The following is a 72,089-nucleotide window of genomic DNA, read 5'->3' on the forward strand; positions in this document are numbered from 1 at the left end:
CATCTGTTCCAAACATGTGCCAATAACAGTTTCTCTGGCATCAGCTCTAATAAACAAATGTGCCATAGCATAGAGATGGGCCATGTTGTTAAGTCACATCGAAAGCATGTGTCATCTCCGTCAACCACTGTACAGTTCACTGCAATGGCGCTTTAATTTTCGCAACCTGTGGAATATGTGGCCAATAACGTTTATCACACCTAAAAACTTTCGTAATTCTTGATAAGCTGTCTTCCTCTTCTGGTAGTTTCATCCCTGCCAGCGACATGAAATACTCCAACAATACCACTGTTTCCATAAATGACATTTTCTTTATTCGCCACCACACTTGAATCATCCAGCATATTGAAAAACTGGTGCAGGTATTCTTCGCGCTCTCTTGTGGAGGAGATGCAGTGAGGTATTGGGAAACAGAGCAAAATCAATAAAGTTCTGTAAGTGTGTGGTGCGTTTTTGAACTGAGATGGCATGTACAAAAAACTCTAAAAACCCAAAGAGGCTACTTTGAAATGACCTCTATGACCATTGGTATCTCTATGTAAGCCTTTTTAGGTGTATAATGCTGAAGACTGAAGCACCTTATAATAACTGAATCTTCAGTACGGGATATAGGTTAGGAATGGTTTGAGTGTAAAGGGCTCTAAAATCTTCATACATCTGAAATTTGTATCCTTGGGCAAGGCTATGTACTGTTGGAAGGACATATGATGCTCTTTGTTAACAATTCGACTACTGCAGCTTTCGCTATCTGTGACTTATAAGGAGATAGTTACCGTAACTTGTAAGAGACAGGTTCTGGTTCTATGAATTGTATCTCACTTAATGTCATGGAGTGTAAGCGATAGGGAAGCATTAAATGTCCTAGTTTGGGAGGCTTTGTCAATATGTGCACTGTCACTAACTTGTGAGTGTCTTTGATGTACATAGAATATTGTTGAAGAGGGTAGGCAGTGTCATCCACTACGATTCCAGCAGAATGATGCAGTGTTGGATGGTTGGTGCTTTGAGAGCAGCACATGTTCTCATCACCTGTGGGTTCCACTGAGTAAAAATCCGCCAAAGCCTAGGTGAGCAACTCATCAATATTTAAGAACTAATTGAATATAAATCTGTGTTCTAGCTCACAATATCCAGATCGTAAAAAATCGCAAAATCCACTAAATCCAGGGTGAACAAAGATCAATACTGAAAAATTAGTAGAATATAAATGTATATTCTAACTCACTTATCCCGGTTCGTCAAAAACGCAAAATTCCACAAAGTTTCACGACTTTTTCCAATTTTTGGGAAACATTACCCAGAACATGTATTTATATTCTATTATAGCATCACAATGGTAAACAAAAGTAAGTGATTTTCAAGTATTTTCAAAATATTTTAAGGATTTTTCATCATTTCTTCAAGTATTTTCATCAAAAATTTTAACATTCACATCATCTGTGCACAAGATTTTTCAAATATGTAGCAACTATTTCAAAGAAAAATTACAACCATAAAATCTAGATATAAAATTTTCAAATCGTTTCCAAATTTTTAGTTTAAAATTGTATATCATGAAACTCACTATAATTTCCTTGTTCCTTCCTTCCTTTGTATCTCAGTTTAGTATCTTCAACTTCAAAACACTCAAAATTCTATCCACTTATTAGTTACAGACATAATTTAAAGTCATTATTGAGCATCATACAAATTTTTCCACCATATCTTATATTTAGGTAATTATATCCAGTAATGTTACATAAAAATATCTACCTCTAGCTCATTGATTTTTTGAACAACTTATTATTGTTTTTATTGTGGAGACTTTTAAGTAGATACTCCATTTACATAGATAAAATATTTAATAAACAAAATTTAAAATTATTTATCATTGAAAATATCTCCTGAAATTGCTAAATAGCATAGAAATAAAAATATTTTATTCTGTTTAAAATTTATTTCTTGTTAATGGACTAAAAGACTACAATGAAAATGCAGAACGAAAAAAATTATACAACTGAGGGGATAGTAGATCTTACATCTAATAATTCATATATTTTTCAGTTATCTGTAAATGAAGATGAAAACATAATTAACACTTTTTGATGATAAAGTTGAAGATTGCAATAGAAAAACATTAAGAGATGATGATAATTTTGAAAACATGTAAATTTAAGGAAAAAAATTCTCATAGAATATTCCAGATTGTGTGTCACATGATATATGCTTTTTTCAGTACGTAATTATGTGCAAAAGTGTATCAGCTGGAATTATCTCATTAAAAGTGGCACACAATTTCACCATCGTTTCTAATGTTTCTACAATATTTTTCTGTGTGTCATATTCATGACATTAATAGGGTAATCTGTAATAAAATTATATGAATTTATATCAGTATCCCCTTTCAGTTGTGTAGCTCGTTTAAAATCAAAATAACTGAAAAGCTTCCAAATCATAATTGGTGGTTCTAAATTCCACATTTGTTGTGGAAATATTTTATCCCTTCCATTTTTCAAATATGATGTAACAAATTTAACATAAACATGTACTGGTGAATCAGTCAACTGATTATTAGTTTGAAACTCAACATAAATAAAATAACACATTTCAAACTCCACTGAATCATAATAATTTGTCATATCGATGTCAAAATATTTTATTGCCACTTAATCCTGCTATTTCTCCAACCAGAAATTCATAAAAAGAAATCTGTAGCCTAGAATTTTTAATATAGTTTATCATTGTCTAAGCTTATAACTGGGTTCATATTTAACAAATGGAATTATAATTTCCTAATTCTTAACGACAATCATTTCTTCTTTTGATGAAGTCTCTTTTCTTTCGGTTCCACCATGATTAAAATCGGAACAACGAAAAGAATATTATTTGAACCTGAATTAAAAATAAAAATTACAGTTAAGTCTTCTTATGACATTACTTCTTTATAATCGTTCATTTTTCTTCCCTTTTATTTTTCCATTAATGATAATATGACATTTCATGTGAATTTTATCAGTAAGAGACGTTGTAAAGTGTAAAAAAACTGCATATAAAATAGAAGGATGTTAGAGGCTAGTCTAATTATAATTTTTTCTCTATGGTGAAAAAATCAAATAGTTTTGGTACATAGTTATCAATTAATTTTTCTGTTACATTTTCTGCTGCATGTTGGATAATCTGTTCCATTAGCTATAGAAATTTCGAAATAAATGTAAATTTAGTGTCATTTCTATGAAGCCAGTTATCATCAATATTATTCATTTGTATAGAACACATCTTATTCATTCATTTCCAAAACAACTGTTACAGTAGCACCATTAAAGTCAATCAAACTTTTGTTTCCATAAGTGATATTTTTTGCAAAACCCTCAGTTTAGCATGAATTTGTGTAACTAAATGATAGTTTGATTCATAAATTATTGCTGCTGAGAATTAAACATTAAGCTAAAATAAAGCAATAATATTAGTTTTATGAAGAAAATAATAGTTTTTTTGGAAAATTGTATCAGTTGAATTAAATTAACATTAGTGAATTAAAGAGTTATAATTTTCTTAATATTCCTGCCAATAATATTTCATTATCTGCTATAATATAATATTAAATGCCACCACACTTCCAATTCTATGCTTTATGTCCATATATAATTTAATATCACTTCCAAAAAGAACTCTCTTGTAACATGTATATCAGATTTTTTGTATGAATGAATTTTTGAAAATATTGTAAGCTTTTTTGACTAATAGGAATTTCTATTGTCTCACCATAACAATATGCATTTATTATTTTTTATTTAATTTTGGAGTAAAAAATGTTCTATTAAAATCAGCTAGTGCTACATTTTTTCAATCATCTCTTATAGATGCACTTAATCTTTTTTGAGAACTGATGAACTACCTTTTAATTGAAATCATCATTTCATTTATCACTAGTAAAAATGTTACTAATTAAATGACAAATTGAGACCCATAAACAGGAATTAAAATAATAAAAAAATGTGAAAAATATTTACTCTGATCAATTTAATGCTGAGTTGTTGGTGCAAGTTGATTAGGAAAAATAATATTAATAATAGATAATTATGCTTTAGCTCCAAAGTGATTAAACTGGGATAAAATAAATAATTTATATGTTTATTCTTAAAATTTAGATCAACCAAAATTCCAAGAGTATATGGCAATGTGTAAAATGTCAAATTGAATATTACTGCTTTTATTGAAAATACTGATGGAATTAGACCATTGGATGAATTTGAAGGTAATTCAGTTGTTTTATTTGATGATTCCCTTCTTTAAATTCAAGATGTAGTCAGAGAATTTTTTACTAGAGCTAAAATAAAAAAATAGATTGTCTTTATAAGCTCAAACTTATTCAAAAACACCTAAGCAACTAGTCAGTGATGATCTAAATTATTTTAATATTTTTAAGCAAAATGATGCAAATTGAGCTCATATTTGCCACGTGTTTGCTGGTGGAGATTTAAATTCTAATAATTTGGAAGAAGTATGTAGTAAACATTGGTCTGAAGATCAGTTCGGATTTTGGACACTAGATATGAGAAGAAAAATTGATGACTGAAAATATCGAAATAAGATTAAGAGTTTTCATATCTGTGCAAGCTTCACTATATAAACACAAACATTAAACATAAAAATAAATTAAACACCAAACATATACATTTACTGTAAGGATAAACATTAAACATAAACATAAATGTAGATGTAATCTGCAAGTTTTTAAATGTAAACACAAATGTGTAAAGATAAATTATATATGTTTTTTATCCACATAAAATGTCGGCAAAATATAATCTAAAAATTGTTAAACAAGCTCAATGAAATAAGAAAAATTTGCAGGATTAAAAGAAGAATTTAAATAATGGAAGAAGCAACCGAGAATGGCATATGGGAAATTTAAAAAAAGAAGATCTAGCTGTTATTTATTCAGTTGTAAAAGTTAAAAAAGGAATTGAAGGTTCAGTCAATGGCGTGTCAAGAGCTACTGAAGGAAATAAAGAAACTGAGTAACAACTTGTTCCGTGTGAACATCTACCACCGACCGATTAACATTAAGCAAATCAGAAATTTAACATGCATTAAAATAAATTTGAAGAAGAGAATAAAAATAGAAAAGAACAAAATGTAAGAAAGAAATGTAAATGAATCATGGAATATATTGCTTAAGTGAAGATACAGTTAAAACCTGTTAGTGTGCCTAAAAGTATTGGTAGTTTTCCAGCAAAATTTGAATCTTTTAACCAAAAGACATTTCACTACACATGAGAGCTGAATCACTTTCTGCCAAATGTTCTTTTAATCTAGGGAACAGGTGATAGTCACTGGGCGACAAGTCAGGACTGTAGGGTGGATGGGTGATTGTGTTCCACTCTTCTTTCACCTCCTTGTTGGAACTGAATCACTGGGACCACAATTAACGCTGACAGGTACTGTGAGACTCTGAAAAAACTCAAACAGGCAATTTGTAACTGGAGAAGAGGAATGTTGAGCAAGGGCATACACATTCTCCATGACAACGCTCGCCCACACATCGCTCAGCAAACTGTTGCCCTCCTGCAACAGTTTCAGTGGAACATAATTACCCACTAACCCTATAGTCCTGACTTGGCACCAGTGACTATCACTTGTTCCCTTGGTTAAAAGAACATTTGACCAGAAAACGATTCAGCTCCGACAACGAGGTGAAAGAAGAGGTTCATGACTTTCTGAACAGCATAGCAGTGAGCTGGTATGGCATCGTCATACATAACTGCTGCAGCATCTACAAAAATGCATCGACAGAAATGGTGATTATGTCGAAAAATAGCTAAATGTTCAAGCTGTACACTGAAGTAAACCGTTGTAGAAATAAACATGTCTAAGTACTTATAGAAAATAAGAGACCTCACTTTTGGGATTACCCTCTATAATCTATATAAATGAACAATCATTATCATATCTGATGTCATAAGTGCAAAAAATATATTTTGATATGTCACCCTCAAAGAACCATAACTAAAAATTGACATGAGTGGTTGAAGGAATCTTTTCAGTATGTAAAACAAAAAAATATATTTGTTAAAAATTTTGTAAGTATTTGTGAAGAAATTATTGGTGAATTCCATGATCCATCAAGAAAAACTTTCAAGAGAAGAAATGTTGTTTGTATTAATATAGATGATTTATGGCAACCCAAATATAAGGAATTTGAAAAATAAATACATGAAATAAATATTTATCAACTGTAACCATGTTTTTCAAAAATTGGTTGCACTATTAAAGATAAACAGGTAAAAACTAGAAAGAGTTTTTGGAAAACTTTTTTGACACGGACTCCAAGATTTCTTCAAACAGGTAATTTTACAAACAAAGATTTTCAAGAACTTATCAGAAATGTATCATTAACCATTACCAATATTTTACAGTCTTATATATATATATATATATATATATATATATATATCTGTTGCTCAAATATTTAATAGAACATAGTAGAAAAAATGTGGAAAAATTTAGCTCTTCAAGGTAATTAATTTAGTTACAGGTATGTTTACATACATAATAATACAAAACATTCTATACTAAAAAGGAAACCAAATGATGTAGAAAATTTAATTCAAATCTAACTCAAATTTTGTATATTGATATGAAAAAAATTTAAAGTTGGAGGTAAAGTAAGAATAAGTAAACTGAAAGGAATTTTTGACACATGTTTGACTGCTAATGTGTTAACAGAAATTTTTGAAACTGAAGATGTTATATTTTCAGACAAATTATACACTAATTAAAAGATATAAAATAAAATACTTGTTACTAAGAACCAAAACAAACAAAATTTTTGTGTATTATCTAGTTTTGAAAGTCATAGAAAAGCAAGGTGATAAAAGATATTTCTCAGACATTTAGAATTCGATAATAGTTCAGAAAATAAATGTAAAGTTGTTTGCGACAGGTAAAGATGCCTTGACTGTACTACAAAATTACATATAAATAAAGAAATTTGTATTCTCAGTTTTTCTCCCCATTTTATCCTAGTGATGATGAAGCATCTAAACTCATTAATAATTGACTAATTATTATGTCAGTTATTTATTTAATCTAAATAGTGATGAAATATGTATTGTTTATGATCATTCAAAGTGAGAAACTTATATATACACTGAGTTTTATACCCAAATTTTTCTACAGTTAAATTAAAGATTTGCTTCTTTACATTTATTTTGTACAATTATCATACAACAGTATGTTAAGATGTATTTGAAAATATGCTTTAATTATTTTTTATTTCTTTCTCACTTAGATTATATAATACAATTATCTTGTTACTAACTTTATTTGTAACTTCTTCAGATATGTAAACTGTCTCTATTCTTTGAGAAGGTATTTTATCTCTTACTTCATCATGTTTTAATTTGAATTGGTTTAACAATAAATCATTCTCTATGTCTATGAAAATATAAATATAATATCTTTTATCATTAAAATTCAAGTCATATAGCTCCTAATCTTCTTCTCTTGTTTATGAGTTAAAGGCTACTTTTAATAATTCCTCATGAACCTTGTAATTAACCAAATTTATCATATAGTAATATGTATCGTTAATTTATAATATTTCAGATATATTTTTTCCTTCAAAATAAATCGTATTTTTTCATTATCACCACTTACACTTGTTCATGGTTACATGAAAGTTTGTCATGGATAATGTCTACGAACAATTCTATTTGTTAAGAAAACGTTTTATTAGAAAGAATTTTCATTAATATTGCAAATATATAGTTTCATTTAATATTTCACCTACATTTTATTATATTTTAAATGAACAAATTTTTACAGTTGTTGATCGTGAAAATGTTATTGGCAAATGATAAAATTGGAGCAATGAAGTATGTAAATAATTGTAGTAGCTTAAACATACTGGGTAATTTAAATAGTCAATTAAGAGACAATGTATTCAGAGAAGTATTAACATTACTTCAGCTGACATTAAATTTTGAAGTAAATGGCGAGGTAAGTGAAGATACATTAAATTGAATGAATTTGCCTTCACGGACTGTAAAAGATTCCTTTAAAAGTTATAGAACAAGTGTGTATAAATGGAATAAAATTTTATAAAATGACATTACAATGGAACAAATAAAACTTTTTACAGTTAGCAGAAACAGCATTTAATTTGCAAAAACATATTGAGATTATATAAACCAAAAGATAAAGGAAAGAGAAGGCACAATTGGTGTCAGCTGCATTGGGACTTTACGTGAAATTGGTGCAACCAGTGAAAATGTGTTTATACAGGGCTTCAAACTCAGGATCTCCTGCTAACTAGGCAGCAGTGACACGAGCAGCAGCCTTTGGACACAGTGTTTATCACGATTCTGCAGACTATCTCAGCACACCTCTCGGCCAACCCACAACTCCACATAACACTCCTACCCACAGTCCCTGTCCATGTCCTCCGTGTGCTACTTTGTGATTGATGTATTTGAGAAACAAAGCAAAGGCAAAACAGTTAATCAATATTTAGCTAATAAAGCATTTGAAAATAAGCTACAAACTATTAGCATAGAAATAATCTTAATTTATGTGATCCAAATTCTTTTTAAATGTATGTAAATGAAAAATAATTGAAACAGTGAAATAAAACTTAAAATTATGTAATGGGTTGAAAGTAACTTTTAAGCTTTTCTGTGATGACAATATGATATCATGAGATTCTGAAAAAATTACAGAATATAACTTTCAGAAACAAAATTAAACAGTCATACATGATAGATACTTAAAAGTTCTAAAAATGAGAAAAAAAATCACGAACATCTGAATTTCAAGCCCAAGGTCCAGGATGCATTTTCGACCAAATTATTGGATTACAATTAGCAACTAACAAATATGTTTCTTAAACAGGTTCATCACATGGTGAATTACCAGAAAAATTTTAAAAAAATTTTGTTTATATAAAAAACAGATGTTAGATGTTTTCTGTGGTCTATTACATCCTTTAGACAAAAATGCAGATACAGCTACAACAAATATGAATTTTGGACTAGTATCAATCAGAGAATCACAAATGTAAATTTCCTATTATACTTGTAGATATTTAAAAAACTGAGAGTAGAAGTTAATGTAGCTATTGATTATTACTTTGACAATAAATACCTAATACACTCAATGAAAATAACTAAAAGTAAACGAGATATGCATATTAATCTATTATATTTTAAAAATGAATATGTTTGACTATCTCGTTGGCTAAAAAAATCGCTCAAGATAAGTTTCAGCTCAATTAACATGATATACAGAAATGAAACTATTTGTGAAATGTGTTAAAAGGATTTTAATAATAAAGAAAATTAGACAATCGCATTCCAAATTGTTCAGCCAATAAACCAAAAGAAATTAATTCACCACTTAAAAAGTCATATAAAAAGTTTTAGACATTTATGCTGGTTTTGAAAGTTTATTTTTAAAAATAGATAACTGTCAACCTGTGTGGATATAGAACGAAATATCATATCATGAGGGAAACGTTTTTTGTTATTCCATAAATACATGAAAAGATATTATAACAATCCAGTTGTATATAAGGCCATATTGTCATACAAAAATTGTTAAATTAATGAAGAAGGAAGTTGAAGAAATTTGTAATTTAATACCTGAAATTGAAAAAAATGAAAGTATTAACACATAAAAATGAATGAAATAATAATAAATCAAAAGCTTGTACATCATTTAGACATCATAATTCAGAAAAAAATTCGTCATTGTGACAATTTAACTGGAAAATATATAACTCCATTAGGTAATTCACAACCAAAACATCCAAGTTTTGTCAAAACTAATTTTCATAATTTATCATGGTATCATTCTCATTTAGTAGGAAAAGAACTTGGATGAGATGGAAAAGAAATAGATTTAATACAAAATAATGAAGACATATTTGTTAGTATTGGTAAAAAACCAGATAATTTGAAAATGAGATTTAGTGATACGTTTATATTTATGGCTTCAGGTCTTGATGAACTTTCATCAGATTTGAGAGAATATCAAAGGACAAATATCAGAAAATTTTTTCTAGAAAATTTAGTAAATTTACTAATTAAAAAAGAAGTTTATCATAACGATTATATGGATAGTTGGAAACAATCTGAAGAAATAGATCTTTCATCAAAATCAATATTTTATAATAACTTAGAAGAATGTTGTATTAGTAATGATGACTATAAAAACGAAAAGTTAATTTGGGGAAAATTTTACTATAAGAACTCTTGGTGAGCGTCTTCATTTATATCTCAACTGTTTTAGTCTTATCTTTGTGTTTCTGAAGATTTTAGAAAAACTTGTATAAAAGCCTAAGATTTAGATCCATCTTGGTATTTCATAGTTATGTTTGAGTTGAGATTCGATATTAAAAATGATAAAATTTAAATTACAATATTTAATTATTGTAACATGATTCTAATGTTTGAAAAGAATTACAGGCACCTTATCTCAGTGTTGTAAAAGATATGTTGAAGAAAATAATAAAAATTATGATTTAATTAAGAAGCCAAATTATTTAACACTTTTAGATGGAAGTAGTTTATGTCAAAATTTAACACATGAAAATTTTGAATGAAATATTCCAAATGATGTCGATTCTAAAAAAAATTAGTGAAATTGCTGATAATTCATAATTGGAATATACTTGTGAAGTATATTTAGAATATCGAAAACTTTTATATGATGAACATAAAGATTTAGCAATAGCTCCTAAAAATCTAATTGTGCATGGGGCTCAAGAAAAAAAGGTGTAGGAACCACCCAGTAACCACATAGTGGACTTTGGCGTTTATTCTGTGAAGAATGTTATTTACAGTGTGTTTATTCTTTGATTTTGCAATAGCGCTGTGCCATCTCTTTTTATATCTTTTGGCTTTGGTATTGTTCCTGTGTTCAACATCATGCAAAAATAAAGTTATATTCTTGAATGCATTACTCTCTCTCAATAATAATTATTAATTAGTCTCAGTGGCTTTAGTGGTGACCCCAAACACTGAACATAAAGAAAACTACGATGTACAAACAAGAGAATTCAGCGACTTCAGAAAGTGCATGGAGGAATGAAGAGGTGCAGACCGTGAACCTTCAAGAACAGATTCATGAACAACATGAAGGACCGAAGTTAGCATTGGAGACGCCTATTACTCCAACGTCATACACGCGTGCTGCTGTACAAACCAACAGCTCGACGGAAAACATGCAGCACGTAAACATTCGATCTCCACAGTTCCTACCTGACAAACTGCAGCTATGGTTTGCAGTTATTCAGCTCACGTTCGCCCAAAGCAAGATCCATGATGAGCAGACGAAGTTCGGGATAACGGTGATGCGCTGGACGCTAGAGCAGCAACTGCAGCATTAGATGGTAATACTCCGACATCCAGCAGAACGAGCGTATGCAGCGTTAAATAATGTATTACTTACCAGAATGCGTAAACCGTTAAATCAACGCATACGGCAGGTGTTTAAAGAAGAAGCTATAGGTGACAGGACACCGTCAGAATTTTGGAAGCATTTGCGCAGTGTCAACGCAGAAGAATTGTCAGATGCGATGCTCAGACACATCTGGCTGACACATATGGCTAGATCAGTTATCAGGCACGGTAAAATCCGCACTATAGTGCACGTCATTTATGTTGGCGGCCGAGTTTAGGTTCGTTCTGCGCATCTGACGTCACAAAACACAGTCAGCATATGAACAGAGAACGACGTTGCTAGATCTCCACTGCAGTGCAGAGCATGGACGAGTGTCTTCAGTTTTAGAAACGTTCAGTCATAAATAAAGCAATAGAACAAAAGCAATGTCTTGATAGCAGACATTCTTTTATAGAAAGTTTGGAAAAGCATTCTTTATACCAATCGCTTCATATTCTATTAATTAATTAAACCAAACAAGCAATAAGACTCCTAATTCAGGCGAAAGCAAGGAAAGGCGTTTGTATCAATCTCACGAACCGCTTTTTCGCATTAAAGAACAGCGTTAATTGTTTATTTCCTATTGTACTTCGACGAAGCGTGAGTAATTCATAGTCATACCAACAGTGTTTGTCAGTATTTTGTGTGACATGTTAGAGTCCTCATGGCGTTCTGTAGCCAGATGAGCTGCGTTGGCGTAACGGTTAATGTGTTGGGCTTCTACGCGAAAGGTTAAAGGTTCAAAACAAAGCCAAACGTGCCCAGTGTAAATAAAATTTTTGTTACAGTCGCGAAATATTTCTCAATATTACATACGACACCTATGCGGTACTTAAATTAAATGAGATATTGTTATACAGTAAACTTCATATGAAATTTAGGTATCTTGTCCACATTTCATTCGCAACATTGTGGCAACTAAAATCGACCATACGGAAAGTATACTCTGTGGACTTTTACCTCTGCAAACTCTTCAAAATCTCTTGCAATGGTTTACTATATTTAATGTTGCGTGATAACTGCGTTGAACATCGAAACAAAATTAAGTCATTTATGGGGGGAAGGTATCGGTCAAGAAGATGTTTAAAAATCAAATTTTTGGGCCAAATAGTTTTTGTGGAATCGAATGATAAGAGTGTCAAAGCAGTCGGAACACCATGTGTCTGCACAGGCGAGCAGTGCAGTGACAAAATCGCGCACAGCGCGGAATGCAGGGAGCATGTCTTTGTAGCAGCGAAAGGGTTAATGCGGCCGTGGTGGCTTTATTTCACGAACTGCGCGCTCCCCCTAAACGTAAGCTTGCGAACTATGCTACACTATGACGATGCTTCTCTTGGGGCATGCGTCATGTGCAACTGGCAACACAGCAATCTCCCGCGTCTGGGCGGGCATGCGCGAGCCGCCAAGATAAAAGAATTGAACTATAGTACGAGGTGCATTCAAGTTCTAAGGCCTCTGATTTTTTTCTCTCCGGACTGGAAAGAGATAGAAACATGCGCATTGTTTTAAAATGTGACCGCATTCAATGTCAATATGTCCCAGAGATGGCAGCACCGTACGGAAGATGGAATTTTACCGCCAGCGGCGAGAATGAGAACTGTTTTAATTACTTAAAATGGTGACGTTTTCCTTACTTGAACAGCGTGCAATCATTCTTTTTCTGAATTTGCGTGGTGTGAAACCAATTGAAATTCATCGACAGTTGAAGGAGACATGTGGTGATGGAGTTATGGATGTGTCGAAAGTGCATTCGTGGGTGCGACAGTTTAATGAAGGCAGAACATCATGTGACAACAAACCGAAACAGCCTCAGGCTCGCACAAGCCGGTCTGACGACATGATCGAGAAAGTGGAGAGAATTGTTTTGGGGGATCGCCGAATGACTGATGAACAGATCGCCTCCAGAGTTGGCATTTCTGTGGGTTCTGTGCACACAATCCTGCATGACGACCTGAAAATGCGAAAAGTGTCATCCAGGTGGGTGCCACGAATGCTGACGGACGACCACAAGGCTGCCCGTGTGGCATGTTGCCAAGCAATGTTGACGCGCAACGACAGCATGAATGGGACTTTCTTTTCGTCGATTGTGACAATGGATGAGACGTGGATGCCATTTTTCAATCGAGAAACAAAGCGCCAGTCAGCTCAATGGAAGCACACAGATTCACCGCCACCAAAAAAATTTCGGGGAACCGCCAGTGCTGAAAAAATGATGGTGTCCATGTTCTGGGACAGCGAGGGCGTAATCCTTACCCATTGCGTTCCAAAGGGCACTACGGTAACAGGTGCATCCTACAAAAATTTTTTGAAGAACAAATTCCTTCCTGCTCTGCAACAAAAACGTCTGGGAAGGCTGCGCGTGTGCTGTTTCACCAAGAAAATGCACCTGCACATCGAGCTAACGTTACGAAACAGTTTCTTCGTGATAACAACTTTGAAGTGATTCCTCATGCTCCCTACTCACCTGACCTGGCTCCTAGTGACTTTTGGGTTTTTCCAACAATGAAAGACACTCTCCGTGGCCGCACATTCACCAGCCGTGCTGCTATTGCCTCACCGATTTTCCAGTGGTCAAAACAGACTCCTAAAGAAGCCTTCGCCGCTGCCATGGAATCATGGCGTCAGCGTTGTGAAAAATGTGTACGTCTGCAGGGGGATTACGTCGAGACGTAACGCCAGTTTCATCGATTTCGGGTGAGTAGTTAATTAGAAAAAAATCGGAGGCCTTAGAACTTGAATGCACCTCGTAACTCGTGGAGTAAAAAAAGAAAAGAAAAACATGCAAAACATCTTGACGATAGCAGACAAAGTTCGCTACCATAGGTAATCTACAGATGGCTTGCAAGGCAATCTTTAACGGGGAAGAAGCGTTAGAAGTGATAGCAGCAATACAGAAGACTCAGCAAACAGACGTCAACAAACAAATAGAAGAACTGACACGACAGATGACATTATTGCAGCAACAGGTCTCACAATTGTTACGGAACGAAAAACTGGAAGGCCAATGACAAAATTCAACAAGGACAGGTATGTTGATGCCATCAACGCTTCGCGAATAGAGCAACAAACAACAAAGTGTTCGCAGCCATGTGTGTACTCAAACGTGGGCGACGGCCAGCAGTGGGAGAAGCGGGCCCCGGTAGCACAGAAGAGCGCCTGCAACAACGAGGTGAGATCGACGCAAACGACGGACGGGTAAGTAACGTCAATAATTTTCTTACCACCTCCGAACGGCTTTATGTCAGAGATGTCAAGTCGAACCGTTGCTATCTAATAGACTCGGGATCCGATGTGAGTGTGCTCCCCTTTACTGACTATCAAGGAACGGATAGCACTCCATTGATGCAGTTAACCGCAGTAAATAAGTCGCCCATTGTTGCCCGTGGCACACGTAAAACCGAAGTCACTTTAGGTTTCTCGCAAAGCAATCAGTTGGCCTTCATTCTGGCGAGGTGTCAGAGGCGATATTGGGTGCAGACCTTCTTTGTGACATGCACATTACCATAGATCTTGCTAATGCACAGATTAAACTAAATCAAGAGACAGTAGATGGCATCACGGAACGTGACACTTACTGCTCTGGCAAGCATAACTGTGACGCGGTGTCACATGCCCTAAATGATAACACGCTCGCAGAAAAATTCGCAGTAACTCACAAAACTGTACGCTGCATTTACACCACGTCCGGTCAGCCAATACATCAACGACCGCGCAGGTTAGCACCCGACCGGTTGGTAGCAGCAAAAGCAGAATTCGAGGCATTATTAGCATCATGTGTCACCCATACATTTGGTAAAGAAAAAAGATGCGTCGTGGAGACCATGTGGCAATTACAGGAAGTTAAATGCATGTACTATACCAGGTCGTTGCCCAGTGTCTAATATTCGCGATTTCACAAATCAATTAGCATTATTGATTGTGAAAAATCCTACCACCAGATACCGGTCGCAGAAGAAGACATACCGAAAACAGCTGTAACAACACCTTTCGGTTTATTCGAGTATGACCAAATGCCTTTGCGGTTAAGGAACAGAGCTCAAACATGGCAACGATTATTGATGAACTGTTGCGCGGGTTGAAAGGATGCTTCGTGTATCTTGATGACATATTAATCTCGTCAACGACGGCAGAAGCACACGAGAAGCAACTGTCCGCAGTGTTCGCCCGCATAAACCAGTACGGAATAATAGTCAACAAAGCAAAATGCGAACTGCGAAAACGGCAAGTGACGTTGCTAGGATATGAAGTTTCGGCAGAGGGCATACGCCTGCGGGAAGACAAGGTAGCAGTAATCGACAACATGAACTGCGCCGAGACTTACCATCAACTCAGAAAATTTTTAGGTGATGTAAATATCTATAGACATCATTTGCCGCGAGCTGCGCTAGTACAAGCGCCCTTGACAGACGCGCTCACAGGTAAAAATGCAAATGTCAAACGAGCATTGCAATGGAACGTGGACATGGAGAGAGCATTTCAACACAAAAAGGCCGACTTAACGAAAAGCAGTACTCATTACTCACCCAGTACCAAAAGCACCGCCGGCCGAAGTGGCCGTGCGGTTCTAGGCGCTTCAGTCTGGAACCGCGAGACCGCTGCGGTCGCAGGTTCGAATCCTGCCTCGGGCATGGATGTGTGTGATGTTCTTAGGTTAGTTAGGTTTAACTAGTTCTAAGTTCTAGGGGTCTAATGACCTTAGAAGTTGAGTCCAATAGTGCTCAGAGCCATTTGAACCATTTTTTTTAACCAAAAGAACCTCTGCCAATAGTAGTCGAGACGCGTTGGGAGCCGCACTGCACAAGAAAGTAAACGACAAATGGCAGCCTTTGGGTTTTTTGTCACGCAAACTTGCAGACCCACAAAGGAAATGGAGCGCATACAACAGAGAACTATTAGCGATATATGAAGCTATCCGGTACTTTCGCCTGTATGTAAAGGTAAAAGCATTTACTGTATACACCGACCATATACCAACAGACCTTGCATTCAGTAAGTTAGATAACTGTTCTCCACGTCAATTTCGCCAGTTAGAATATGTCAGCCAATTTACTACAAATACCAAGCATACGAAGGGAGTCGAAAACATTGTCGCCGATTGCCTGCCGCGGGTCTCGGTTATTTCACAAACCACAGACTACGATAAATTAGCCGCAGCACAAGCTAATGACGCACAACTCCAAAAGTACTTACAGGACGTAACAACCGGACTTCAGTTGAAATTAATCCAGCCGGCGGGCGCGAATGTGAAGATATGGTGCGACATAGCTACAAACAATTACAGGCCTTTCATCCCAAGGCAACTACAGAAAGAGGTTTTCGACAGCATACACGGACTCAAGTCATCCAGGTAGTAGCGAAACTATCAAACTACTCACGGAACGTTTTTCTGGCTGAGTATAAGGAAGGATTGCTGCAGTTGAGTAACAACATGCACGCTGTGGCAAAGGAACCAGATTGGACGGCATGTACATAAAGCAGTTGGAGATTTTTCCCCAGTAACAAAGAGGTTCTCCCACATTCATTTGGACATTGTGGGCCCTCATCACCTTTGGAAGGCTACAAGTATTTGTTGACATCAGTGGACCGGTATACAAGATGGGTAGAAGCTTCTCCACTATCGAACATTTCAGCAGAGACGGTAGCTCGAGTAATTTTGGCTTCTTGGATCTCCCGTTTTGGATGTCCACTATACGTGACAACCGATCAAGGACAACAATTTGAATCCACTTTATTCCAACAACCAGCCAAACTCTGTGGATTCCGCCATCACCGCGCCACCGCTTGTCACCCAGTGAGGAATGGCATGGTTGAGAGGTGTCACAGAACATTAAAGTCAGCATTAATGTGCCATAACGACAGTTGGACTTCAGCGTTGTCAGTGGTGCTGCTAGGTCTCCGAACTGCCTGCAAATCAGACCTAGATGCAACCATGGCTGAACTGGTTTACGGAGAAAACCTCAGGCTGCTGGCAGAATTTTTCGTTAAAGCGACGGAAGCGACAGCGGGTAACATGCCTTACGTCTTGCAACAAGTCCGCAACCACATGGCACAGCTACGAACGACGCCTTGTTCTCGACATGGCACCAACACGCCATTCGTTCACAAGCAGCTTAGCGATTGCCCTTATGTAAGGCTGAGGACAGACGCTGTACGAACATCTCTTCAGTCGCCGTGTACTGGGCGATATCAAGTACTCACGAGTGGAACATACGCTGCAGATAAATCATGACAGGAAGCGACAAACAGTTTCCATTGAGAGAGTTGCACCAGCGCACATGTGGCCAGCAGCTGACGAAGAAAATTTAGACGCCAATGAAGAACCGCCGCCTACACAATATGACGAAGAGGTGTTGCCCGCAGAGAGGAACACGCCAAACCAGAAGCAGGAAGCCACACCTGAAGACTCATCGTTCTCAGAGAAGCGCTCTAGGGCGGGCAGAATTATAAAACACAAGTATCGTTATGTGCCCGGAGCTCCACTTTACAAAGGGGGGGGGGGGGGGAGGTCTGTGTAGGTACCGCCTGATGACAGAACGAAATCTCGCAGTGGACTTTGGCGAATATTCTGTGAAGAATGTTATTTACAATGTGTTTATTCATTGGTTTTGTTCTAGTGCTAAGCCAACTCTTTTTATATCTCTTGACTTTGGTATTGTTCCTGTGTTCAACGACTTGCAAAAATAAAGTTATATTCTTGAATGCATTACTCTCTCTCAAAAATAATTATTAATTAGCATCAGTGGCTTTAAAGGTATTAATGATGCTCAATCATAAATCAAAAATTATGTAGTCTGCTACAGAAATCTTAAATATTATTGGTCTTTCTGGATGAAGACAACAAAATACATGAATATTAAATTTTAAATAATCTAAGTAGCTGAAAAATAAATGATACAGGAATGAGGGCTAAGATGGAAAATGATTCTGAAAAAGGTTTCTACATAAAATATAAGAAACACTGTAGATATAAAGTTAATTTAAAATACAAGAAAATTTGAAAACTTGTAGCAAAATCAAATTTTAAAGGAAGAAAAATATTCAATGGAAATCTTTCTGCATTTCACATGAACAACACAAAAATTATCTTCAATAAACCAGTTTATGTTGGAATGAGCATACTCAATTTATTCAAAGACTTGATATATAATTCTCACTACAATGCAACCAAAATATGGAGAAAAGCTGAACTTTAATATCAAGATTCTGTCAGTTACATTTATAATACAGAAACAGAAAATTTTTATGAAGATATGAAGGAAATTCTCGTAAAATTTGATACACGTGACTATCTAAAAGATAATATTTATAACACTCATCAAATCAATAAAAAATAATACATAAATTGAAAGATGACTATAATGGAAAAATAATGGAAGAATTTTGTGGTTAAAGACAAAAAACGTATGCTTGTATAACTGGTGATGATGAGGAAAAAATCAAATTTTATAAGAAATAAAATAAGTTTACAAGATTATGAAGATTGTTTGTTTAATAATGATAAACATGACAGAACTATGAATTTAATTCCTATTAATATACATGTAATTTGCTCTGTTGATGTTAATAAAACAGCATTAAATCCACATAATGATGTATTTTGGACAAAGAAATACATGCATTACCTTTGGGAATTACAGATTAATATAATTACACAAAATTTACGTTTAATATATTTTTAATTTCTGATAAAATTCGCATTTAATATATTTGTGTTTTCCATTGAAAAATGAATCTGTTATACGTTCTTTGAGTTCTAAGCTATATTCCCAGCCATCATAATCATCTTTTAAACACATAACATATCTGAAAAACTCCTCTTATCGTAATTCACAATACATAATGTGTACATGATAATTAACATTCTCACAGCTTTATCAAATACCACCTTTGATGTTCCTATTAAAATATGCTCAATACAAAATTTTCAAGCTCTTCCAAAACATTGAAGAGACTCATTTATATTGAAAAAATTTTAATAGTATAAGTCAGGGAGAAAAGTGAAAAATTATTAGTTGTTTTACTGAGTTTTGCACTTTATTATCCACATTTTCAAGAAAATAGAGGCGAAAATGAGATAATGGTAAGAAACTCTTACATCTTGATTTTATGCTTGAAAATTCCCAATTTTCTTCGAAACATTTAGAACATTTTTTAAAAAACTTTGCATAAATTATACGAACTTTCGAAATTATTGGCGAAAGTACTCGGAAAAACGAGAAACACATTTATGATATGTCGAAAATACTTGAAAAACTGGTCATTTACCTTCATTAATATTAGTGATCCTATAGTAGAATATAAATGTGTCTGCTGGGTAATTTTCCCAAAAATTGGAAAGATGAAGTAATTGTGAGGGAATTCCGAGGAATTTCTCGATTTTTCACCATTTTGGATAAGTGACCTAGAAGATACATTTATATTGTACTCAGATTCAACCCCTGATCTATAGGTCCTTCCTACTTCAACATAAATGCATGAGTCTGAAGCGCTGTGTTGGCTGACAGTTAACATTGTTAATGTATGAACTTTTTAATGATGAAAGTTGATGTTTACCTCCTGCGATTCTGTTGCATTGGTCATGCAGGGTCTGTCAAAGAATTTTCCTGTTGCAATCTAAGATATTCCTGTTTTGTATCCATTTACAGTTGATTAGTTGCAGCCAGTTGATTGTTAAGTGATGATCATAGCAGCTTAAGTGTGCACACAGGTGGCTGGATGCTTCTTCATATTGTGGAATAGTCTGCACCAAATGTCTCCCATTCATACCTTGAATGCTATCACTGGATGTTCTGCTGAAAAGCAGCCCTTCTCTCAAATCAGGACACAAGTGAAAATGGCGCAGAAAATCTGCCCCTAACAAGTATTCATTCATGCCCATTTGCATGAAAGTCCATGTTAAAGGTTCGTCATTTTCCAACTTAGTGTTGTGTACAGTAGGGCCATATGTCATAATAATTGAACCATTCGCTACCTTGAGTTGCAGTGAGAGATCTGCAGCATGATGGGGAGGAGGACGGGGAATAGTGTTCAAGATTATGCTGAACTCAGCTCCCAAGTTGACCAGAAAATATTGGTTGGTACTTCCATCAAGTATGTAGATGCAGCCATTGAGGATCAGATGCTGGAAGCAAGTTAGTTTGATTCATGTGGTGAAAGTATTGGAATTCTTTCGTAATATTTTGACCTCTGACACCTAATGAAGATCACAAGTGGCGTTCGGCTCCTCACTTAGAGGAAAGTGCTTATGCATTCCAGTTCTGAAGCAGGTGTGAAGCCAGCACAATTATGTAATCTGTCAGCCACTGGCAGCACCCTGGATGGAGAGCAATGCTGCTCAGTTTGTTGTTGTCAGCTAATTGCAGTATGTGTCAGTCACCGAGTGGAGTTGACCTGTGGTAGGAGCACTGGGAGTCTTCACGTGCATTCAGTCCTGCTCAGCCAATGCCAGCCATAATGAAGAGTTTTATGGTTACTTCAGCACTGTAGTTGGCATTTTGTGAAACGTCTGGTGTTGTCGACTCTTCTCAGTAGCTACCTGTGAGGCATCCATCTTATAATGTAAAAATATGTTCTGCTGTCTATAATTTACCCACTTGCGGGAGTCCTTCATTACAAATTAAGAACACTTGAAACCTGGGAAGCAATTTACTTACCCATATGGCCTACATTCACTGTCTGGTATTTACGTAGGATCCACTAGAGTTCGTAGCTGGCACCAAAAATGAAATAGTGGCCATCTGTTAAACTGCTCCAAGAAAACTACCTGTTGAATTCGTTGCTCAGGTGACTTGCACAGTCTTAAAAGTAATGGCAATATCGTTGTCTCATGTTTGTTGAAAGCTGGTTGTGATAATGTAACATTGCTGATGATAGAAGCATGCTCTTCTATATGACACAGAAATACGGAATATTTCAATGTTTCATTAAAATTTTTTGAGTTGAGAACACTGATTCGATAGCAGACCAAGTTTGTGGTTGTTTGGTAGGAGCTGGAGTTCTGGTAACACATGCTGACCAGTGAAAACATTGCTGGAAAAATGTTCTTATGGCACTGATTTGATCTGGGTATTGTTGGACAGAAGCCCATCTGTCGACATCAGTGCAGTAGAAAACTTGGAAATCTTCTGGTGTGGTTTCGCAGACGACTACACTGACACATAAGAACAGATTTGTCACCTTGAAAACTGGTATGGTAACACATGTCGAATTGGTGGGAAGGGGGGGAGGGCGCAGTAAGAATGTGATGCAACACCCACAAAATAGAGTGTAGTGTAGGTCCATTAACACACGCAGTCCGTTTCTGGGTTCCTCTGTCAGATATAAGTCAATCAGATCCATGGGAAGCAATACAGGATGTCGCTACGTGGAATCCACACATCCATATACATACATGGGAAGATGATTTTAGTCACATTCACTAGCAGCTTCAGACTTAGGTAGATACATATTGATGGTAATAATATGCTGTCCATGATAAACACAATCATAACTGTCAAAACTAGCGAAAGGTCCAAATAAATTGTGAGAATGCGAGAAAGCTGTTGCATCAGCAGGAAGGTAACGATGAGTGCTTGAAAAATTTGTAGAAGACGTACAACTGTTGTGGATCAACAAATCTCAGAACTTAAAACCATTGAGTATGCAGAATAAAAGGAGAGTACTGTTCCCATGAATCTTACCACTTTATTAACACAAATCTATACACACATTAAGATGTAAATACTTCAGTCATAAAGAGTATACAGCACGACAGTAACGAAACCGAAAGACAAAGACAATAACCTGTGCAAAGAGATTCCCTCATTCATTGCTATTAACCTCGAATTTGTGCGTCTGTATCTACTTCGACAGTCGATGCTGTGACAAGATAAAAGGTTTGTTTACGAATGAAGTTCTGCAAAATATGTATTTGTGTGTGGTTCTCAGCATCTCATGTGGTTGTAGATGAAAAAGGATTTGCCCTACCTAAACGAAGGTAATTGGAAATGTAGGAGTGAAATAGGTTCACACAATAAAATTACTTTAAGTGATGCGTTAACTCACACATCAAATTCAGATTAACATCATTTAGCAATGAGAGGTCCCCAGCGGTGCGATCGCCTTTTCGAAACAATCTATAAAATAATGTAGGTTAAAGTGCAATCAATCAAATTGTGGCGACGTACACAGAAGTAGTTAAACATCGACCGTCACCAGCTACAAAGGTTTGATTTCTCTTTGCCATGTTCTTTGGGGTGTCAAGCAGAGACCCATGGCTTGGCGCCCTTTTCTTTGTCTTTGTGCTGTATACATTTTGCCATAAGAACAATAACTCAGTGTTTTTAGTAATGGGCGTATTATTCGGTATTACAGTACCTACTTATACCCCATATTGGTGACCCCGAGTTCGTTATTCCACCGTTTCGCACGAGTTAAGCGATCGGGACTACCGCGTCGCGAAAAACGCTATTTACATCCATCGACTCAACCGCATCATGGAGACCATGACCACGGGCAACACACACCCAGAGTTCAGTGTCGACCAGCACAAGGAAGAAAGCATGTTTAACCCACTGAATTTCCAACACCCTGCAACAGTGAAATCAACTCACGCTACATCGCCGGAACCTTCTTCCACGCCACTTCGAGTACATAACCTAGAGAACAATCTGTGTGACTCTGGTTTTGTGACGCCATGCTTCCCCCACGTTACACCGAAATATGAATCCCACCGGCGGAACAACCCCTTCGCACCTCCTACATCTACAGCAATGCAACGAAACATTAATTACAGTGTGCAAGCAGACAGCATTAATTCCGTAGATGGACCTACTTCTGTCCCGTATAGGCTTCAACAGTATCCTTCCACAAACGTGGCCTCTGTCGACTTGTCAGGCAGTTACTCTAATAATGCGAGTGCTACCAGAACTTCGTCAGTGAACGTACCTCAGGACTTTTTACGTACCAGTCCATGGAACCAATTTTTATATGCTCCATGTGAACATTGTAAACAGCACACCGTGGTCACGCAGTTCTGCGCCGCTCCAGTCGAGCACAGTGAACTATTCCGCTAGGGGACCAAGTAACATCAATTGTGAACACTGGCCTAATGCTCAGCCATGTACCACAACATGTGTTGTGCCAGCCGCGTCGGTTGACTGCTTCGTTGCACCGAGCTACCCTACCGCCCAATCGCCCGTTTTTACAGTGCCACCGAGCACACAAGCCGCGTCGCGTAGGCTCGAATATACAGCAACCCCCCCGTACATGGGACGTGACATCTCCACCCGCACCTAACCTATCGGCCGCTTCCAAACCACCACCACCTGAAAGGCTACCGAAACTACCAGCGTTCACACTAGAGCACCCCAAATTCTAGTTCGCTCTCGCACAACAAACTTTTCAATACTATTCGCTCAATGATGACTCAAGATTCATCTGTCTGCTGACCAACCTCCACGACTGTGTAGACCTGATCTATGATTTAGTAAGTGCACCCCCACAGGTAGACAAATACACAACTGCCAAGGAGATACTATTGGAACGCGTCACCCAGACTTCAACAGAAAAGGTTCAGAACCTCATCTACGAGGAGCATCTCGGTGATAAAATTTTGTCACAGCTGTGGTGACGCTTACGACTCCTTGACAATGAATATGCCCTGCCCAATGACACCCTCATGTCAATATGGATCAGGAAACTGCCTCTCTCCATCCAAACTGCCATCGGCAGCCACGAAGATCAATCAACTGACGAACGCATCCGCGCCACTGACCAAGCGCACTCCACTCTCCAGCGTGAACTCCATGCCCACCAAGCCCCCCCGCACTACAATCTTCCCCCCCCCCCCTCCCAGCGGCAGGCCGCAGATGATGCCACAACTTAGACGCCAGGCATAACTCACCGGGCCTGCCGAACCAGCTACAAGCCGCACAAACAGCAGCGACTATACCACCTCAGCCTCTTCCCCCTAGTCTCAACACTTCCAATGTTCCAGAACCCCTAGAGCACCCACAACACTACCCAATCTGCTACTACCATACCAAGTTCGGATTGGGCGCTAAGAGATGCAGCCCTCCTTGCTACCACCCAAACACACTACGAGGTCGGTCTAGGCGCCGCCACCTGCAACAAAAGAGCCAGGCGCCAGCCATCCCTCCACTCAGTAGAGGAGACACTCACTAAGTACACTCACATGTACATCAAAGACTGTGTAACAGGCATTCGTTTCCTCATTGACACGGGCGCTGACGTGTCTTTGCTACCACTGTCGATGAAACCATCAAACATCCGACCACACCGTACACAGTTATGAGCGGTCAACGCTACGCATCTAAAGTGTGTAGGCTCGACGTCATTTTCTGTACACCTTTTCCCCAAGTGCATGCTTAAGTGGACTTTTCTGGTGGCAGACATTCCAGAACCAATTCTGGGCATTGACTTTCTTAGACACCATGTACTTTCGCCTCACATAGGGTGCGATACTGCTTTTCACGAACCCTAGGGCCAATATTTCCAGTGCACCACTGTGAGTGCATGTGATACAAACTTGAGTTCGTACTCCCACCTAATAAGTTTGTGGGACTCGCTCTCAACTACTTTACAACAAACTAGTGACAAACTGTTCGCCGGGACAGATGAGAGGACACGTTTTCAACAGGAACAGCACGAGATCAAACGTCGCATGGAAAAGGTTATGCTCAAGCTTATGGCCACCAGACACCACATCGAGACGCTACAGCAATGCATCACAGAGCACGATACTAAGGTTTGTACCAGTGCCTCGATTCAGTGCGCGAACATTGATTCTCCACCCACACACAGTTTTAATCTTCCCTTCGACAGACTCCGCACAACTGCAACCCACAGACATTGATATTTGTAAACATTCAGCCATTACCATGACAACCGCATGCACAAACAGTGACGTCTCGCACACGGCAGTTGTCACGTTGCCACTAGCGCCAGTTTCCAACACCGCGGTTGACGCTCGTACTCCCTCTCTGACAGTGACGCCTCCTGTGCCGGACCCGCTAACTAAAGACAAGGCCGCCACTACACGCAAGCGTAAGCGTAACGCACTTTTTTCGCCGACTCCAGAAGCGTTTGTCACCCTTGCGCGGCAGACATCTTCTCTAGAAACGCCTGTCGCGCCACCAACTCAGATTATGGCCATACAGCACACTACATCAGCAAGGGCACAAACAGCTGATCTGAAGACAACCGAACAGCACCCTCAGAATACTTCGCATCTGCTGAACCACACCGGGCGTGTTGACCTCGCGCCACTCCACCAGGCTGCTGCACAACACACGAGTATGTGGCCGCACGCATCGACCCAACAGTCTCAGTCGTTACAAGCAGAACTGTCCACAAACTGCGCCTAACCGACGGATCTACAATCTACTCATGCAGACCGCGAAGGAGCAAATTACTGAGTTTTTACAAGCCAAAGTCCTGGAGCCCTCCTCCAGCACGTGGTCTACATCGATACGTTTTGTAGATAAGAAAGACGGTAGTAAGAGAATGTGCGGAGACTGCAGACTATTCAATGCCCGCACTACTCTTGACAAGTACCTTGTACCCAACATAGCCGATTTTACACACACACTGTCCAGCTGTAGTTATTTTTCGGTCATCGACTGCAAACGTGCTTATCATCAGATACCTATGGCACCCAAAGACGTCGAAAAGATGGCCACTACCACACCTTTTGGCCTCTTTGCATGTCTTTCGGTCTTCATAACGCAGCCCAGGATTGGCAGTGATTCATAAATCAGGTTCTCTTTCACCTCGAATTCTGTTTCGCCTATTTAGACAACATCCTCGTGTTGAGCCCTTCATTAGAGGACAAGACCCATGTACAAACTGTACTTGATACCTTGCAGGCAGTAGGTATCAAAACAAACAATAAGAAGCTGCAGTAACACCAGACCTTCGTCGACTTCCTAGGGTTCGTGGTGTCATCAGCGGGCATTATCCCCCCATTCCCCCCCCCCCCCCCCCTCCGCCCACTAAAGTGCAACCAGTGTTAGAGATGCAACGCATGACTACTTACAAGGAACTGCGCTGTTTCTTAGGAACAATAAACTATTACAGGAACACCTACCTGCTGTGGCAGAAGTCCAGGCTCCGCTTACGGACGCACTCGCAAGAAGGTTAACTTCAGGGACACGACCCGTCTCTTGGACAGAAGAAATGAACTCCACTTTCGAGAAATTAAAAAAAAGCTTTTGGCCTCAGCGTTTACCAAAGCACAGCCTCACCCGGAGGCAGAACTACTCATAACTACAGACGCTAGCGAAAACGCGGTAGGCGCCGTCCTGAGCCAAACGGTCAGCGACTCTACCTCCCCACTGAGTTTTCTTCTCGAAGGAATTGAACAACGTGCAGAAGAAGTTCTCCGCCTTCGATCGTGAACTATTAGTGTCTACAAGGCCATCAAACATTTTCATCCAGAGATCGAGGGCCGAGGACTCTATGTACTCACGGACCACAAACCGTTGGCTGGTGCCATACAGAACCACCCGAAAGACCCGCCCCCAAGCCGTTTTCGATATTTCGACTTCACATCACAGTTTACCACTGAAGTGCGGTATACCAGGGGCGCCGACAACGTCGTCGCAGACTTCCTATCGCGAGTGGACGCGGTGACGCCTCTTTTCGGTATACCGAACCTCGCTACCTTGCAAGCAGTGGACGAGGAACTCTTGACACTGAAGTGCGGTATACCAGGGGCGCCGACAACGTCGTCGCAGACTTCCTATCGCGAGTGGACGCGGTGACGCCTCTTTTCGGTATACCGAACCTCGCTACCTTGCAAGCAGTGGACGAGGAACTCTTGACACTGATTTCCGACCAAAACTCGTCACTCAAACCAGTATGCGCTACTTACCTGGGCGTAGTTGGCGAGATTTGGTGCGACGATTCCACCGGGACCCTACGACCGTTCATCCCGCGCGCCTTAAAGCACGAAGTGTTTCTCAAGCTCCACAATTTAGCGCACCGTGGCATCCGCGCATCCACAAGACTCGTGATGGAACGTTTTGTTTGACACAACATGAAGCATAACCACCAAGAGTGGGCCCGCAACAATGCAACATGCCAACAGAGCAAAATGTCACGCCACACCGTACCCCAACTGCATAGTTTCCCTACACCCACAAGCCGGTTTCAACATATCCACATAGACTTAGTAGGCCCCCTTCCCCCCTCTGAGGGCTTCAGGTGCATCCTTTCAGTAACTGACAGGACGATACGGTGGGTGGAAGCAGCACCCCTGCCGAACATTACCGCAGAGACTGTAGCACAAGAATTCTTCTCCATGTGGATTGCTCGATTTGGTTCCCTGCCACCATCACCACCAACCAAGGTTGCCAGTTCGAATCCACATTGTTCAACTCGCTCTGTGCTCTTTGTAGCATTGCCTGTGTTCACACCACAGCCTACCACCCCCAATCCAATGGACTAGTTTAGCGATGGCACAGGATGCTAAAGACTGTGATTCAATGCCACGGAAAGCTATGGACAGAGGCACTGCCATTCGTACTGCTTGGCCTCTGCGCCATCTACAAGGAAGACTTGAAGGCCACAACTGCCGAGTTCCTGTACGTACAGACACTCGTCTTACCTGGTGAACTGATCAGTCCCTCACCTGAACCCATCCTCTCCGTGCTACCCACCATACACGAACGCATCAAACTGCATTGCTCTAAACTCTTACCACCCCCGCCTTCCAGCCACACTCCCCTGCACACATACATTCCATGAACATTGGAAACCTGCACACACGTAATGCTGTGTGGTGACACAGTGCGGACTCCCCTATAGCATCCCTATACTATCCCACATAAAATTATTATACGCACAGACTAGACATTAGACATCGAGGTCAAAGGCAACCCAGTCACTGTATCACTTCACTGGGTAAAACCAGCGTAAGTGGAGCTGATGTCCCCGCCCCCTCCTGTTGAGGACTCAGATTCCTCTAATCACATTCACAGCTCACAATCGAGCTCTTTTATTTCGCCCCCAGCCCCTCCCACTTCTAGGCCCCCTGCAACCTGCAGCACTCCTAGCTGACCCTTCCGAGATTTCTCGCCCCAACCTTCACTGTCCAATTCGTCCCGAGCTGAGTCCAGTGACACCAACAGCTCTCCGTCAAGCTCTTTACCCCCCTCTCAGACCTCTCCCCCATCATCAAAGTACTCCCAACCAAGCACATATTATCCCCACATTCCCGTGCCCCCCTCATTGGGTCGGCACAAACCTCTGACCCCTCCCGGCTCCTCATTCCGAGGTTTCTCAGCACCCCTACCCAGAACTGACCAGTGCCTTCCACCGGAGACCCACATGGTTGAACTGCGGGTGGACATTTCCCCGGAGGACATCATGAACCTACCACCATCTGAGGTGATTCTGCTTACATACTTTTCGTAAAGCCGAGTGCGTCGCCCCCTACTTCCACACCGGCCACATCAGTAGTGCGACGTTTCCCACTCCCCCACCCTCCACAACCGTCGACACTATCAGAGCATTCGTGTGCCCTAACAGGTTCGTGTTCCTGCACGTGCCGTGTGCGTCACAGATCTCCTCACCACACCCACACTCCAGGGCCGGCCGACGCCTTCGCCACCCTCAGAGATTCGACGACTACACCGTACAGCCCCCCCCCCCCCTTGAGCTGCAAGCACAGCCATCGCCACCGATCCCAGACGACGCCGAGGAGTTCCCAACACGCATCTGTCTGTTGGCCCAATGCCCCGCCCACTGACGAGTACTCCATACTGCAAGAGGGGAGGGGGGCGGCTATGTGGCGACGTTCACAGAAGTATTTAAACATCGACCATCACCAACTACGACGGTTTGATTTCTCAAGCAGAGAGCCACGTCTTGGCGCCCTTTTCTTTGTCTTTGTGCAGTATACATTGTGCCATCAAGTACAATAAGTCAGTATTTTTAGTAATGGGTGTACTATTCGGTATTATAGTACCTACTTATACCCCATAATACCATACAACCTTTCACCCTGCTGGGCCCTCCTTCGCGAATAATCGACAAGAAAAATTTCAGAATTTCGCTCGATGCTGTACCACTTTTAAAATGGTAACAATTTACACATTGATTGCATAGTGTAACGGTCAAGGTGCAAAATTTGTATGTGAAAGATTTTGGGTCCAAATTTCGCAAGGTATGTTGATACTTTTTACTTTTAAGTCTTTATCGAAATGAGTTTGATCACAGTTTCTATTCAGTTTATCAACATGAATTTGATCACTATTTCTATTCAGTTACTTAGTTCATACGAAATTTCTTTTATTTGTATTCCTTTGTCTCATCATTTTATTCAACATTTTAGCTTCTTCAATTGGTCTCTTATTTTTTCTTCGTGTCATTCTTGTTCCACTTGGAAGCTTTGTTACTGTGAATTTTATTATTTTTATTTATCCATCATAATGTTTAAAAATTCGAAAATTCTGTTAAAAGACAAAAGATGAAATAATCTGCTTACACTGATGATGCAGTGGTGCCAACAATGTATTTTCCATTAAAAGATGTACGTTTTTGTGCATGACAATCGTTATAGAAAAACATAAATTCTTATTGGACCACTGACAAAATAACGTTAATGATGAGTTAAAAGAAAGCGGTGATTGTAAGTAAAACAAAATTCAAGCAATACCAGAAATAGAAATAATGATTTCAACATGGACGAAAATGTAAATGATAAAATGGAAGCAGTTAAATCGAAGTTAATACAAGGCAGTAACCAAATTCACAAAGACAAGGACTATATATGAAAAAATACTGATAAGAAGAAATATGAGAGCAAATGATGTATTTAGTACAATCACTAATATGGCATGACAAATGATAGAAAAAATTTAATTGAAACCAATTAACTGAATGAAAATGATGCGCAAAATCATTTTGATAAAAATTTAAAAATAAATAACAGTCAATGTAGGTGATTAGATTCGAATCTATAATCTCTCACATAGAAAGTTAGAATCTTACACATCACGATATGCAACCAGTCAACAAATTATTATCATTTTTAAAGCTATAAGGATTCATGCAAAATCCCAAAATAGTTTTTTGTCAGTTAGTCATATACGAGGGCCGACCAGGGTGAATGCCTGCAGGATGTGAATCCTTGGACCTCAACCTTGATCACTGTAAATATTGTTTCAGAAAGTCGATCCCACCACTGAGGACATCTCCTTGCTAGTAGTAAATTACAAGCTAACAGTACCTGATAATGTACAAAGGGTCCTCCATAATCTTAGAATGAAAACTTAAAATAATGATGACAATAAACAAAAACAGTTTTAGGGCTAATTACCATAGGTTACTTATCGCTTAAAAGCACTTTCGTATTTATATAATATATTTCAATAAAGAAAGGCCATAAATGGTGGTACAAAGGTACTGAAACATGTTCAGATCTATATTAAGAAAGAGTGTTTTGCATAAAAGGCAGACATAATATCAAATAACTGTGTCTGCCAACATGGCCAATGCAAGAGTAGCAAATACTAATGATGAACATTTCATTGCCTAGTCAGGCACTCCCCAGCAAGCTCTAAAATAAATACAGGTACACTTTAATAATACTTTAGAAGACTTTCCTGAATATACAGTTTAATGAAAATTGTGTAGCTCATAATGTAATTATGGACTATATAAAAATCTCTGTAAACAGCATGTGATCTGCAGCAAGAAAAGTAAAAAGAAAGGCAGAGGTAATGTAGTTAATACAAGAAATTGGGGAACTGCATGCAAAATCAGATGCTCGCCATTGCACTTTAAAAAACACATCCATAATTGGCCAATAAATTATCAATATCTGCTCACTTTGAGCCAAAACAGAAAGAAAAAACTGCATGCATACAAAAGCGTTGCTAGGAAAACAGGAGAAACAAAGCAAGACATGGGGCAGGACTATAAACAGCACAAGCACAGCCACTGCAAAAAGTCATCACAATCAAACATATAATGTCAACACAATTCACCAGTTGAACTAAAATAAATCTCACCAGGCTACAAAAAAACCGACATGAAAAAGGATCAATGCACAACATTACCACACACATATGACACAAAACAATAAAACACCATTTAACAGAATTTGAATGCATTACAAATAAACAAGAAACACTCAGCATGCTAAACTGTAATACAAATATAACAAGGGAATTAATATTTGCAGAAATGCACCTTAACCTCAAATAACAAAAACCCCAGAAAATCGTATCCAATAAGCTAAAACAAAAATAAAACAAATGTGGATAAAGGCAATATAATGATGATCATGAATGAAAGAAATACATATATAAAACACCAGATTTTCTGAAGGGCAACATTATCACCAAACTGACCTGTGATGTAACAGCAAGGTACCAGAAAATCATTCAGCAAAGAATAAAAAGCATCACAAAGACAGTCACAAAAGGCCAAAAAAGAATGACAGAGAAAAAATCAAAAAATTTATGAAGTTATATATTGGTACCATAACCTCAGTGACATAATATGCCTGATCGATGAACCACATACACACACAAAACAGTGACACAATGAAATTAATAATTAACACCAAAAATTTCTCTTCAAATTGGAAACAGAAACAGAAGACCCACTATATTTTATGAAACTCGTCATACAAAGAATAAACAATACTGGTATACGGCACATTTAGAACGATAGTATGGACAGTGCTGAGGAGCCTGTCAACAATGAGTGTAACAATGACTCAGCTGAGTGCTCCTAATATGCTTACAATCAAAAGAGAGATATGAATTTATTTAACATTTCGTTAGTAAGCATTCTTAACACAGTGGCTGTCCATAGTTGTTAAGTAGTAAGGATGGTATGTATTCAGGAAAAGTATTGTATAATTGTAAACAAAAAACAAGAAAAAGCTGTTATTGGAAAAGTGTACATTGTGAAATTAGACATGTCTGTTACTAAGATACCAACGTTTGATGTGCAGGGTTACAGGAAATGGAAATGGCTGAATGGAAATGTATCTAAAACGGAAGGAATCCTATGCACTGACTACAAGAGCAAAAACGTACATGGGCAAAAGGATCCTTGAGACGAAGAAAATCTGGCCACCGTGAGTGATAAGGAAACAGCATTTGAGGTAACGAAAAAGTTCGACCAATTATACTCCAGTGAATCAACAGCACTGCAAACTGTTTGCAGAAACAAACTGGACAAACTGGGGTTAAAAGACGGTAGTGACACAGCAACATTCTTCAATATTGTTTTTAAAAAATCTGTAAACGGATTAAAATTAGCAGGCGCGAAATTGACAGAAAAGGAGAAGCTAAACTACATGTTGAGGACCTTGGTGGAATCTTTCATCTATACTGGTAACTTGCGCAATGTTTCGAAAGATGAGGATCAGACAGTTGACTACACTAAAAACAAATTCAGATGATGGATTTAAAAGATGAGGCTGGAAGTTGAGCTGGAAACTCCAGTTCACACTGTAAACAAAATCATTATGATCTACCAGGAGCAGTTATGTTACTGATGTGTGGATGTGGGACCAGGACATTTCATGGGGAACTGTGACCAGTCAGAATCAAGCAGAGATTTATAGACCTTTGTTGGGAGTCATGGCAGTTGGCAACATGGGTCACGCAAACAGTGGAGTGGGGATAACAATAATGGGTCTGGTCAAATGAAGTAGTATGGGCTTGAGCAGATTTGTCAGAGAGAGCTACAACCTACAGTATCACATAATAATGTTAAGTCAGGTAACAAGTACAGATCAACAGGTTATCAGACAGTGGTTGCACAAAAAGCACTGTTAAAATGACAATTATTGTTCTGGGTGCATAACTTTGAAGTACCCCATAAATGTAAACATTGTGGGCGATAACATTTTGCATGCAACAAAACTAGGAAACATAATTATTTATTTTAGAATTTATGCTGAGACGATTCCAGCTGAAACGTGAGACACATGGACAGTAACGTGATTAGCTAGGCTGAAGTATCTGAGAAACGTAAAATTGTATCTGTAGGTTGTACCTCGAAAGTTTTTGGTTAAGACAATAACTTATTTGTGATAACTTTGAATGAAGATAGGCTGTACAACATGACAAGTAGAATTTATAAGAAGGATATTGACATAAATAGTGTGAGTAGCAAGTATGGTATGCCAGTGAAGGAGGAATGAGTTGTATACTTGAACATGTAAATTTTAATCCTCTGAATACATTGTGTACACATCAGTTAGCAGATGGATTGGCAGCAAATTTAGAATCAGAGTTCATGAAGTGTAAAGTTTGTATTAAAAATAAAATAGAGAATTTACCTTATGAATGCAATAGCAGCAAAGCAAAATCAACATTAGACATTATTTATACTCATTTGTGGCTCTCACTTAACTCATGTTTTCATGGGAAAGAATACTTGTATTGATATTACTGTAAACCAGCTGAAGTCTGCACTATCAAATCGAAAAGTCAGGTTTATGATTAATTTGTGACATTTGGTAATCAGAATATTCAACTGGCAAAATACTAAGAAATTAAGGTATGATTACAGGAAGGAATATTTAAATTCAGATGTTTGTTTCTGTATATAAAAGGCGATGTCCTGACTTACTGCCTAAATGACTCTTCATTGTCCAGCTTAAAAGCTAAGGATAGAAACTTGAAATTTGGAGGAAGTGTGGATCTTATACTGTACATGTCGCTTAAAAAGGGATTTTTCGATGTCCCAATCCTAAGGGGTTGAAATAGGGGATGGAGGATTTTTTTGAAAAGTCTTACTATTCGGGCAATACTGAAGCAAGATCTACGAAATTTGGTATTTTGTTTCTCAGTCGAAAATAAACAAATCCATGGTTCAGAATTTTTGAAAATTTTAACCTATGGAGATGAAATAGGTGATTAGACTTTGTATGAAAATATTTTATTATGGAACCATTTTTAAAGCTAAATCTATGAATATTAAAATTTGGCTTCTCAGTTACAAATAAAAAGAGCACATGTTTCGCTGTTTATGGAAATTCAGCCCCTGGGGGTGAAATGAGGGATGAAAATTTATATGGAAATATTTCATTGTGCACACATTTTTGAAGCTAAATCTATGAAGATTGGTGTTTGGCTTCTCTGTTAGAAATAAAACATATGCATGTCACTGTTTTTTGAAATTCAACCTCTAAGCGGCTGAAATAGGTGGTGAAACGTTTTATGAAAATATTTCATTGCAAAAGCAGATTTAGAGTTAAATCTTTGAAAATTTGTATTTGGCTTCCTGGTTATAGATGAAAAAAGATGTAGTTCTTTGTTTTTGGAAATCCAACGTCTAACTGGGAAAACTATGGTCAGATTGATTCACTGATTTATCATCACCTATCCCAAACAGCTAAGGATAGACATTTGGACTTTGGAAAGGGTATGGATCTTACCTTATAGGCATCATTTAAGAAGGAATAGTACGAAATTCCACTTTTAAGGGGATGAAATATGGAACAAAGGACTTTTTTAAAATATGTTGCTATTAAGGGAATTTTGACGCTAGAACTACAAAAACTGGTATTCAGACTCTTAGCCAGAAAATAAGAAACACATATTTCAGCATTTTTGGAAATTCATCTACTAAGGGGATAAAATACTGGTTGAAAGTGATGAAAGTTTTTTTGAAAATAAATAATTGTTACAGAACTGCTAAAGTATTTTAGGGCTGTCTATGAGAATTGATATTTGCCTTCTCAGTCAGAAATTAAAAAAAATACATGTTTCAGTGCTTCTGGAATTTCGGCCTCTAAGGCAATGCAACAGGGAATGAAAATTTTTAAGACAATATTTCATTACATTAAAAAAATTAAGCTTGATTTATGAAAATTGATATTTTACTTCTCAGTTGAATATGAAGAAATATTTGTTAGGGCATAAAAGTAGCTATGGAAATGCATCTACAAGAAGGCAAAGCTCATCATTCACAGTAGCTTTGGACTCCAGTTACCAAAATAGTTTTTTGATCAGAAGTTCGTTTGGAAAAGGCAATGCTTATATGACCTTCATTAGAGTGAAAACCTTAGAAGGCTTTGCAATTTGTGAACAACATAAAAATTCGATTAAATAAAAACAAAAAGTTATGCAGGCCATACAGTCTACGCAATTGAAGCAAGAGGTGCTAAGCTAGTCAGTTTATAGGAAAAAATAGTCATTCTAAACGCACACACTCTCAATGTGTATAAATTCAGTGGTACAGATGAAAGAACAACAAGTCGATTATGATGTGTTAAGATGTCTGTTAGCTCAAGCAAGACTAGATAGAAAATTTTGGCCTGAAGTAGTTTGTGCAGGTCAGCATTAAAAACAGAACTTAAGCTGATGTTATTGAAAGGGAAACGCCTTTTAGTTATTGTTTGGAAAGAAACTTAATGTTAAACACTTAAAGTTGTACATAATTTGAATTTTTGTTTTTGTGCCAGAACAACTGATTAAGTCGAAAAGGGATTGTAAAGTTGGTGTGGGAATTTTAATAGATAATAATGAATTTGGATTCAGTGTAGTGATTAACAATAAAATTCTCCTTGTGATAAATGTTTATATTGTGTTAGAAGACATCCACTGTATTTTTCTGAAGTATTCTGATTTGGGGTGGGAAGGATGCGGGTTGAACATTTTAGTGATTATTGGTGCAAAGGCATAGACAATGATTCTGTAAATGACAAACCGAAGAAAAGGGTCTCAAAGAGACCTCAAGCAAGAAATTGAGTTGACAAGACCAATTAGAGAATGCAGAGTCCGTGATAGATTTAATGATTAGGTCATGGATAACTTCTTTTATGTAAACTTCTGTAATGCTGATAATCTAGAAAATTTTGAGTGAGGCAGTGAACAGTAATGAGTCAAAAGTTTGGAAGCAAGCAATGGATAACGAAATGAATGCCTAAATAAAAATAAAACTTGGGAACTAGTAAAGAAACCAGTGAACGTAAATGTACTTGATGTGAACTGGATTTTTGCTAGTTTCAACAAAAAGAAATTGTTGATGATATTTATTCAGCAGTTGCTATGATGTAAACATTAAAACTCTTGTTGTGATACTGTTGTTAAAAGATCTTAACTGTATAATAAGTGTATATACAGGCTGCATTTCTAAATGGTAAAATTTTCTGAGAAATTTAAGTAAAGCAATCTCCATGATATAACAATGAAACAGGCAAAGTTTGTAAATTATTTAAGGCATTACATGGATTGAGAGAAAGTCTCCAAGCATAGTATATGTGTTTGAATGGATTTTTAAAAAGTCTAGGTTTTAAAAGAAGTAAATATGATTTGGCATTAATATATTGATGAATGCAAATAATGTGATCTATATAATTGTGTCTAATGATGATTTGCTGAGTTGTGGTAAAAGTAAAGTTAAAATGCAATAAATCAAGAGTCTGTCATCCCAGCAAATTCAAATAAATAACTGATGAGAAGTGAAGAATTGGCCTGAGATAAATATTGACTACATTTATGCAAATAATATAATGACTCTTAGTCTGAGAAGCTATACTGAACCTCTAGATAAGAAATACCAGATTCAAGGTTCTGTATTAAATACAAGAACTTGATAGGTACTCACTGTTCATAACTCAGGAACACAGACTGAAAGTTGCACTGTAAACTACCTGAATAGATTTCAAAATCGTTACAATGATAATCACTTTAAGCATACTTTCGAAGACTAAAACGTTTGTATCAGAAAAAGATTTTAAGTAGACATGTGAAAAGACTACGAATATAAATTTCTTAGATAGTTTTGTAGATGCACATTTAACAGGTGATCGTGTAGATGGTGAGCCTACATCAAGCTATGTAATTAGACTATTTGGAAGTGAAAGGTTTTGCAAATCTAAGAAGCAAGGAAGTGACACAAAGTATTCTATTTTTGATGTAAATGTAGCATTGTCAGCGTCTGTCACTGAGTTTAAGTTAATTCTGAATATTTGCAATATTTTTGGTGCAATGTCTGATGAGCCTCTTAAAAGTACAGTATTAATCTAAATGATGGACCCATTTTCAAACATTCATATGTATTCAAGTACAAATCCAAAATGAACAACCCTTATTCCAATGAAAAGTTTTGGCGGCCGGCGGCAGTCATGCGGTGGTGATTTCAGAAGCAGCCAGTAGGGTTTGAGCGGCAATAGGGCTGCCATTCCCTTTTATTGTCAGTTGTGAGGGAGATGGCGACTGTGGAGCACAAGGTTTTCTGCATTCTTAAGTTCACGAAAAGTGAGTCGGAAATTGCAGTGCAGTGGGCATTTTGTACCAAATTCGGTTTTCAGCCACCAACCCGCAAAAGCATTAGCTGTTGGTTTGAGCTAGTTAAACATATTTGGAGTGTGTGCAAAGAAAAAGCAAAGGCCTGCTGTGTGTATCAGAGGATGATGTCCGGCCGATTCAAGAAAGTTTTGCATGCAGTCCTGGTAAGTCGACCAATAGAGCCTGTCGAAAACTTGGAATATCCCACCTACTGTATGGAAAGTTCTGAGATGGCGTTCACTGTACAAGCCCTAACGATTACAACTTGTGCAGGCTCTCAACCCCAACAACAAAGGGAAGTGTCTCGCATTTTGTGGTTTTGTGCTATCAAAGGTGGAAGATGACGCATGTCTACAGTGTGTAATTTTTAGCGGTGAAGACACATTCCACATTAGTGAAAAAGTCAACAAACACAATGTTCGCATATGGGATTTGAAAAATCCACATTCACCATTGAAACACGAAAGAGACTCACATCGAAGATCAATATGTTCTATGCCGGATCCTGTATAAAGTTTTATGGGCCATTATTCTTTGCAGAAAGAACTTTAATGGGAATCACATAGCTGGACATGTTGTTCCCTCAAGTTATGGAAGATTCCTAGGACTTCATTTTCTAACAGGATGGAGCATCGTGATGTACAAGGCTTTTTGAATGACTCACTTCCATAGTGCTGGATCGGTCGCAGGGGACTTGAGGAATTGGCTCTGCACTTCTAGCCATCGAGATCGCCTGGACTCACACCCTGCGACTATTTCTTATAGGGTTATGTAAAGGAAGCTGTTAACGTCCTGCCACTACCAACCACACTGAACGATCTGCAGAACGTGATCACTGATGCTGTGCACTCAGTAACAGCAGATACACTTTCGCATGTCTGGGATGAGTTTGGCTACCACATTGATGTTTGTCGTGCAGCCAATGTTGGCCACATTAACTTTTATATAATTTACCACATTTCTAATTATTAATTAATTATTAAAACCAATTAATTACAAATTATTAAATTTATTAAATTGATATCAAACATTATGAAAAAACTTCGAAACTTCCTCTTTTCATTGTATAAAGCTTGTTCATGTTTAAATTGGATCCATAATTCAGAAAACTTGGAAATATGTGGGAAGTTCCTATGGTACCAAACTGCAGAGGTCATCGGTCCCTATGCTTACACACTACTTAATCTGACTTAAACTAACTTACGCTAAGGACAGCACACACACCCATTCCCGAATGATGATTTCAACCTCCAACAGGGGAAGCCACACAAACCATGGCAAAGCGCCCCAGACTACACAGCTACACCACGTGGCCCAACATTTAGAATAACCCTGTGTATGAAGACAACTCAGGGTTGTCAATATTACTAGATATGGTAACTTTACAAAAAAAACACGAAGTATATTGAAGCACGCTGTCATTTTGTGAATGAATGTTATATGAATCGAATTACTGATATTAGTAAAGTCAGGAAACGATGTAGCTGACGTTTTTATCAAATCTTTGAGCAAGGATAAACTCGTAAAATTTCAAGAAATGTTTTATGTAATTTGACAGCTATATTAATGCAAGGAGGCTTGTTGGAATTTGGTACATTTATATCGATAATATCAAGAGTGTAGGTAGGGCTCTTAATAATAAGTGTATATGCATGTATGCATATGTGTGTACCATAGTCAGTTAGTTCCATACTCTGAATGTGTTCACAGTGGAAAGAGAGATGTAAATTGAACTTAATTTTTTGTTAAGTCGTCGTGGTTGTCGTTTCTGAATATTGTGGAGTCATGAGTGTCATTCGTTAAGAAACAAATGACACTCATGACTTCACAATATTCAGAAATCACAATTACAAGCACACCAATTCACAATCAGTCAGATGTTCCATTAGCACCCAAACAAGCAAGCTTCAGATTCATGATCCACAGATTAAAAATAACACTTCTAAATTAACTGAAATTCACAAGGTGCTAAACACAACAAAACAAATACCTGTGGTAAATGGTTATTATGTATAGTTAATAAAAAACTGAAACATCAAATACGTAAGTGGAATAGGAATGAAGTAAACCATATATACACTAAAAGAACACAACACATCATAAACTTAAAAGATGTGTATTCACTCGCAAAAAAATCTCAGCAAGTCGCTTGCAGAAGTTACTTCAGCAAGTTCTTTGAGATGGAAACACCCATGCTCGCTCACAGAAAGTTCCATACTAGTGATGGGCTAAACTGCGATTTTCCGATATCAGTGATTTCTGTGAATGCTACTTTTCAGTATCTGTTATTCTTAACTGTGATTTGTCGCAGTTAAGAGTCGCAGTTAAGGAACCTAAGTCGCGTATCCCTCCGCCACTGCTATTTCTGCTACTTCCGCGATTTCTGCGACTTCTGCTACTTCTGCGATTTCTGTGACTTCTGCGAATTCTGTGACTCCTGCGATTTCTGCGACGTACCACCGTATGAAAAAGTTACGTCTGTCCACACAGAAAATTGCATCTCAACAAACCTGTCATTGGTAAGTATGTTTTACGTTTATTCTTCCGTTGGCTTTAATTTTGTATTAAAGAAACAACTGTGAAAATATTAATAGTGCAATTAATATGTAAGTAGTCACACAGTACCGTAATAGTTCGTGTTTAGAAAATGAGTTCTAACATATTGTTATGTTCATAGGTACCTGAACTACATTTCAGTCACTCAGTAAAGAGATAATTCAAAATATCATTGTCAACAGATCTGAAGAAATTGCCAGTCTTTAGACCGTTTTCGTCAGACGAGGGGTTAGTTTGATGGACTTAATTACTTCAGTGAGATCGTTCTTGCGAATGTGATATAGCAAATATTAGCAAATGTGATATAGCAAATATTAGCAATCTACTCTATCAATTATATTGCTAGTAATTAGTGACAGCAAAAATTGTTTAATAATCCTTGTGATTTTGCAGACGCAGTTCTGACTGATTACTGGTTGCTGTACATATCTATCCACATCAAGGCTGTTGAGAGAGACTCGTGAAGATTCAAGACAGCTCTTAGAGGATTTGCAGTTTAAAAGTGATATAATTATGAAATAAGTGTGCGGCTGATTAAAGTGTTTTATTGAAGTTGTTGTGCGATTTTAAAGGAATAATAAATGTTAAATACATTGAGTGAATAATAAAAATCTCATTTTCCACATGTTAAGCCGTCCTATACCCGTAATTTTCCGCCACTTATTTATTAGTAAACACTTGTTGGATACAGACGTGCCGCCCCCCCTCCCTTTCTCCACAATCTTGGTGTGACACTGACCTGTAACATATCCCGAAGTCTATAATATGCATTTTGAGGCTGTTGTTATGAAAGTGGGAAGTACAGATCTTCCAGTTAAATCGGGAATAGCTTAAGTACATTACTTGAAAGTGACACAGGAAAAGCTTACTTATGTAGGTGATAGTAGTGTCGGCAAAAAGTTCTTGTGTGTGAAGTTGCCACGTAGAACACCAGGTGTAAAACTTTTCTCCCGAGTCTTGAACTGTGTCGGAACAAAAGTGAGGCATTCATATGACTGTTTTCATTTCTCTACACTTATACAGATGTCTGAGTTCTGCTGTGTTAACATTGCAAAGTCCTGTAGGCATTAACCAAAACTGTCATATTGGAAGCAGAATCAAACATATTTGTTACGTTACTTGATATTTTCAGGAGAAAAGGGCAATGTTGCTTCTTATTAATATAATACATTCAGAGTCACAGCAGTATTTGACCAACCATAACTGATGCTGAATGTGCATGTCGTCATATAATATGAAGGGCTTATTTCAATAGTGGTACAAGTCCATTACCTACACTTTTCTGTCTATAATGCTTCTGAAATTAGTGATCCAAACAAACATAAATAAAGGTTCATCTCTAGCAAGAAGCCATATGCTTGAATATTTCTGGTATCTCAACTGCAGATTTTTCAGCGCTCATTTAACTTTACGACTCTATATCTCAAAATTAACAAAAATGGACTTGTACCACTATTGAAATAAGCCCTTCATATGCACACACAGCACATCGATCTCGTGAGGCACAAGGCTCTCATAACGAAGTACGTACGTCGGTCAACAGATGACACTAGGAAAAGTATGTTAACTGCGCTTTTTAGTTGCTACTTGCGACTTTTAGTTGCGATTTGTCACAGAAATCGCAGTTTGACTCGGTAGCGAATGGCGTAGTATGAACTTTGCTCAACAGATGGGAGTGCTAACTGCGCTTTTTAGTTGCTACTTGCGACTCTTAGTTGCGACTTGTCACGGAAATCGCAGTTAGACTCCATAGCTTACCGCAGAGATGGGCGTAGTACGAACTTTGACCCACAGATGGCACTGTTAACCGCGCTTTCTAGTTGCTACTTGCGACTCTTAGTTGCGACTTGTCACGGAAATCGCAGTTAGACTCTCTAGCGTAGCGCCGAGATGGACGTAGTACGAACTTCGGCCAACAGATGCCACTGTTAACCGCGCTTTTTAGTTGCTACTTGCGACTTGTCACTGAAATCGCAAAAAGCAGTGCTAAATTCGACCAATAGATGGCTCACGTCTTTGAATGTGAAATACTATTTGCGACTGCTAACTGTGACTGAAATCGCAGTTAGATTCTGTAAAGTTGCTACTGTGATATCTGTGACTTCTCAGTCACTGTGATTCCTAACAGATACGCGATTTCCTGCCCACCACTATTCCATACCTAAACACTGGAAAATTGCTCAAGTCACACCAGTACCGATAAAGGGAAATAGGAGTATTCCGCTGACTTACAGGCCCATATCACTAACGTCGATTTACAGTAGTTTTTTGGAACACCTACTGTATTCAAACATTATGAAGCAACTCGAAGAAAACGATTTATTGGCAAATAGTCAGCACGGATTCAGGAAACATCGTTCTTGTGAAACACAACTAGCTCTTTAAACTCATAAGGTAATAAGTGCTATCGACAGGGGATGTCAAATTGATTCCATATTTTTAGATTTCCAGAAGGCTTTCGACACTGTTCCTCACAAGTGTCATCTAACCAAACTTCGTGCCTATTGAATATCGCCTCAGTTGTGCGACTGGATTCGTGGCTTCCTGTCAGAAATGTCACAGTTCATAGTAATAGACGGAAAGTCATCGAGTAAAAGAGAAGTAATATCTGGCATTCCCCAAGGAACTGGTAGAGGCCCTCTGTTTCTGATCTATACTAACTACATAGGAGACAATCTTTGTAGCCATCTTCTATTATTTGCAGATGATGCTGTCATTTATCATCTTGTAAAGTCATCAGATGACCAAAAGGATTTGCAAAATGATTTAGATAAGGTATCCTTGTGGTGCAAAAAGTAGCAATTGACCATGAATAGATAAAAGTATGAAGTTATTCACTTGAGTACTAAAAGAAATGCTCTAAATTTCAAATATGCAGTAAATCACACAAATCTGAAGGCTGTAAATTCAACTAAATACTTAGGGGTTACGATTACAAATAACCTAAATTGGAACAATCACATAGATAATGTTGTTGGTAGGCCAAATCAAAGACTTAATTTTCTAATGACAGTAACACCATTTTACTTTTAGCTACGGATTATAAGAAACAAATTAAAATTTGTTACAGACTTAGATATGACTTATATACATCAATAATACTCCAAAATGAATTTTCATTCAGCATTAGAGTGAGCACTGTTATAAAACTTCCTCGCAGGTTAAAACCAAATTATTGTGGTAGGAAGTTTCAGCAATTCATTTCTCCATGGAATAAACAACTGGGAATTGTCAGTAAACATATGAGATACTGAATACCAAAGATAAAAATGCGTTTCCAGTTGATAAGCAGGTCCTTCTGTAGATACTGTCTAACCTTATGAATTTTTACCTACTACAGTCTACTAGATGACTGCTGTGAGGGATGCATGTTATGATAATTGTTTGCTTTTTCACTTTACTCATAGTGATTCTCAAAGTTTTATGTTACCATATTATTTTGTGCCTGGAAACATCATTCGTTTCACCATGTATTGAAATGTACTTTTTAATAGACTACATGTCTTTAAAGTTTCGTGCATGTGACCACCAGACTTTATGAACGCTGTATCTTCCAGTCTTGCTGGTGATGTAAAGTGTGAATCACAGTTTTATCACAATACAGAACACCAGGCATTTTTCGGCTTCAGTATTGTTACTGTTGTCGCAGGTAAGTTGTGAACAGGTATTATTTTCTTTCTTTGCATTTTTATTTAATTACTGTAGCACAATTTATTGTAAATAGATCTGTTGTTGAACAAGTCTCCTTGACTATGCTTTAAACTAAAAAGTTTGTAATCTCATGACAAAGCACACAAGTGAAATTACTGTCTAAATTAAGTCATTGATATTTATAGTGGGGTTTTGCCTTAAATATCATACTGTGTGCTTCACATTTAACTTCTTGCACTTGAAACTGAAAACAAATCTTAAAACACCTAAATTGGTAGTCTTTTAAATCCACAGTATTGTTTGTGTAAATAACGCTAGAGGAACGTATTAGTGGCCCAGTAACCATGCAATCGTTCAAAATTCATTTACTAGCGTATTTTCCCCAATTTCATCTTGTTGTGGACTCATTGTCATATGTATAACAGCAAACTTTGGGATTGGATGTCGTCCATTCGTATGTTGGACATTCTCCCTGGCTCTCTCTCTCTCTGTATACAGGTTCTCTAAAGATGACTCACAGAGAGTGATATGTACTGGCAACCCTAGGTATTTGGTGACTTGACAACAATAGCTGCTAGTCCAGGAAGCTCAGGGTTTAATGTCAAGTGTTGGATACTACTTTTTTGGTCATTTAAAGAAAGTTCTGATATATAAAACATTTTGAAATATTATGAAGAACCAACTGAATATTTGTGCAGTTTTTTTCAGACAGTATTTCATCATAGGTAACTGCTCACAAAAGTCTGAGGTTGTCTGCAAGGTCATTAACATACAACATAAACAGCAAAGATCCAAATGAGCTCCCCCAGGATACACCTGATGTTACTTCTATACCTGTTGATAACTCTACGTGCATGGTAACATACTGTGTCCTCTGTACCTAGACATCCTCAATCCAGTCAAAAATTTCACTTGATACCTCAAACAACCGAACTTTCAATAATTAGTGTATGTGTGGCATTGATTCAAATACATTTGGGAAATACTACATCTACTTGACTGCTTGATTCATGACTTTCAGGATGCCGTATGTGAAAAGTGGAAGTTCGTTTTACATGAGCGATGTTTGGGGCTCTGCAGAACAGATGTTTGAAGTATTACAATGCATGAAATTTCATGGTGTTTAGGAATTGTATCTCAGTTAATTAATACATTTCGAATTAAGGAAACCTCTCAGAAAATAGCTAATCTTCTTAATTTAATTGTAAACAAGTAGCTTCTGTGCTTACAATTCTTAAGAGTATGTGGATAGCAACTATGAATAGTGTAACTGTAAATTGATCCTACACATCTTGTGTTTAATGAAAACTGTATGTCCATCCACAAATATATAAGAATGCAATTAGATACTCATCAACACATCTGTATTTTAACGAACATGACATCTTATATTTATCTAACTGTGAATAATCTCTTTGCAGTTTAGAGCAAAATAAAAATGACAACCTGTCTCTCACAGTTTTGTTCAGTGGTTGGGCTTAAGGCATTTTAAGTTCATGTGAAAACAATACTCATCCTATGGTGAGCTTGAGAAGCGAAGGTCTCAAAATATGGTGTTCTACAACTGACATCAGCTCTACAACTGTATTACCTGAGAAATCAAATCGTTTATTTTCTTTTTCAAGAGAAATAAATAAAGTGAGACTAAACTACAAACTTCTTCTATCTTTATGGCTAATATTTTTTTCCTGAAAAATGAAACGTGGAAAGGGAAGTCTAAATATTTAAATATACTTCCACAAAAAAGTGAAACACACAAAAGGAGAAGAGGAAATTAAATGGAACTTCATTGGTTGACAGGGGATTTGATGTTATTTTAGTGATTACAATATTGACACAAATTTACAGAGAACTTGGCTGTATGATTCCATTTACCAGTATGATGTTGCATCCCCTCTGGTCAGGGTACATCCACTGGTTCAGTTGGGAATGGTGTGATGAAGCCATTGTATCTTTCATTGAGCCAAGCTGGCCCACAACTATAGAAGCTAATCTTTGGTCCTCGATATCCCGGATACAGGTACTCAGACAAAGTTGACATCCATGCTAATCTCATGCATGTTCTATCAGGAACAGGTCTGGAGTTCCTGCTGGCTGCTAGAGTACCTCAACATGCTGTCAATAGAGGTACATGCCATGTGAGACAAACACCGACCTTTTTAAAAATGGCATCATGTTACTGTGACATATGAGAGGTAACAAATGAGGATACAGGACATATTTGACCTACCATTATGCTGGCGGAGTTCCCTCAATCATTACCACACATGTCCTGAAGTCATACCTGTTGGCTCCCACGTCGTGGTACCAGGCATAACACTGCTGTGCCTCTCACAAAACACTGGAAGAATGGGATCTCTCTCCAGGTTGCAACCACACTCACCTATGATGGTTATCTGGGGTACTGCAGAACTGCAACTCATAGCTGAATACAATATGGCGCTATTCATCAGCAGTCCAAGCTTCTCAGTCACAGCATCACTGCTGATACAGCCATCCGTGTTTTGGTGTTAACAGCAGCTTACATGAAACTTCCTGGCAGATTAAAACTGTGTGCCCGACCGAGACTCGAACTCGGGACCTTTGCCTTTCGCGGGCAAGTGCTCTACCATCTGAGCTACCGAAGCACGACTCACGCCCGGTACTCACAGCTTTACTTCTGCCAGTATCTCGTCTCCTACCTTCCAAACTTTACAGAAGCTCTCCTGCGAACCTTGCAGAACTAGCACTCCTGAAAGAAAGGATACTGCAGAGACATGGCTTAGCCACAGCCTGGGGGATGTTTCCAGAATGAGATTTTCACTCTGCAGCGGAGTGTGCGCTGATATGAAACTTCCTGGCAGATTAAAACTGTGTGCCCGACCGAGACTCGAACTCGGGACCTTTGCCTTTCGCGGGCAAGTGCTCTACCAACTGAGCTACCGAAGTACGACTCACGCCCGATACTCACAGCTTTACTTCTGCCAGTATCTCGTCTCCTACCTTCCAAACTTTACAGAAGCTCTCCTGCGAACCTTGCAGAACTAGCACTCCTGAAAGAAAGGATACTGCAGAGACATGGCTTAGCCACAGCCTGGGGGATGTTTCCAGAATGAGATTTTCATTCTGCAGTGGAGTGTGCGCTGATATGAAACTTCCAGCTCACACTCCGCTGCAGAGTGAAAATCTCATTCTAGCAGCTTACATGTGGGATGGTAGTTTCCTAGTCTAACTGCAGCTAGCCTCCAACGACACGGAGTGTCACTGGAAGTACTTTACTTGTTCCTGCATGGTGCACGTAGACATGAATGTGTTATGATGCAATTGGTGCACAATACAGTGATCTTCACTTGTGATGGTTGGATGTGGTTGATCGAAACCTTTGTGGCAACTGCACCTGCCCAAACGTTCCCTTGGTGTCCAACTTTGGATCGCTGACACATCTGTATACCCCACAAATATGGATATTGCACAGTTTGACCAACCATCCAAATGAACATATATAATGAGTCTCGTTCCTAACTCTGTCTGGTGCTGAAAATGCTGCCTCACACAAGTACATAGCATCTCATGTTCTTCAAAGTGATCACTCAACATCTGACACTATTCACACCCTTTATATACACTGTCAGACCTGGTAACAGAACTAACCGTGAACAATGCTGCTCCACTGTAACAGCCATCCTCTCTGTCACACAGAATTTCCACTCAAATCATTTACATGCTTCATGATTGTGTGTACATGTTCAAAGCTAGAGGAGCATGCCTCCAAGTCCTCTGAGTGCTTCACTTTTTGTATAAGGCAGTGTAGATATTATCTAGTGTTGGATTAACAAAGTCAGATATAGTGGAGGACTGGTCATTATGTGGAAACCTCGTTTACTTTTTGTACATGATGCACTCAACAGAGAGCAGTCATTTGGGAGTGACCAAAAGCAAAAAAAAAAAACATATACATACACGCCAGTTACATTTTCAGCAGCACTTGGAACATATCGCTGTGTGTTTTCGTTTACCTCTTAGGTCTCAATATGGACATTGTCAGAATGATAAGCTACAAATTTCAAATCTTGTGTATGTGTCTTTCTACTACTTCGTGTTTCAGCTATATGATCATTGATACGACATTGGTATAGATTACTAGGACACTTATAGCATATTACTTGGAGGATGCCTGGTATGACCAGAGGTATTACTGGATCTGAAAGCTGCCCCAAACTTGATTTCCACAATTTTAACAAGAAAATGTCATACCAGAAACAGTTTACATAAGCACAACTTTTTTTTTAAGATTCACAATTGTCTCGTTGGCCATTATGTTCACATAAATACTCAAATTGAAGATTTGTATGGCCAAACTACATGTCCATTTATTTATTTGCTGTCAATATAACAATCATTTTCGACACAGTTATTGTTTTTTTATCGATATATACTGAGATACAAGGCTGTACTAACTGTACTCCATTTACCAGTAAAAGAGAACTTCAGACATTAATATATAAAGTGCAAATCAGAAAGTATCAGTTTTTAGTTATAAAAGCAAACTTACATCTATATACACTAGCAGTTTTATAATGAAAAATAAGTCTTTCAGATCTTGCCTTGAATACATCATTTCTCTATTGATAAATACTTCATTTTATTCTTTAAGGTATTTACAGCATTGTGGTCAACAGCTTCTTTATTACTTGTAATTCTGTAAAAGTTTCCCTACCCAGTATACTTTATGTTCTGTGTTTCGTTTCACAAAGATGATTGCAAGCAGAATGTACATAGTATAGATACCATTTCATGTTTTCTGAAATTTTCTCTGTGCAGCTGTCTTGTTGACCTTAACTACCATTCTTACTGCCTTTTTTGTAGTCTAAAAAGCCTGTCTGTATAGACTTCTGGAGCTCCACACCAAAGTTCAATACCATATTGAAGATGCAGATTTATCAATCCAAAATATGGCCACCTTAAGTTATTATGGTTCAGGAAGGGTGAATAAATCCCAATTTTAGTGTTACATACCTCAATCGATTTGGGTTTACCCACCCAGTTGGATTTACCCCACCTTTCCCTAAACATAATAAAGTTTGTAAAGAACCATCAGTGCATGAGTTCTTCTTGAACTTATCCAGATTTTTTTATCCATGAAGCTGAAACGGTTTTACTTAAGATATAGATAATAGAAATAATAAACTGGTAATAATACACAAAAAAGATTTAAACCTATTATGTGATTCTGAAATAATATAGGGAAGCTCAGCAAATGTTAAGAAGGTATTTATCATTCAGAAAAAGTTTATTCATATAATTATCTATGAGGAATTCAGAACAAGCTACAGATCAAATTTAAAATGTCTAAATACTTGTAACAATCAGTTTTGATAAAATTATACAGAAAGAAATTATTCATAAACTGAAAAAACTTAATATACTGTAAAACTTTTATTATATTGCAACTTGTTCTACACGTGGGGTACACTAAACAGTACACTAAGCTATGTAAATGTCAATGTACACTCAAAATGTCAAGGCCTATATGTAATGATACATGTATCAACTGTAATACATCCAACAACTGAGTAAATATATAAATATCCATAAACATGTAATTACTTACTTTCTTGCACAGACAGACAGATGTTCATATGAAGTTACATCCAAAAATTATGTTTATTTGGACTCCTGAATGCCAATGAAGTTGTAAATGGAGTAATTTTATATTTAGATTATATCTAACAAGAATAGCATTGTCACTGCCTTCTGTCTATTTACAAGTACAAAGTGCCTCTTCAGTTAACTTCATTTTACCCTAATTAGGATCTGATAACTGCTTTATTAACTGTGTGTGGTAGTTGCACTCGTAAATTACAGGAGACACTAGGTGCACTTTTTATAAAATAGTAACATCAATCAGCAGCCATCTGAGGATAATTCTTCCAGTGCTCGATTTTCACCATGCAAACATTACGCGCGTGCGCTGCGCTCACACCACTACTGACTATTTCGACAATATCTGGTCGAGAGCTGTCTAACCTCAGAAAGGGCAGGATACTAACACTTAGATTAATATGCGGGTATTCTCTTAATAACAATTATTTGTTTCTAAAGCTGTGACTGTTTATAATACATAATACATACTTCTACAATCGTTTTAACACTCATAATGTGTTTAACAAAATAAGCACAACATAATAGATTTATTATGTAAAAAAAGTGGTTCAAATGGCTCTGAGCACTATGCGACTTAACTTCTGAGGTCATCAGTCGCCTAGAACTTAGAACTAATTAAGCCTAACTAACCTAAGTACATCACACACACCCATGCCTGAGGCAGGATTCGAACGTGCGACCGTAGCGGTCGCTCGGCTCCAGACTGCAGCACCTAGAACCCCATGGCCACTCTGGCCGGCCTTTATTATGTCTTAGCACAGTTTAAAAAATGTGTGACTTACGTTGTTTGCCATTTCTGCCACGAGGTAGCAGTATGTTATGGTGATTCGTAACGCAACCATTTTCGCAACCAGATTGTAATGGCAACCAGTAGGTGGCACAGGCCTCTACATTAGGCATATCTCATACAGCACGTCCTTAAATGCCAGTGGACCACTGCTTCAGTGGTTCCAATTAGTAGTTTTCGTAGTTATGATTATAAAGACCAACAATTTCTGTTAATATAGATATTAATTAGTGTTTTAGTGATACCTGTATCGTTGATAAGGAGCTTATTTGCAGTAAGGTAAGTTGCAGTACACGGTAATTGATTTCAGTACTGCCTGTACCAGTTTGTCTATCACTGACCGACATGACAACATGGCGTCGGGATAGATGATGACCTTATTTAGGGGATAATTATTTTCATGATTTTATTCATTAGTTTTTCTTAGGGGAAATGGCTTTGTATAGTTGCAATTAGGACACACACAGTTTCAATAACATTTACATACATAACATGAATGAGGTATATCTTAATTCAGTCAAAGTCAAGACCCTTTACACATTTTTGTTATAATCATCAACCTATTTCAAAAGTTTACTAACAATTCTAAAGTGTACTAACAATAGCTATGTCACAGAAACGCTATTTTACATAATGATTATGTTGTTGTTGTGGTCTTCAGTCCTGAGACTGGTTTGATGCAGCTCTCCATGCTACTCTATCTTGTGCAAGCATCTTCATCTCCCAGTACCTACTGTAGCCTACATCCTTCTGAATCTGCTTAGTGTATTCATCTCTTGGTCTCCCTCTACGACTTTTACACTCCACGCTGCCCTCCAATGCTAAATTTGTGATCCCTTGATGCCTCAGAACATGTCCTACCAACCGGTCACTTCTTCTTGTCAAGTTGTGCCACAAACTCCTCTTCTCCCAAATTATATTCAATACCTCTTAATTAGTTATGTGATCTACCCATCTAATCCTCAGCATTCGTCTGTAGCACCACATTTCGAAAGCTTCTATTCTCTTCTTGTCCAAACTGTTTATCGTCCATGTTTCACTTCCATACACGGCTACACTCCATACAAATACTTTCAGAAACGACTTCCTGACACTTAAATCTATACTCGATGTTAACAAATTTCTCTTCTTCAGAAACGCTTTCCTTGCCATTGTCAGTGTACATTTTATATCTTCTCTACTTCGACCATCAACAGTTATTTTGCTCCCCAAATAGCAAAACTCCTTTACTACTTTAAGTGTCTCATTTCCTAATCTAATTCCCTCAGCATCACCTGATTTAATTCGACTACATTCCATTATCCTCGTTTTGCTTTTGTTGATGTTCATCTTGTATCCTCCTTTCAAGACACTGTCCATTCCGTTCAACTGCTCTTCCAAGTCCTTTGCTGTCTCTGACAGAATTACAATGTCGTCGGCGAACCTCCGAGTTTTTATTTCTTCTCCATGGATTTAATACCTACTCCGAATTTTTCTTTTGTTTCCTTCACTGCTTGCTCAATATACAGATTGAATAACATCAGGGAGGGGCTACAACCCTGTCTCACTCCCTTCCCAACCACTGCTTCCCTTTCATGTCCCTCGACTCTTATAACTGCCATCTGGTTTCTGTACAAACTGTAAATAGCCTTTCGCTCCCTGCATTTTACCCCTGCCACTTTTAGAATTTGAAAGAGAATATTCCAGTCAACATTGTCAAAAGCTGTCTCGAAGTCTACAAATGCTAGAAACGTAGGTTTGCGTTTCCTTAATCTTTCTTCTAAGATAAGTCGTAAGGTCAGTGTTGCCTCACGTGTTCCAGTGTTTCTACGGAATCCAAACTGATCTTCCCCGAGGTCGGCTTTTGCTAGTTTTTCCATTCGTCTGTAAAGAACTCGTGTTAGTATTTTGCAGCTGTGGCTTATTAAACTGATTGTTCGGTAATTTTCACATCTGTCAACACCTGCTTTCTTTGGGATTGGAATTATTATATTCTTCTTGAAGTCTAAGGGTATTTCGCCTGTTTCATACATCTTGCACACCAGATGGTAGAGGTGTGACAGGACTTGCTCTCCCAAGGCCGTCAGTAGTTCCAATGGAATGTTGTCTACTCCGGGTGCCTTGTTTCGACTCAGGTCTTTCAGTGCTCTGTCAAACTCTTCACGCAGTATCATATCTCCGATTTCATCTTCATCTACATCCTCTCCCATTTCCATAATATCGTCCTCAAGTACATCGCCCTTGTATAGACCCTCTATATACTCCTTCCACCTTTCTGCTTTCCCTTCTTTGCTTAGAACTGGGTTTCCATCTGAGCTCTTGATATTCATACAAGTGGTTCTCTTTTCTCCATAGGTCTCTTTAACTTTCCTGTAGGCAGTATCTATCTTACCTCTAGTGAGATAAGCCTCTACATCCTTACATTCGTCCTCTAGCCATTCCTGCTTAGCCGTTTTGCACTTCATGTCGATCTCATTTTTGAGATAATTGTATTCCTTTTTGCCTGCTTCATTTACTGCATTTTTATATTTTCTCCTTTCATCAATTAAATTCAATATTTCTTCTGTTACCCAAGGATTTCTACTAGCCCTCGTCTTTTTACCTACTTGATCCTCTGCTGCCTTCACTACTTCATCCCTCAAAGCTACCCATTCTTCTTCTACTGTATCTCTTTCCCCCATTCCTGTCAATTGTTCCCATATGCTCTCCCTGAAACTCTGTACAACCTTTGGCTCTTTCAGTTTATCCAGGTCCCATCTCCTTAAATTCCCACCTTTTTGCAGTTTCTTCAGTTTTAATCTACAGGTCATAACCAATAGATTGTGGTCAGAGTCCACATCTGCCCCTGGACATGTCTTACAATTTAAAACCTGGTTCCTAAATCTCTGTCTTACCATTATATAATCTATCTGGTACCTTTTAGTATCTCCAGAGTTCTTCCATGTATACAACCTTCTTTCATGATTCTTAAACCAAGTGTTAGCTATGATTATGTTGCACTCTGTGCAAAATACTACCAGGCGGCTTCCTCTTTCATTTCTTAGCCCCAATCCATATTCACCTACTACGTTTCCTTCTCTCCCTTTTCCTACACTCGAATTCCAGTCACCCATGACTATTAAATTTTCATCTCCCTTCACTATCTGAATAATTTCTTTTATTTCATCATACATTTCTTCAATTTCTTCGTCATCTGCAGAGCTAGTTGGCATATATACTTGTACTACTGTAGTAGATGTGGGCTTCGTATCTATCTTGGCCACAACAATGCGTTCGCTGTACTGTTTGTAGTAGCTTACCCGCATTCCTCTTTTCCTATTCATTATTAAACCTACTCCTGCATTACCCCTATTTGACTTTGTGTTTATAACCCTGTAGTCACCTGACCAAAAGTCTTGTTCCTCCTGCCACCGAACTTCACTAATTCCCACTATATCTAACTTTAACCTATCCATTTCCCTTTTTAAATTTCCTAACCTACCTGCCTGATTAAGGGATGTGACATTCCACGCTCCGATCCCTAGAAAGCCAGTTTTCTTTCTCCTGATAATGACATCCTCTTGAGTAGTTCCCGCCCGGAGATCCGAATGGGGGACTATTTTACCTCCGGAAAATTTTACCCAAGAGGACGCCATCATCATTAACCATACAGTAAAGCTGCATGCCCTCAGGAAAAATTACGGCTGTAGTTTCCCCTTGCTTTCAACCGTTCGCAGTACCAGCATAGCAAGGCTGTTTTGGTTAGTGTTACAAGCCCAGATCAGTCAATCATCCAGACTGTTGCCCCTGCAACTACTGAAAAGGCTGCTGCCCCTCTTCAGGATCCACGCATTTGTCTGGCCTCTCGACAGATACCCCTCTGTTGTGGTTGCACCTACGGTACGGCTATCTGTATCGCTGAGGCACGCAAGCCTCCCCACCAACGGCAAGGTCCATGGTTCATGGGGCGAAGATAATGGTTATAATGGTCATATAATTTTGTATAAGCTCACGATATATTGCAGATAATACGCACACCTTTTTGGTTGTTACCGTGTATTTGCACACATTGTTAATTTTTGACACCTATGCCATCCACACGTGACACAATTCTATGCACATACAGCTGTATATAAAATAATCAAGTAATAACATTAGATTAACACTACTGGGAAATGATCTCATCCTGCTCATATTGTACCTCTATTGTATGTATTTTGTAATGTAAATTTCTAATTAGGTTTTGAACTCATTTTTTTCAGTTCCTAAAACGTGTTTGGCAGGATCATAGAAGATTGTCATGCAAGGTTAGAACCTTTAGTGCAGGCCACAGTGCAGCACTGTTAACAGCATTAGCCAACCTGAGAGCTTAAAGTGTTGACCACAGCATAGTACTGCTAGTTCACAGGTGGACCAGCTGATATGGAAACAGAAATATAGGACTCTAATGATACAGTTTGTGAGTGTTGCGTTCAGTTCCTGTAGATTTGTCCCAGTGTGTGCTCAATTTTGGGGGCTCGGCAGGATATGTAACAGAGAAAGGTAATATGTGTTCTATCTGCTGCAACTTCACTGGACCAATATATAACAAAACATATACAGATGCCTTTCCCTCTTACCCCCTACCTACAGTTCTCTACCCCCCTTTTTTTCCTGTCCTGCCTTACTTTCTCCCCTCCCCTTTTCCAACAATTACTACCCCCACCAATACCCCTCTCCACTTCAGCCCCTCTTCTGTCCCAACAGCTACTCCTAGCTGATCGGTTACTATGCACCAGTCCTCCATCTCTTTAATACCACATACCTACCCTCCTCAGTCCTCACTATACAACCTTTTCCTCTTCAACAACGGACTCCCCATCCCACCATGGGTCGGACCAGTTTTAGTGCCAGGGAAGTGCTTCTTTTAAGTGTCAGTGTTTTGGCATCATACTTTAAATGTACCCTTATTGTGCTTCGTTTTATCTTTTATTATTACTGTTTCCAACTTCAAGTACAACTAGTAATATCTCTCACACATAAAAAACTTCCATTTTATTTTCACCTCTAAAAACTTTTAAATTCATTGAAAGTATCTCACCTTCATGTTTCTTGTTTTTTCGTCTCATTTAATTTTTATTGTTAGCTGGCTGAAGAGCAGGTTGACTGCATCGTTGACAGACCACCTCTCAGCCCGTATGGGACATGGAGGAAATAACAACAGAGAAAAAAGGATGCATGTCAGAGTGTGCTGGTTCATTATGTGTGCTGCCACAGTGTTGTGAGTTGAGTGGTCGCCCAAACGACAGGTTGTGTAGTGTCGTCACTGCTGACTTGTGCTGCAGTAAATGCTGCCATTTTAGTCACTGCTTGAGCGATGTATTTTTTAATTCCATTAGTTGTCACTTGCACATAGGGAATGCTGTTGTTCCAGTGGTTGGCTGAGCGACAGGGTGTGTAGTTTCTTCTGTGGTCACTTGTGCGATGGAATATGTCAGTGGTTGCAGCGGTTGCTGGGACTGTGGATTATGCACAGTATTTGCAGTGGTTGCTTTTGTGGCACGTCATATTCTGTGATTAAGTGATCACCCGAGCAGTGGGTAACGTTTTGTGATAGTATGATCGTTTATGTGACTAGTTTCTTCCACCAACAGAGCTATCAGTAAATGTCAACTTAGCGAGCAACTGTGCCTTTTATATGCCAGAAAATGCCTGATATATGTCCTAAGTAAGTGATCTCAAAAGTTCTTGAGGGTATTTTTGTTCTGTAATTGAAACTACAAAAATGTGAGATTTTTTTCACCAGACGCACTTCGTTTAATTGAGGTACAGCATTATCAGTTGTCTGTAATTAACTTTGATTTGCTTTTAGATCGAAAAGCAGTTCGTTAAGGATATGTTGATTTGTACTTACAGAACAGTTGATTTCTCGTTTACATCGTGAAACGCCGTTTGCTAACACATCGTTGCTTTTATGCATTACACAGTATTAAGTTTGGTTTAATATTTAGTTGTTGTGCTGCACTATGCATTTCTTACGTTTTTCACAACACACTTTTATAAACACAATTGTATTCTGTTTGTTTTCGTATTCTAAGTATGTGTAGTGGGTTGTGTTTTGTAGTGTTGCCAACATAAACTTTCCACTACTTTGTCTTTGACCTACAACCTTATTTTATTTATTTATTATTGTATGTGTGTAATTCTACTTAATAATGTTTCTGTGTATTTAAATACTGTCTTAGAGTAGGGAAGGAGTAGTGATGGAGGAACTTTTTTTCGATGTATAGGAGCGAGAAACCATGATGAATGGACATTAGTGTATAGCAGTGTGATGGAGTGTAAGTTGCAGGAGGGAGTGTGGGGCAAGAAGTGAAATGAAATTGTGAGTGGGTGAAGGATGGAGGCTCTCCTATTACTCAAGTAATTTCATCAATTATTTTATGTAGAGTTTGGTTTCCAATATTTATTTGATCATTGAGCAACTTTATTTTGTGTTAATGCTTTGGATGTGGAAATTTTCTTGGAAAGCTAGGAGGCGTCTGTCTTTATTGATTTTTGTGATATTCATGTCTGTTTCAATATTGCATGGTCTATGGTGTTCTTCTTTTAGATGGTCTGCAAATGATGAATGGTCTGTACCATATTTAAATGCTCTGTTGTGTTCTTTATATCTTGTGTTGAAAGTCCTGCCAGTCATTCCAGTGTATAGCTTTTTGCAATCTCTGAAACTGAGCTGATAGATACCAGATTGTAGCTATCTGTCTGGTTTTGATTTCAGTTTTGGCATGTGCTTCTGCATTGAGTTGTCTGTTTTGTAACCAATTTTTATACCTAGTTTTTTGAAAATGTTACCTATTTTATGTCTGAATTTGTGTAGTAGGTCATTGTATGCCTTTTTTGTTGTAGTGCAAGTTGTATGAGCTGGTGTGGTTATGTTGGTTTTTTCCCCATTTGTCTCTTTATTTTTTTGTTTAGTTTGTCTACCATTGTTTCTTTGTGTGCATTTTTTAATGTTATTTGATTTACAATGGCTAGCTCTTCCTGGTAGTCAGAAGTGTTTAGTGGGATATTGTTCAGCCTGTTCGACATGAACCTGATTGCTGCTTGTCTGTGTCTCTGCAGGTGGTTAGAGGTTGCATTTAAGATAATGTCACTTGCTGTAGGTTTTCTGCACATGTCAAATGTGTGTTTATTATTGTCTTTCCTTATGGTTATGTCCACAAAGATTTGCTTTCTACAGCTCCCTCTAGTACCATGGAAGTCATTCCCTCATGTCTTAACAGACGTCCTATCATCCTGTTCCTTCCTGTATCAGTGTTTTCCACATATTCCTTTCCTCTCCAGTTCTCCTCAGAACCTCCTCATTCCTTACCTTATCTGTCCACCTAATTTTCAACATCCGTCTGTAGGACCACATCTCACATGCTTCGATTCTCTTCTGTTCCGGTTTCCCCACAGTCCATGTTTCACTACCATACAATGCTGTGCTCCAGACGTACATTCTCAGAAATTTGTTCTTCAAATTAAGGCCGATGTTTAATATTAGTAGACTTACCTTAGTCAGGAATGCTCTTTTTGCCATTGCTAGTCTGTTTTTTATGTCCTCCTTACTCTGTCTATCACTCATTACTTTGCTGCCTAGGTAGCAGAATTCCTTAACTTCATTTACTTCGTGACCATCGATCCTGATATTAATTTCCACATTGCTCTCATTTCTATTACTTCTCATTACCTTTGTCTTTCTTCGATTTACTCTCAATCCATACTCTGTACTCATTAGACTGTTCATTCCTTTCATCAGATAATGTATTCCTTCTTCACTTTCACTCAGGATAGCAATGTCATCAGCGAATTGTATCACTGATATCCGTTCACCTTGAATTTTAATTACACTCCTGAACGATTCTTTTATTTCCATCATTGCTTCCTCGATGTATAGATTGAACAGTAAGGGCGAAAGACTAAATCCTTGTCTAACACCCTTTTTAATATGAGCACTTCATTCTTGGTTGTCTTCTCTCATCATTCACTGTTGGCTGTTGTATATGACCCATCTCTCCCTATAGCTTGCCCCTATTTTTCTCAGAATTTCGAGCATCTTTCACCATTTTATATTGTCAAACGCTTTTTCCAGGTCGACAAATCCTATGAACGTGTCTTGATTTTTAATTAGTCTTGCTTCTGTTATTAACTACAACATCAGAACTACCTCTCACGTGCCTTTACCGTTCCTAAAGACAAACTGATCGTCATCTAGTGCATCCTCAATTTTATTTTCCATTCTTCTGTATGTTATTCTTGTCAGCAACTTGGATGCATAAGCTGTTAAGCTGATAGTGCGATAATTCTCGCACTTGTCAGCTCTTTCCGTCTTTGGAATTGTGTGGATGATGTTTTTCCAAAAGTCAGATAGTATGTCGCCAGATTCATACATTCTACACACCAATGTGAATAGTCGTCATGTTGCCACTTCCCCCAACGATTTTAGAAATTTTGATGAAATGTTATCTATCCTTTCTGCCTTATTTGATGTTAAGTCCTCCAAAGCTCTTTTAAATTCTGATTCTAATACCGGGTTCCCTATCTCTTCTCAATCGTCTCTTGTTTCTTCTCCTATCACATCAGACAAATCTTCTCCCTTGTAGAGGCTTTCAATGTACTCTTTCCACCTATCCACTTTCTCATCTGCATTTAACACTGGAATCCCATTGCACTCTTAATGTTATCACCCTTGCTTTTAATGTCACCGAAGGTTGTTTTGACTTTCCTGTGTGCTGGGTCAGTCCTACCAACAATTATTACTTTTTCGGTTTCTTCGCATTTTTCATGCAGCCATTTCGTCTTAGCTTCCCCGCACCTGCTATTTATTTAATTCCTCAGCGACTTGTACTTCTGTATTCCTGAGTCTCCCGGAACATTTTTGTACTTCCACCTTTCATTGATCAATTGAAATATATTTTCTGTTGCCCATGGTTGCTTCACAGTTAACTTCTTTGTACCTTTTTTTTCTTTCCAACTTCTGCTATCGCCCTTTTTAGGGCTGTGCATTCCTCTTCAACTGTACTGCCTGCTGAACTATTCCTTATTGCCGTATCTGTAACCTTAGAGAACTTCAAGCGTATCTCGTCATTCCTTAGTACTTCCATATCCCACTTCTTTGCCTATTGATTCATCCTGACTAATGTCATAAACTTCAGCCTACTCTTCATCATTACTATGTTGTGATATGAGTCTATATCTGCTTCTGGGTATGCCTTACAATCCAGTATCTGATTTTGGAATCTCTGTCTGACCATTATGTAATCTAACTGAAATCTCCCTGTATCACCTAGCGTTTTCCAAGTATACCTCCTCCTCTTCTGATTCCTGAAAAGAGTTGGCTATTAGTAGCTAAAGTTTATTACAGAACTCAATTATTCTTTCTCCTCTCTTATTCGTTATCCCTCCCCTACAACTGCATTCCAGTCCCCCATGACTGTTAAATTTTCATCTCCATTTACATACTGTATTACCCTTTCAATATCCTTACGCGCTATCTCTATCTCTTCATCTTCAGCTTGCAACATCGTCATGTACACCTGAACTATCATTGTTGGTGTTGGTTTGCTGTCGATTCTGATAAGAATAACCCTACCACTAAACTGTTTACAGTAACACGCTATCTGCCCTGCCTTCCTATTCATAATGAATCCTACCCCCATTATAACATTTTCTGCTGCTGTTGATATTACCCTGTTCTCACCTGACCAGAAATCCTTGTCTCCTTTCTACTTCTAGATTGAGCCTTTGCATTTCCATTTTCAGATTTTCTAGTTTCCCTACTAAGTTAAAGCTTCTGACATTCCACGCCCTGACTCATAGCATGTTATTATTTCGTTGATTATTCAATCTTTTTCTCATGGTAACCTTGCCCTTGGCAGTCCCTACCAGAGATCCACATGGGGGACTGTTCAGGAATCTTTTCCTAAAAGAGAGATCATCACGACACTTTTTCAGTTACAGGCGACATGTTCTGTGGATACACGTTACAGTGGTTTCCATTGCCTTCTGCATCCTCATGCCATTGATCTTTGTGGATTCTTCCGCTTTCAGGGGCAGTTTCCCACCCCTAGGACAAGAGAGTGTCCTGAACCTCTGTCCGGTGCTCTGTCCTCTTTGACAAGGCTGTTTCCAGAATGAGGGTGCCTTCTTATGCTGGAAGTCTCTGGCTACCAATGCTGATTATTTATCAAATTTTAAGCAGCGGCGGGATTCGAACCTGGGACCGAATACATTTTGATTATGAATCAAAAATAGTACCCGAAGACCACAGGTCCTACTCATTATGCTTCCAAATATTAATTTTTCTGTATGATTAATGAAAATTTGGCAAATATTCCTGAAATAGGTGAACCTATGGGTAAACCTTTTTCTTGTATGTAATATTCTTGATTAAATTCAATATAATTTTGTTGTGATATTAATTGTAATAATTTTATTGTTTCATCTGTGTGTTCATGAGATAGCTGGTTGTGTGTTGTCAGTTTTTCTTCAATTATTTTTGTAGTTTCATTAATGGGGATGCAACTGTACATACTTTCTACATCTAAGGAGAGCAGTGTTGCTGTGCTAGGGATTTTAGTGTCTATTATATGTTCTACCAGTTGAGAGGTATTTCTGATTGTACTACCATTTTCTAGTTTATAATACTGGGTAAACTGTGACTGCAATTGTTTTGCTACTATGTATGTAGGAGATGCTCTGAAATTTACTATTGGACAGACTGGATAATTTTCTTTATGGACCTTTGGTTGACATCACATGATGGGAGCTTGAGGTTTTTTTTGTACAAGTCGCTGTTTCTCTCTCTCTCTCTCTCTGTAAATGTATACTCTATGTTTATAGTGTGTTTTTAATATGTGTTTGAAATTTGTTAGTTGGGTCTGATTTTTAACTTTTTCGTGGGTTTTTGCTCATGACTTCCTCCATTTTTTTTACATATACCTACACACTTGAATGACTGGCAGGACACTTGACACAAGACATAAACAACACATCATAGCATTCAAATACAGTACATACCATTCAACATCTGCAGATCATCTAAAACAAGAACACCATACACCAAGCAATATTGAAACAGATATGAATATCACAAAAATCAGTAAAGACAGACACCTCTTAGCTTTCCAAGAAAATTTCCACATCCAAAGCATTAACACAATATAAACAATTGCTCACTGACCAAATAAATATTGGAAACCAGACACTATATAAAATAACTGATGAATAAGAGAAGAGCTTTTTCCATCCCTCACCAGCTCCCATGCTTCCTTAACCTTCCCACCCCCCCCCCCTGCACTTACAACTTCATTTCACTTCTTTCCCCACACCTTCTCCTGTAACTCACACTCCATCACACTGCTATAGACTTAAGTTCATTCATCATGGTTTCTCGCTCTCCTATACTGCAAAAAAAGTTCCTCCATCATTACTCCTTCTCTGGTCTTATGCAGTATTTAAATACACAGAAACATAGTTAAATAGAGTTACACACATATAATAATAAATAAAGGTTGTAGGTCAAATACAAAGTAGTGGAAAGGTTATGTTGAGAACACTACGAATAATCAAAATATCCACGGGTGTACTGCCGGTCTACAGTGTCCAATGGGCACAATATTTCAGCGATCATACAGGTCGCCATCATCAGGTGAACTGACGCACTGAGCTCCTGTGAACGTGCCGATACGGAGATTAGTACGCTATGGCTGCTCAGGGGGAACTGGGTTCGGTCGCGGCGGCGGCCGATTTAAATACCCTCCGCCCGCGGCGCACTCCCGCCACCGTCTGCGCCCCGCGCCACGTCGCGCGATGGAACAGAGCTCAGTCCGTCAGTTCACCTGATGATGGCGACTTGTATGATCGCCGAAATATTGTGCCCGTTGGACACTGTAGACCGGCAGTACACCCGTGGATATTTTGATTATCAAATACGCCGGGAGAAACTCTGGAATCGCAACACTACGAATGACAACACATACTTAGAAATACGAAAACAAACGGAATACAATGGTGTTCATAAAACTGTGTTGTGAAAACATAAGAAATGCATAGTGCAGCAAAACAACTAAATATTAGATCAAAATTATCAGTGTCTAACGCATAAAGCAACAATGTGCTACCAGACAACATTTCCTAATGTAAGCAAGAAATCAAGTGAAAAGCACTGTAAGTACAAATCAACATATTCTTAATGAACTGTTTCTCGATCTAAAAACAAATCATAATGTAAATAATTTAATTACAGACCACTGATAATGCTTTACCCCAATAAAGTGAATCATGTCTGGCGAAAAAATCACATATTTTTGTAGTGGCAATGACAGAACAAAAATACCCTCAAGAATTGTGAAGCAACTACAGGCGCTATGGCCACACAAATGAAGAATTTGATCTCAAAAGTGTATTGCTTTATCTGCCCATCCAATTTTTACTGTTCCTTCATCCAATTTATATCGTTTACATCCTGCACTTGATTGACACTGATGATATTGTACAATTTGTAAGATATTGGTACGGAGTTTAAGCAAGACTTCAAGTAAAGGAATTAGAATGGTTGATAGGTCCCAAGAGGTAAGAGCCAGAAAACAGGAAAGGAAAAAGGAGACGAAGTCTAATTTTTTTGATTCAGTGTATTGCAAATGACAAGTTAGGTTTCTTCAGAAAGACAATGCAAACAGGTTCTCTTTACAGGTTTGTCTTTAACAAATCAAGACCAAATCTGATTCACTTAGGCCTGAATCAACACAATTCTTACATCAAAATATTCTTTTTCTGTGTTGCATCCATATTCTGGCAGAATTTCACACATAAATTTAATGCATAATTAATGAATAATAAAATGCACTGAAATTTTATTGTGCTGATAGATATAAATGTATGTTCAAGACTTGATTCTCAATTTACTCTAATAATTTTAATTACATTTCAGACTGTATAGGCTACACTTTAATAGAATTTTGTGCAAAACTTCTTTCTCACAAAGAAAACGTCTCAGTTATTAATTTTAAAAGTAAAGTGAGATGGGTATTTTGTATAAATAATTAGAATATATGGGTGGAATTCCATGATTCCAGGCACTCAAATGTCAATTCAATTCCTGTGGAATTTTTTTAATGTTTCAACATTAATTGTTCGAAATACTCATCATACGACATTTAATACTGAAAGTCACTGAATTTTACGAAGCTAAAATTACAAGACATATTTATATGTTTCCTGCTGTGCATTTTGTCATAGTTAAATCATCTTGTACAGGGCATATTTCTTGAAAATTTCTTAAAATATTGCTTCTAATAGCAACAAAGATTACTTAGATTGTTGAAGTGTAACATATGTAATGGAAACTGTAACTGTAGTGAGTCAGTAACAAAGACAGTGAAATAGAACAAGTGCTTTTGAGTTCTGTTTGGTTTGTGTGCATAAACAAAGATGTTTAAACAAGATAATAAGTTGATTCAAGAATTTTCATTAAGTGAAATCCTCAGAATTAGATAAGAAACTGTAAAATTCTAAGTACTCACACCAGAACTTCTGTAGTAATGTTCAACAACCTTTGACACCTCTGATTCAACCAGATAAGTAACAAAGTGTTTTAGCAGCGTTTTGGTATCCCAAAACTCAAAGTAATTTTGGCTGTGCCATAATATTAAGGAATAGATACTACAAAAAATCAAAATTTTTTGGACTGAAATATTGTCTTCATTACGATCTATACAAGTGGTGGAGTTGAGATGGGAATTAACACACGGACAATGCAACAAAGTAAAATGAATAAACTACAGAAATATTCTGGAATCATGACCTGTAAATAGAACACTAAATACGAATGTCACAATAATTGGGCATGATGTTGTGGAACACATTCTTTGTTACCTTAATGAAGATGAAAATAAATGAGTACATAAGGTTCTCTTTTTGCCCTCTACCTTTACTCAGTGTTTGTGAAGTGAAAGTATTTTGCAGAAACAATTTGAATTCTTTTTTTTTTTTTTTTTTTTTTTTTTTGTAGAAACTAAAAGTCTATCAATATTGCCACACACTGTGCTGCACACAATATGCAGTAGCATTAGGACGAATGGTTAGATACTGAGGTTCGACAATTCAAATCCAGTTACCAGCAAATATTTATTACCATGTTTGTTGTTTATCATTACTAGAAGGTTTTCGGAATTTCTAATATAGTAACGTTTATATATTCTGGAATATCTTATGTTTATATAAACGATCTGTTATGGGAGCTACCTTCTTCAGTTTGTTTGTAAATGTAGAAAAATATGAAAATGAAAATCAGATACTGGTATGCAGATGATATGACTGTGCTAAATCTTTCCAACAATTTTTAAGCACTTGTGAAAACCCCTTTCATAGCAGTCAGTAATACAGCACAATGGCTCAAGGACAATGGAATTAAACTGAAACAAACTCGTACATGGCTTTCAATGCTAAACAAAAGATGTTTTTCTAAGTGAAAAAAAACTAGAGGAAGTAATTTCAGTTAAGTTTTTAGGCACTATAGTAGACAGTTAGATAAATTTGAAGCAGCAGATAAATACTGCATCCAACTAGCTAAGGTCAGTGATGCTTGAAACGAAACATTTGGCATGGTATGATCATCAAGACCTCTTGTGCACTGTCTGTCATGGCCTTTTTGAACCATACATGGAATATGGAATCACAGTATGGGGGAACTGAATCATCACAAGGATGAAAAGAATATTCGAATTATACAGAGAGAGAATCAAAAAGAATCTTATAGAAACTGTTTCAAAGATATTAATATTTATGACATTTCCATCACTGTATATATTTAAGACCATTGTGATTGCATTAGGAGATCCCACAATACTGGGGATCAATAAGGTAGATCATCCTCATAAGACAAAGAACAGAAAGAAATTGCTATTTATTTCACACAGGTTGGTTGGTTGGTTTGTGTGATTAAAGGGACCAGACTGCAATGGTCATCGGTCCCTCTTTCACAAAGGCTTCAGATTTTTGGAAAAGGACATAAATGCTCTGAATACTGTCAAAGTTAGTACAACCATTGCCAAGGGACTTACAAAACCTCAAAACTGATGTTTCCTGCATCTGTAAAAAAAATTTTTATAGAAGAAGAATGCTACAATGTGGCTGAGTACATAGCAGACAGTGAGTAAATGTTCATATCTTGAGTGACACATGTTATGTGCAATATTAAGAGAACACAGTATTACAAATTAGTGTAAGAAACTAAATTAGATTAAAAATTACTCATATACAATAGAAAATTCACAAAAATGTATTTTTAACTCTGGAATAAATCATTTAGCATTATGTACATATTGTGCTAGCTGTTGTATGTGTTTAATGCGCAATCAGTTATATGCACATTGTCTCGATGTAAGCAAAAGAATGTCTTATATGTTACCTGTATGCGAAGTAATTTATGATGGAAATGAAGTCCCATGCTTCTTGACAGAGCATAGGGGAACGATACTGAAGAACCGCAGCGCCATACTAGGCAAGGTCCTAATGGAGGTAGTTTGCTTCCTCCAACTGTAATGGGGACCCCCATGCTCGGGAAGCGAGAACGCTACCGCAAGACCACGAGTGGTGGACTAATTTATGATACCAACAGATATCACAATCACAGCAGCACTCTCCCTCCAGAAGGCAGATCTGTTCTGTCTATAGTTTTGCATCAATAACAAATGTGCTGTTGTAGTTAACTGACAAAGTGCTTTCAGATTTGAACTTGACTGTGTTTATGATGTGATATTGTTTGGCAGACATGCCAGGTACTTCACAACATGTACATCATCATGCCTGCAGTCAGACAACATTAAATCCAACAGGAACCAAAATAACTTAGTGTATTGTTCCTAAGGGCCATGTGTTCAGAAGGTTGGTGGATTCCAAAACAGCAGAAAGTCAGTTGTACATCAGGCATACATCGGTATTTCAGGAGACAGAGTTGAGGACCCAATGAAATGGCTCAAAGGGTTCTACTGAGTCACCAAATACAACGGATGGGATGATATGAGGTGTTTGGGAAATAGGATGACACAGGCCAGCTGTGGTTCGGGAATACTACTAGCCGAGTTTGTGCAGTGGTTGACATTATGGACTTGCATTTCGCAGGATGATGGTTCAAACCAACGTTCGAAAACACATTTTTATTTTCTGTGAGTTTCTTAAATCACTTAAAACAAACGCCAGGAAAGTTCCTTTAGAAAGGACATATCCTATTTCTTCTCTGTCCTTCCTTAATTTGAGCTTGAGCTCTGTATCTAATGACATCGGTGCCAATGGGACATCAAGCACTAATATTCCTTCCTTCCTTCCTTCGGTATGGGAACAAGGAAGAGAAACGCAATAACTGGGACAAATTCCATGCTGAACTGAAATTTTTTTTTATTAACAATGAGCATTAGGCCCACCTAGCAGAAGAACAATTGAAGAACAGTGTGCATTGGGAAATTGCAGTCTTACATACAGAATTTTGGACCAATGCCACAGTGTGAATCTGAATATGACAAAAGCTGACAAAACCTTCCATTTAATGAATGAATACACAGATGATATATACCAGGTTCTTATGTTAAAGGACGTCACAACAACGGAAAAATTCATCAAGTAGTCACATCAGGTAAATACAATAGAAAGACTTGGATGAAAGAGGTATGGCCAACTCCCAAATGTAGTCACAATGGTGTTTGTGGGAGACCAACATGACCTCGCCTTCCTCATATGCAATGTAGTAAGAGAAGTACAGTACTTCGTGGCAGCCAGAACTGTCACAGCTACTACACGAGAGATAGCACCCATGACTGTCGTCCTATGCATCAGGAATTAATGGAGAATGTTGAAGAAGAGGTGTATCAACATTTAACACTAGCCTCCACCACCAGTCAAACGTGCCATGAGAAATGTACTCAACCTACACATATTTATGCCACAACCATCAAATAACAATGCAGAATCTGAGTAACGCTGGTTCAAACCACTCCTCTGCCGAGTATTACGTCCTGCAAAAAACAAGACATTTGGAGAGTGGAAGACACACTGGTATATTTCCACTGTGGACTGCCTGGAAGACTAGTGATCAGGGACAAGTATTCCAAATATGTCAACCATCACAACAGTCCTATTCACTCTAGTCAACTGCAGACCATTACAGTCTACCTATGGGGTGAATACCATCACCACACCTTGGACAAGATTACTTCCCAAGGAGCTGTAGTCATTCCTACTGCCATGCAGAGGTACTGGCGACTTGCCTAGCCATCAAATTCAGGAAACCTAAGCAAGGTAAGGTGAAATCGCTGCAGATGAGAAACCTCCGTGAAGAACAGTTGCTGAGATTTCACGCAATCTCATCAAACGTCATCATCGACAGCCAGTCTTCCTGGGTGCTAGTCAACTCAGGGCTTCTTTCTCTGTAATATCGATTGCTTACTGTTGTCAGCTGAGGAATACTTTGTCCATAATAAGAATGTGATTGAGCTGAAGCTCACAAATGGGAAATACATCCGAGCAACAGGAACATGTACTGCAAGAATAATTATCAATGGCAGAAAAAAGCCATTCGAATTTGTTGTTTTATCTTAATGAAGGGATAATGTTGTTCTCAGATGGGACTCCTTGCAGCCATTACAAGCAGCCATAGACTGTGGAAGATCAGAACTCCAGATCGACTATACTCAACCAAGTGCACATATTAAAGATTGCACTGGGTAGTTGTCTGCTGTTGAAGCCATTGTTATCCAGCCATAATCAGGTTCAGTCATCAGTTTAGATGCTTAGTCAAACTGTGAATCTTTTGTCAATTGCAAAATGCTACTGGAGTACACAAAAGAAATCACAAACCACCAACAATCATTAGTACAGTAGGTGGTCAGAAGAACTTTACATCACTGTCACAAGCAGCCACAAATGTCCCAAAAGGTATGTTTGTATGAACTGCCAAATCAGTCAGGATGGGCAGATCAGTGTCATCGATGCAGAATCTTGCTGTGCTACCATGACAACCAATGCAGTGGCAGAAGCTACTATCAAACTGCCAGTGGGATATGGACTACCTGAGGAACAACTCTAACGAGTGTTACCCCTTCTGTGACAATTTTTGGATGTTTTTAAAGCTGAAATGAGAAAAATACAGACCAAGGAGACCATAATAAAACACTGTATCAGCACTGTGAATCATCTAACAATTAGCCAGCACTCCGATAAGATGTTACTGGGTGAACGACGCATAATTTGCGAAGAAGTGGAGAAGATGCTGCAAAGTGATATCATTAAACCTTTAGTGAGTTCATAAACCCTTCTTGTGGTCCTTGTGAAGAAGTAGAATAGCACATGTCGTTACTGTGCCAGCTACAAACTATCGAACAAAACCATGAAAAAAGATATCTCCCCATTTCTGCACATTGATGACATCCTAGACTGCTTGAGAAGATGTAAGTATTCTTCAACTATGGATAGGCAGGCAGGGTGCTGGCAAATAGGAGTTAACGAGGCTGACAAAAAAAGACTGGGAATACAACTGCATTCATAACACCTGGCAGCTTCTATCAAATCAAAGTTTTTCTTTTTGGACTATATAATGCTCCTGACCCCATGAACCACGGATCTTTCCGTTGCTGGGGAGGCTTGCGGGCCTCAGCGATACAGACAGCTGTACCGTAGCTGCAAGCACAACGGAGGGTATCTGTTGAGAGGCCAAACTAACGTGAGGTTCCCAAAGATGGACAGCAGCCTTTTCAGTAGTTGCAGGGGCAACGGTCTGGATGATTGACCGATTTGCCCTTGTAATAGCAACCAAAACGGCCTTACTGTGCTGGTACTGCAAATGGCTGAAAGCAAGGGGAAACTACAGCTGTAATTTTTCCCGAGGGTGTGCAGATTTACTGTATGGTTAAATGATGATGGCATCCTCTTGGGTAAAATATTCTAGAGGTAAAATAGTCTCTCATTCAGATCTCCAAGTGGGGACTACCCAGGACGACGTCATTACCAGGAGACACAAAACTGGCGTTCTACTGATTGGAGCGTGGAATGTCAGATTCCTTAATTGGGCAGGTAGGTTAGAAAATTTAAAAAGGCAAATCGATAGGTTTATGTAAGATACAGTGGGGATTAGTGAAGTTCGGTGACAGGAGGAGAAAGACTTCTGGTCAGGTGAATACAGGGTTATAAATACAAAATCAAATACCAATAACGCAAGAGTTGGTTAAATAATGAATAAAAAATCGGAATGCAGATAAACTACTATGAACAGGACAGTGAACGCATTATTGCAGCCAATATAGACATGAAGCCCACATCAAATACAGTAGTACAAGTTTATATGCCAATTAGCTCCGCAAATGATGAAGAGATTGAAGAAATATGTGAAGCAATAACACACATTATTCAGTTAGCTAAGGGACACAAAAATTTAATAGTCATGGGAAACTGGAGTTCGACTGTAGGAAAAGGACGAAAAGGGAAAGTTGTAGGTGAATATGGATCGGGAGTACGGGAAGAAATAGAAAGTTCCCTGGTAGAATTTTGCAGAGAGCATAACATAACAATAGCTAACACTTGGTTTAAGAGTCATGAAAGAAGGCTGTATAGGTGGAAGAGGCTTGGAGACAATGGAAGGTTTCAGATAGGTTAAATAAGATATTTCCAGGGCAGATGTGGACTCCAGACTCCAACCACAATTTATTGGTTATTAACTGTAGATTGTTGTTGTTGTTGTGGTCTTCACTCCGGAGACTGGTTTGATGCAGCTCTCGATGCTACTATATTCTGTCCAAGCTTCTTCATCTCCCAGTACCTACTGCAGCCTACATCCATCTGAATCTGCTTAGTGTATTCATCTCTTGGTCTCCCTCTACGATTTTTACCCTCGACCCTGCCCTCCAATACTAAATTGGTGATCCCTTGTTGCCTCAGAACATGCCCTACCAACCGGTCCCTTCTTCTCGTCAAGTTGTGCCACAAACTCCTCTTCTCCCCAATCCTATTCAGCACTTCCTCATTAGTTATGTAATCTACCCATCTAATCTTCAGCATTCTTCTGTAGCACCACATTTCGAAAGCTTCTATTCTCTTCTTGTCCAAACTATTTATAGTCCATGTTTCACTTCCATACATGGTGTGGGGCGGCGGGTGGAAATTATTGTTGTTAAATGAATGTAGAATATAATGTAGATAAGATGCATTTCCCCGCCAATTCACCATATGTGGGGCGGCGGGTGGAAATTATTTGGTTTTTATCCTGTTATTTAAATGTAGAGTGTAATGTGGAAAAGATGCATTTCCTGGCCAATTCACCATATGTGGGGCGGCGGGTGGAATTATTGTTGTTAAATGTTCCTATTATTTATGCTGTGGTTTGCCGTTCTCAACACTGGCTCTCTAACTACAATATTGGCAACCAGAAAGTGATTAACAAAACGTGAAGCCTGTAATTAGAATTCCTAGTGCCCACTTCATCTGAGAAATACAGCTTATAGCTCTGAGGAATTAGGAGATTGTCTGGGATTCATAATCAAAAACGATTCTCTAAAAATGTTCACTATATTCTGAAAGTCACAGACCAAAAAGAATCCACACAATCCAACTACCAGAGCAGTTCAGAATCTAATGCGCTGATGCAACCATAACTGTTCAAATTAAATGTTTAAGTGAATGCTCACCATAATTTGATGATAATGTTCATCAAACGCCACGGTAAATAATGGTAGAATGTGTGGTGTCACCGCCAGACACCACACTTGCTAGGTGGTAGCTTTTAAATCGGCCGCGGTCCATTAGTATACGTCGGACCCGCGTGTCGCCACTGTCAGTAATTGCAGACCGAGCGCCACCACACGGCAGGTCTAGAGAGACGTCCTGGCACTCGCCCCAGTTGTACAGCCGACGTTGCTAGGAAAGGTTCACTGAGAATTACGCTCTCATTTGCAGAGACGATAGTTAGCATAGCCTTCAGCTAAGTCAATTGCTGCGACCTAGCAAGGCGCCATTTATCCTTTGCTATGTATCTAATGAAGCATGTACAGTAACAAGACCAATGTTCACCAATTGTGGATTAAAGTTAAGTATTCCAGCAGCTACGTACTTTTCTTTATTGCATTCATTACGTATCCTGTTTCAGACCTCACGCCAGCCTGCGTGAGTTAAGCGCGTGCCTTTCGGTTACCCTTCACTGTGGATTGGCTGTCTTGCCAGTCCACAACAGAATGTCTGTCCCGCGGCGTCACGTGGAAATACGATATACGCAAACTGAAGATAGATCATTAAAGTCATCCCAGAGTTAACACTTCACTCGAAAACGATTTCATGGTTACGCGTATCCCGAGTAACTTATTACGGTATCCGAGGCTGTTTATAGCAATGATACCGACGCGACGCGACTCCCAGCACAGGTGGTGTGCTATTCAGCATCTGGAGAGAACTGGGGCCTTTTTCTCTCGCGCAGCGTTCTTATATATAAAGCCGCGGTGCGGACGGCTAAGGGAACGCCTGATCAACTCTGTTGTACCGACTAGCCGCTGGGCTAGTAATGCACCACTTTCAGTTATTGAATAAATCATCGCTTCCTTTGCTGATGGCCGATGAAGCTCTCAATTTAAATGAGCATTCAGGACACAAGTAAGTAATCATAAGAGAAGTCTGACGTGGCTAAGTCAAATATTTTGGGCGAGAGAATTAATTTAATTACACTACACGCAGTAGACGAGCTCTGAACTTGCCCTTTGTAGATACGCTATTGCTATAGTTTTATAGTTATTCAATTGAAACTTCTC

General features: G+C 38.2%; 1 protein-coding gene across 1 annotated transcript; it reads left to right on the forward strand.

The window, feature by feature from the left end:
• The first annotated feature begins 25,040 nt into the window (after nt 1-25,040).
• LOC126444400 (mucin-2-like) lies at nt 25,041-32,201 on the forward strand. The gene is made up of 4 exons (XM_050090965.1): nt 25,041-25,719; nt 28,407-28,660; nt 28,845-29,062; nt 32,102-32,201. The coding sequence occupies exons 1-4, from the start codon at nt 25,041-25,043 to the stop codon at nt 32,199-32,201; spliced, it is 1,251 nt and encodes a 416-aa protein (XP_049946922.1).
• Nucleotides 32,202-72,089: the final 39,888 nt, after the last annotated feature.

This window comes from Schistocerca serialis, chromosome 1, assembly GCF_023864345.2.
Source record: "Schistocerca serialis cubense isolate TAMUIC-IGC-003099 chromosome 1, iqSchSeri2.2, whole genome shotgun sequence".
Classification (NCBI taxonomy): Eukaryota; Metazoa; Arthropoda; class Insecta; order Orthoptera; family Acrididae; genus Schistocerca; species Schistocerca serialis.

Coding starts and splice junctions, on each gene's coding strand:
- LOC126444400 (XM_050090965.1), top strand. CDS start 25,041: ATGAGAGGACACGTTTTCAACAGGAACAGCACGAGATCAAACGTCGCA. Junction 25,720..28,406: donor GGCTGCTGCACAACACACGA/GTATGTGGCCGC, acceptor TCACATTCACAG/CTCACAATCGAGCTCTTTTA. Junction 28,661..28,844: donor TCCCGTGCCCCCCTCATTGG/GTCGGCACAAAC, acceptor CTTTTCGTAAAG/CCGAGTGCGTCGCCCCCTAC.